Source organism: the organism of the source record quoted next, unplaced genomic scaffold (genome assembly GCF_019419815.1).
Source record: "Pyrus x bretschneideri cultivar Hongxiangsu unplaced genomic scaffold, Pyrus_bretschneideri_v1 Contig18, whole genome shotgun sequence".
Classification (NCBI taxonomy): Eukaryota; Viridiplantae; Streptophyta; class Magnoliopsida; order Rosales; family Rosaceae; genus Pyrus; species Pyrus x bretschneideri.
In genome coordinates this window covers 3,659,211-3,731,299 of record NW_025999479.1, presented here as the reverse complement: position 1 = coordinate 3,731,299, position 72,089 = coordinate 3,659,211, and the positions used below count along the sequence as shown (strand labels likewise).

Here is a 72,089-nt window from a genome sequence, read left to right as displayed (position 1 = left end):
TTTTCTCATGCCAAAAAAGCAGGAAATTTCCCTCCTAATATTTCAAATTATCCGACCAATGCAGTTAGCTAAAAGTGACAGCGGACTAGTTTAAAAAAAAAATGTTTAACCCAAAGAAAAAAAATAACCAGCTATTTCTGTTTTTGTGCTATCTCATATAACATTTTAAGATTTTAATAAATAAAATTTAACTTGAGTAAAATACGTAATAAAAAACATAAATATAATTTTATTATAAAATATCATCATAAACTAAATTGAAACATAGTCTAATTAATACTTAAAATACATAAAATAATTAATATATTTATTCCGAGTCATTATCTATTAGGTCGTCGTCAGTATTGGCATAATTAACGAACTCAGTAGGCAACGGTAATGATTCATGAAAATGAGTCTCTCTCACAACAACCCTTGTAAGGAAATTTTCATTGTCAAGTATCTGATCATCCAAATTAAGTATGGCATAATCATCAATTGCATCACTATCCTCTAATACGTCAAACAAATCCCTCAGTTGCGTTCGAACAACTAAGTGCCAATCTTTTTCAATTGTGTCCTCGACGTAAAATACTTGTAATGCTTGTGATGCTAATATGAAAGGATCTTCTTTAAATCCCAATCGATTGACGTTCACCATAGTAAATCCATATTGATCGGTCTTCATTCCTCGTTGACTTTCACTATTAACCCATTCACACTTAAATAACATCACAGCTCGACCCCTACCTCTTGCCTCAGTATGACCACAATATTTAACCTCGAACATATCTACAACTCTGCCATAACAATTCACTTGCCCAATTGCACCAGGAACATTTGCAGGTACAAAGACACCATAATTTTGATTCTTATGCTTATCATCCATAGATTTTATGCGAAATCTGAACCCATGAACAATGTGAACCCTACTAGGATAATTAGCTAGCCAATGCAGGTCTTGAGATATCAAAGTGTCATTAGGATGACATCTTGAATTCATCTGTAACAAGAATGAAGATAAAAGTTGACATGATAACTATAAACATGTTATAATTAAAATGTTAAAATATAAATAAATAATGTGATTGTTATATCAACTCACAAGTTGCTTGAACCATTATGTAAATTCTTTCTTGCTTCGCTCCTTGATTTGTCACATAGTTAACCTTTCTCAACGATGTTTAGTTTTCAAGAATTCCTCATGTTGCCTAGGCAATTATGTCCAAATTTAGATAATTAATTTTTCGAAGTTAAGAAAACCAATAAAGCATTAAGACGTATGATTAAACATTCTTACCTTCTAAATGGGTTAACTTCATCACAATTATTTAGAATGTATCTATGACACTGATCAAGAACATTTAGATTGAGCGCCACATTGTCTCCTGACCCTGTATAACACCCTTTGGAGTAAAAAATTGATAACCCATCAGATACTCCACGTCCAATACCATCTTCATTTTGGCCTCTACGGGTGCGACGAGACTCAACATCTCTAAGATACATCGAACAGAAGGACAAGCACTGATCCACCAAATATGCTTTGGCAATAGAACCTTCAGGATGACCCTTATTACGAACAAAGCGCTTTAGTGTTTGCTAATGCCTACAATTATAAAATGAAACACAAATTATTATAATTATTAATTAAAGTTATGACTACAATTGTAAAAAAAAAATATAAAAAAATGTGTTAATCACCGTTCAATTGGATACATCCATCTATATTGAACAGGTCCTGCAAGAGTTGCTTCATCTGCCAAGTGAACTGGGAGCTGCACCATTATATCAAAAAATGCAGGAGGGAATATTTTTTCAAGTTGACATATTGTCAATGCAATCTTGAATTCAATTGCTTGAATCCTTCCTCAGACTCCTTCTTACTACACAACTGTCTGAAAATTGAACTCAACTCTAATAATACCATAGTAACAGCTTTAGCAAAACCAGACGTATTGCAAGCGGGAGTAACTGCTGCATTAAAACATGGCAATCGTGACTTTTCAACCCATATATTTTTCGTTCATTCACGTGCACTCATCGCGACAAATTTGATGAATATCCATCGGGGACCTGAATAGTAGACAACACTTTGCAAAAGGCAGTTTTTTCTTCTCTTTTCAACATGAACAATGTTGGAGGTCGAAATGTTCTATTTCCTTCTCTGCGTGGGTGTTGACTACATCTTATGTTCAAGACTTCAAGATCTAGACTTGCAGCCAATTCATCTTTAGACTTTTCTATATCTAGCAATGTTCCCACCACATTGTCACATGAATTTTTCTCGATATGCATAACCTTAAGATTGCGTCTAACCAACAGATGCCTCCAATAAGGAAGAGAAAACACAGGAAGGGTATATAAAGGCTACCAATCGTCACTTATAACTGACATTGTTTTCAAAATCTTTTAAAAAATTAAAACCTGTATCGACTACAACCGACACCAACTTTGAAAATATTTCTCTTAACCTACACTAAAATTATGTCGGTTACAACTGACACCGAGTTTCAAAATTTTTAATAAAAATTAAAACCTATGTCGGCTACAACTGACACTGTCTTTGAAAATATTTTAAAACTATCATTAGTGTCGGCCAAAAGCGACACCAATTGTCTTTTAACCAACGTTAACGTTATATTGATTAAAAGCGACATAATTTTCTTTTTAATGCGACACCAGTATTAAATTAAAATCAATGTCGGTTATAAGCGACGTTAACAATTTTTGTCGGTTATAACCTACAATAACTCCGACACCATATTAAGTGGGTGTCAGAATGTCTTATCCGCCACTATGTTGTATAAAAACGACACCACCCACCAACACATTAAGGCCCCTTTGTAGTAGTGACAATCGTAGTAGTGTGTGTTGCAGCCGTGTCTTTAAGGTCGAGTTCAATTTTTCCTTGTTATGCTAGCTTCATGATGTGCTCCTTGAGGACGAAGCACTTGCCAACAGGATGACTCATGATACGATGATGCTTGCAGTACCTAGGATCGTTAATGTGATTCACCTCTTCGGGATGCTTACATTTAAGTTACTCAATTACCTTCTTTTCCAGCAAGTCGTCTAACATTGCAGCCACGTCAGAGTCAGGAAAATGGTACGTCTTTTGCTTCAGTTCCCTCAAGGTGTTTTTGTACCTATCTTGGGTGTAAGAAGGCTCACCCTTCATTTCCTTTGTTTTGCTTTGGGATGAGATCTTGTTGGGGGTAGTATGGACGGCAAAAGCTTCATTGGCGAGCTTTTTCCTAGTCTTGTCTACCTTTGGGGTGAACACCTTATCCTCTTTTAAGTCGGTGATCGGCTCCTTCTTCCCATGAATGACAATACTCAACTCCATATCATGGGATCAAGTTTCCAATTCTTCAAATGTTCTTGGTTTTATGCCTTGAAGGATGTAATGTAACCCCTAATGCATGCCTTGAACACACGTGTCAACAGCGAAGGTTTCATAAAGTTGATCTTTGCAATCCAGACTTAATGAACGCCACATATTGATGTAGTCGACAACAGGTTCATCATTCCACTGTTTCGTACTCGTCAGCTCCAACATGCTTACGGTGCGACGAGTGCTGTAAAAGTGGTTAAAGAATTCCCTTTCAAGCTGGTCCCAGTTGTTAATAGACTCAAGCTCGAGGTTAGTGTACTAGTCAAAGGCATTACCTTTTAGCGAGCGCACGAACTACTTGATGAGGTAGCCTCCCTCCGTCCCAGCATTATTGCAAGTTTCAATGAAATGGGCAATATGTTGTTTAAGATTACCCTTTCCATCGAATTGCATTAATTTGGGTGGCTGATAACCCCTTGGCATCTTCAAGGCATCAATCCTTTTAGAGTATGGCTTTGAGTACAACATGGAATCATACGAGCTTCCTTCATATTGCACTTGATTGTGCTTATGATCATTTCTTGTAATTGTTGGATAAAGAGATATCCTGTGAGTGTCTTAGCTTACTCCACCTCTAGCTTCTCCTCAGCTTTGTCTATCAAAGGCTCATCTTTTTCATCATTTTCCTCATTTGGTGGATCAACCTTCGGACCAGCTTTCTCGTCGTGCTACCCTTCCAGACGGTTGACAAGTGTAGCAATCTGCAAATCCTTTTCTTCCACGGTCCTTATTAGCCTTATGATTACTTCACTCATTTGTGCCAGTTGCTCTTCGATTGAAGTCGCACCAGTAGTCATGACTTACATGGCTACGGGATACGAGCTGCTGCTTGAGTCGGCATCAGAAGTCAACGACTCAGGGTACGTTCTCGGGCTTTCTTCCCTTGGCGCCTTTAGCGAGGCCATGGTGATCACTAGCTCATGCCTCGGGTGTTCTTGCTCTTTTGGCAAAGAGATTTCTTGATGCCATATGTGTTTCTTGTGAATTTGAAGACAGAGATGAAAGGCAGAGAAGTCCCACTAGGTGTGCCAAATTTGTAAACACGAAAATTCTATAACGAATGCAATGAGAACACGTGTACAAAGTATATTTGTATTGATGAATTTGTAGGGTTACAATCTCTGTTTACAATTTTCCTCTAATTCAGTCTTCAAATTTGATGTAAATGCGTAGGTTGTTGATCCAAGGGTCGCCAGAATTGATCTCGGACGAATGATTGAACGATTGCTTCAAGTTTTGAGCTTAAAACAATGCGTGGATAGTCTTCACCTCTAGGTTTATTTATGACCTACGGCAAAGGTGATGTTAATGTGGGATTTTGTTGATTTAAGCGTCTTTGAGACTTGATCTTGAATCGAACGTCGTTACAAATTTTAAGCTTGCAACAAAGTCTTAAAGGAATCTACACAAGTGTTTGTTGATTTTTCAAGGGAATGCTTCGGCTGTGGTCGAAAGAAAGCTTCAGCTTTGGCTGTACGTTCTTCAAAGAGAGCTTTGGCAACGTATTAGTCTTTAAAGATTTGGCAGAGGTTCTCCTTTTGTGAGAATTTCGGCCCTTCAATGTAGAAATTGTCGACCTTTAGGCTTGTTTGAGGACCTTGTATTTATAGACTTCTCAAAGCTTGCCTTTGGATGGATTTGGCTTTGATTTGTGTCTTGATTCGTCCATGGGAGAATTTAGGCATGTTTTGTGTCTTAATTTCAGCCACTTTCCCTTGCTTGACCGAAATCTATAGGGCTTTCTTGCCTATTTTGCGAGCAATCTTCAATTCTTGCTTGTTTTGTGCAGATGCTTTAGCTTTCTTTCCGATTTTGGGAGCAATTTGGGTCCCTTGCCGATTTTAAGGAGATTTCTTCCTTTTGGCCGAATTTTGGGGAGGTTTTGAGTTTCCTTTGCTTGATTTGTGCCATATGTGATTGATGACTTGTCCATTTGTGATAAGTCAAATGCCACATGGACGTGATGCATCATTTACATGCAACGAAATTTACATGTCTACAGAGAACAAAATCCTTTAGTTACATGAGTCTGGTTTTAACGTATTGGTTAACAATCACATTTGAATGCATAACGATTATTTGATTTTAATTTGTTTTCTTTGCCATGATTGTACACGGGTTTTTGGGGCTCAGCCTCTACTAGCAGTCGTGAGTCTTTTTTGGAGAGATAGAAATAAGATCATCATCTCTATTCCGTAATCAAATCCCTCATTAGAAATAAGATCATCATCTCTATTCCGTAATCGAATCCCTCATTCTTCCAAGTGTGGCTATATCATTCAATTGTTTTGTACCAATGAAAAAGTCGAGATGTTCACTAAGTATTGCAAGTGTACGCTTACGAGGATCAAAGATTGTTGTATCCTGGAGAGTAGGGCGCCATAACTTGCTACACCAAGACATTGTCTTAGAGGAGCGAAATCTACTTGTAAGGACATTGAACTTACACGCCTCAACCTAAAATATTGTTCTAATCCATGATTGACGAAGAACGTTCTCTACCTACCAAAGATAAGTATTTTATCTTATTTTGTTCATTTTTATGTACATAATTGTGGCAATGAGAATTATCATATCCTAATGTTTTTCTAATGTGATTTGTTGTAGTAGAAGTAGCATCCACATCGCCAATATTTCCAACAATCTTAAGAGTAGATTTCGATTGCTACTTAAAATACTTCTACAACGATTCCTCAATCCCATATTTACATTCACCGCAGAATATTGCAGCACGAATGGAGGTCACCATTTCCATATACATATTAGAGCTAGCTGAAGTACAATACCTTCTCAAAGGGAAGCCTTAATATTATTCTTACAATTTGTTGCATTATATTTTCTTAGTGTTGTTAGTTCATTTTCATTCCATTCAATTTTGACCAATGTTTTCTAAGCTCTTGTATTACTCATGATCTAATTGGCACGACCCATACATGTCTAAGTGAGATTGATTGCATGAGACTCTACGCTGCAGTGCATTCTTCTATATATAAATGTTCAGAATTTGATGTCGTAGGAAACTATAAGGTTCAACTGATCTATGCGGTTGTTATTGAGAATATTGCAGTATGAGATCAGTTTCAGTGTTTTATGTCCTTTATTAATATTGGGTATGATTGAACTTGTGGTAGGAGAAGTATGCAGGTGTATCGCTTGATTAATTGGCATCCAAGAATTTTCATTGTCAATGAGAGCCTACAAGATAATTCTTACTCGGAGGATTCAGATGAGATGAGTTTGAAGTTCGTTTCATTATATATGAAATTTACAGATAAGTGACACACATTATCTTAGCTATTAATTAGTTATTTATTTATTTTATAATTTAAAATTATAATGATTTATTGTGAGCATGATTCCTTATAGTTATAGCCAACGGGAAAGGCATGTAAATATTGGTTTTTAAGTAGTTTTGTCACATTCAAAATCAAGGTGCTGGACGTAGTGATCGCCTTTAGATTAAAAAATTTACAAGCATTTATTGGTTACTTATATGCCCATGGATAATTATTAAGATATGGCATGCTATAAATATCTTGATTATATCTTAAATAAGGGGGTTACATGTTATTTTTTATTGATGGAGTTTTTCTCATTGATTAGGATGATGATAATTATTTAACGTTTGTCAATAGAGTTAATGGACTTACGAATTTCGGGAAAAAGCTTTAGTCCATTAATGGAGTTCTTAGTTTCTCGTTGTTGAGCCATTCAACTTTTTAAGTGATATTATTGTTAATAGTCTATTTATACAATTATTTTCCAGTCTTTAACTTTAGGGGTGTGATATTCACACACCTTATTTTACTTCTCACACACCCTTCCAATTTTCGGTCGTCGGATCAGATGAATTAAAGAAGATCAACGGACATAAATTAACAAGGGGTGTGTGAGAAGTAATTTGGGATGTGTGGATAGCACACCCCTAACTTTAATCATGGAGTTACTGTCCTTTCTTTCAAACTATAGCTACATCATGTAGTATTATATGATGCTTGAAACTAATTTTTATGTCAAATTCGTATCGATCTAATGATTTTGTGGTTGAGCTGTAGTGATACTGTAATCAGAGCTATTACAAATGAGCAGTGGTACAATTTTTGTGATGATTTTGGTGACAACTAGAGATCAAGAAGTTTCTCATCCATCTTACAAAGGAGTGTCATTGCATGTGCAGTTAATGTAACTCCGGCTAAGGGCTTAGACCCTTATTCCTATGGAAGAAATTAACTTACAGAAACATATTTTAGTATTTAATTTATGGTCGTATATTTTAAAGACTATTACATTTAACTTATTATCAGTGCGGTGAGACAATTTTGATAAAATACTTGCAGGTCTGGTTGTGTTTTACTCTAGGTAATTGCTTTGACAATATTGCTGAACTGCTAATGCATTTTTAAGCATGGTTGAAAGTAGTATAATGGATATCATACATGAATTTCGTTACTTAGTTGAAATTGTTGGGGTTCTAATCTTCATATAATGATTTGGTACAAGAACACAATTTGTTTGTAATAAAGGTTTATCTTGAATTAGTCTTGAGACTAATTAATATTCCATCCTGTCGGTAGTTGGATGCGAAGCTGGGTGAGATTGATAATATTCTAACAAGTTTCAGAATACCATTTAAATTGTGGGGGTGGGAGAGCCCTTGTACGGAAAAGTCTTTTTGCATGCGTCGACATGCATGGAAATGTGGGGGTCAAGCTAAGAAGATACCAAGACAACCACAATATGTAGTTGTGAATTCATATGTGATGAAACACTTAATTGGAGTACATTCAAAAGTCTGAGAAAGCCATATATTTCCCGTGCAAATACATGAGAGGTACTATTTACTGATAGATAATGTATGGTGAGTTTTATCTTCATGTATGATAATAATATTATTTCAACTATGATACTTTGATATGTTGAGAAGCGATGTCTGCAGCTATCCTAATTAGACTTGCAGGCCCAATATGAAATATAGTTGGTAGTCTTAAAGAAGACTTAACATTGGACGGCAAATGTTTTTAATCCTTTTATGTGGAAGAGATTAGCTTATATGTATTTATATATGGCGATAGCCTAGCTATGAGAGCTTGAGCTAAATTTAAATTTATCTAGCATATATGCATCTGATATAATATTTCGAGATACATTCTGAAATCAGTTTTGTTCTCATCAATTATGGTATGGAAATTATACACAACCATTATGATATTAACACTCAGCTGATGAGATGTAAAGGATTTGAACAGGTGTACCAAAAAGTTTCATGGACCATTGCAGAGGCATATTTTGAGATACTATATAGTATATATTAATATGAAGGAGTAGTAATTTTTATTAGACAGCTTATGGTAATGTTATACGTGTAAATGCCATATTATGTTGAGATGTCATGCTTGGCAGAAATATCCTAAATAGATATGCAGGTTCACTTTGGATTGGAACATGAGTTGACACTCGTTGGAAAAGATATTTATTTGAGGCTTAACAATCTATTTGCTATATCCCATTTTATATGGAAGAGACCAACTTTGTTTGAGTCTATTATTGTGATATCCCACTATTTGTAGAAGAGACTAGTTGGTTCATTGTGTGTGATATCATAGCTATGAGGGCATTAAGCTAAATGACATATGTATTTGATATAATTGTTTTGAGGTCAGAAATGGACCTAGCTAATCCTTTGACAAATCCACTAAGCTAGATGCTTGTGATGATTATTACATTGAGAGGGATGAGACTTATGCCTATAACATCGATCAAGAGTGATGGTAACACAACCTATGTAAATGGAGGTCCCAAGAAGTAGGTTCATATGGGTAAGAACAAGTCACTTGTTGATTAGGAGTGCACTATGGTTTATATCGAATGTTATTATTATCGAGAGTGTATCCCTATGGTGTAGATAGTGCTCTTACTGCAGCGCGTGAGGTTGAACTTATGTTTTGAATGAATACCATAGCCTATATATGGGTGGTGTGCTTGACTGTAATGCACACTTGATGGATTCACCTATATGAGTGTGGGAGTGGTGCCGCTTCCTATGAGAGCTTAAGCTGGTTCTCTAGAGCACTCGTGAATATCCAAGTGGGCACATGGCCTATTCGTGCCAACCCGCTAGAACAAGGTCAATTCAGAGGATTCAATGTGGATGGTTAGTCCTATGATTCACTAAAAGAAATTTTGATTCATAGAAAATTTAATTTTCACCAAATTTATGTGAGTTACGGCTAGCTCGTCCTAAGGTTGGTTCATAATCCAACAGACACCGGTTCTGATGCATTGGATTCTCACTTTCCTTTGGTACATCCTCGTCCTCGTTATCCTTCTATTTCTCATATTCCTTTCTGCTGATTCGATTTGTATTTTGAAATATGTGGGGGATTGTTGGAATTTTAAGTGGTATTTCAAAACCCAAATTCTCATCTTAAAGTACATTTGTTGTTTATATTTGTTTTAATTAAAAATTAGATTTGATTCTTTTATTTAATTTAATTTTTTTTGGTATAAATTCATTTATAATCTTTGTTGACCGCACCTTTAGAAATAACTTTCCATTGAATATTTATACTACATATTCAATGCATTAGACATCAAATCTTTTATATCATTGTTTTGATTCCCATCTTATTTCATTGGACCGTTTGGATATGGCATTAGAATTGGTTCCTACTTATTGTTATTTTCAAGTTAGATGAGAACAAAATCCTTCAGTTACATGAGTCTGGTTTTAACATATTGGTTAACAATCACATTTGAATGCATAATGTTGCGATTATTTGATTTTAATTTGTTTTCGTTGCCATGATTGATCACGGGTTTTTGGGGCTCAGCCTCGACTATATATATTGGCAATTGTGAGCCTTTTTTGGAGAGATAGAAATAAGATCATCATCTCTATTCCGTAATTGAATCCCACATTCTTCCAAGTGTTGCTATATCATTCAATTGTTTTGTACCAATGGAAAAATTGAGTTGTTCACCCAATCTAAGTATTACAAGTGTACGCTTACAAGGATCAAAGGTTGTTGTATCCTAGAGAGTAGGGCGTTATAACCTGCTACACCAAGACATTGTTTTAGAGGAGCGAAATTTGCTCTTAAGGATAGTGAACTTACATGCCTTAACCTAAAATATTGTACTAATCAAAGATCGACGAAGAACGTTCTCTACCTACTAAAGATAAGTATTTTATCTTATTTTGTTCATTTTTATGTAAATAATTGTGGCAATGAGAATGATCATATACTAATATTTATCTAATGTAATTTGTTGTAGGAGAAGTAGCATTCACATCGCCAATATTTCCAACAACCGTTCAAATAGGAGAAAACTGGAGAAGAGGGAAATTGGAAGGGAGGGAATCCTACATCATACATGAAAGCGCCTTATAATCTCTACACTAATCAAAGAACCTTGAAGGGTAGCCACATAGTAATATGGTTTGTGGCAAAAAAAATATGTTGTCTTCAGTCTTGTTGAATTTGTACCTACAAAACAATCAATACCTTTGATCAAAGACCAAAGCCTCACGTGCTCACGAGGTAAGGGGAGAGGAGGTGGCCGACCGTAGTGTTAGGAAGTAACCCTATGCATGGTGGCATCTTATTGACCAAGGTGTGTTATCCTTTGGATGAATGACTGTTCGTTGTCTCTTGATTGTTGCTGCTGTTCGGAATTGGTATTTGTCCATATGGATGTGCAAAATGCATTTTTCCATGGTACATTGCATGAAGTAGTATATATGTTACCGCCTCTCGCAACTAGTTCTAGCGATTCTCATATGCCATTCAAGAAATTAGTTTTCGATAATCACGTTCTGATTACTCGTTGTTTACTTAGGTTTGTGAAAATTCTATTACTTGGTTTTACTTTACGTTGATGACATGATCATTACAACGAATGATGAAGAAGCAAGTAGTAATCTCAAAAAGTTTCTCAAAGGTTGTTTCCGAATTAAAGATCTCAAACCATTGAAAATACTTTCTTGGCGTAGAAGTTGCCCATTCTAAAGTGGGAATTTTTATTTGTCAATGCAAATATACACTCGATATATTGGAGGAAGCCAATGTACTTGAAGCAAAACCCGCCAAAGTACCTATGGAACCTGATTTGGTATTGACAACAACGAGAAGTGATGCTCTCAAGGACGCAAGGGAAATTGATCTATCTTACAATCACTAGCTAGAAATTTTGTACACATTGAACACTCTCAGCTAGTTCATGCAAGAACCCAAGCAATATCATCTTAAGACTAATTAGTAACCATGGTAATTGCTTAAAACTAAAAATTAAAAACGAAATGATTATTGAAGGATGACAATGTTTCAATTTTGGGTTTCCATAGAAAATTCCAAAAAAAATGCAAAATAGATTTGGCAAAACGACCCCGTATAACTAGTGTAGCCTCCAAGTATAATCCAATGGCAAATACAAGAGACGGACGAGTATACCTTCGTAGAAAAGAATTCAGAGGTCAAAGAGCAATGGAGGAAGAGGAGCATGAGGTGTACGGAGCAGAGATCCCAGACGAAGGAGATTTGGACGGCGACATGGACGCTCATCACGCCGACGTTGACATGTCCACCGCGGACGCCGCCGCCGTAAAGGTACTCATTAAAACCCTAGAAATTCAATTTATTTCAGCAACCAAATCGTAAAACACAATTGTCAAATTAATTCGGTGGATTTGATTTTGTATTGTAGGAGCTGGACGAGATGAAGAAGCGGTTGAAGGAGATGGAGGAGGAAGCTGCTGCTCTTCGCGAGATGCAGGCCAAGGTTGAGAAGGAAATGGGCGCTGTTCAAGGTTCCCCTCTCTCTCTCTCTCCTGAAAAAAGTAATTAATTTTTTGGTTCTTGAATCCTGTGGTTACTGAAACTGAAAGAGGGAGGTTTTTGGAATATATGGTTTGTAAAATGCTGTATTTGACCATGTTCTATTGAATGTTTGTAGAAAGTCTGTAGTGCATATCATGAAATTTGAAAAATAGAGCACAAGGGTTTAGTTATGCGCCGCGCTAAGTGTTTTTAGTGTGTTATGTTATCAGCTTTTTGATAATTACACTCTTATTGTCCTGTGGAGTTTAACATTTTTATGTTTGTTTTTTCGTGTGACTTGCAAGGAATTTTGGTTTAACTTCTTTTGAGTAACATGCTCATTTACCTATGTGTCGTTATTGTTTCCACATAGATCCTGCAATTGCCGCTGCTTCTCAAGCAAACAGGGAAGAGGTGGACGCACGATCGGTTTTTGTCGGCAATGTAAGTACCAGAATGTTGAAATCTCTTACTCTTTCTGAAGCATTTGCATTCTGTGCATTAAGCTTAGACCTGTCTACTTGTCTAGTCCTAATGGCCATGTTGCCCTGCGTTCGGCATTTTTTGATCTATGTCGACAGCCCACTCATACTTCTGACACTCGGCTGTTTATAGAGAAATCCTCCAGTTTGTCATGTTATCTTGGTGTGAAGTTGCTTAGTGCGAGTAAACATGTGGTTTTGGCAAGTCCACTACTAGATTTTATATATCAATTTAGTTTTTCAGTATCAAAATGAAGAGGATATTCTTTATGATTTGACCAGATTTTTGGTATCTCTATCTAGTGTTAGTAATGTTGATAAGCCATTGATATCTGCATTTTTGTTTAACCTTTGTATGGTAGTAGTGTTGATATTTATTAAAATGCACTCATGGAATTAAATTAGGGAGCTGCTAATTGAACTCCAAAAAGTCATCATGCACTGCTCTGTCAAGTTAAATATAAAGAATGGGGGAGTGCAGGATGGCTATTTTGGAGTGCTAATGGGGATTCCCTTAATTTTATAATCACCTCTGGATATAAAGGATTTAAAGGAAATAGTTACTTAAATAATGCTTGTTTTTTAGTATAAAATAACTTTTATATCAATCAGGATATGAGAATGTTTTGTGTTGGGACTCATGCATCACTATACAATCTAAAGGTACCCTCACATTACAGTCTATCTAGAATTTGGAATTTCTTTAGCTGTAATGTCATATGAATATATTAGGTCAGAAGATTTTTCAAAACTCTCTAGATCTGTAATTCAAGAATCTACATATCAATGTGTGCTTACGCGCTGCCCAATCTATATTTGATTCTAGTTTTGTTAAAACCCAAGAAATAACAAAACCCACAACCTAACAGTCTATGAACTTGTGGTTTATGCATTAGTTGATCAACATGCCATGGCTTAACATTATTTATGTGCTTCTTTATATTTACATTTACCTAGTCTTCAATGAAAGCATGCATAATTTTTCACAAGATATATGGTTTTAAAAAGGAAAAAGCTTTGCACCAATGTATGAAGGATGGGAAGAGATATTTTAAGGATGATGGAATTGTAAAGAGAGTAAGACAGAAGGAGAAAGAGGGGCAAGTAGGGTGAACTCAATTCAATTCAATTCTTCATTATCAAACTAATGGACCAATAACGTACTACAAGACGACCCATATATAGGCAATCGGTAGTTGGAAAACCTGAAATAACAAGGATAACCAACTACTGTAATAGCTCAATAATTTATGGTCATACCTGATATTGCTTCACTTCCACAATGTTTCATTTCTTAAGTAGGTTCTTTTCCAATTTGTTAGTTTTGTAGACTTTACCACTTCTGCGATCTATAAGACTTCACTTCAAAACATCAGATATTGCTATGTCTTTGTTATTTTATATTTCAACCCGTAATCATATATCATGACAGTACTCTGAATTTTGTTAGTCCTTTCATTTTTTTTTTTTTTTTTTTTTTTTTTTTGTTATTGTCTATTGTGTTTTTCTTCTCCCTTTGTCGTCTTCTTTAATTTTTACTTTGGACTTGGAGGAACATAAAAGAGAAAGCAAGGGGTTACCTCCTCAATTGTACTACTCACTGAAGTTATCTTTCTATTTTACTCTTATGTGGATGTGGATGATGCCCAACTTCAGAGTCATGGATTGACTTTATGTCGTAATATGATCGCAGGGTCATTGTTTTTCATCAAGTTCTGTGTATGAGCTGGACATGTTACACTGTAGTTTGAGGGTGGCTCAGAGTATTCTGATGTATAAATAGACTGTCATTTCAGGGACACGAATTAAAAAAAAAAAAAAAAAAAAAAAAAAAAAAAAAAAGAAGAAAAAAGAATTACAAAAGTTGAAAATGGGAGGAAGAAAATATCAAATAAAAAAAGAAATAAGAAAAATTTGGAAAAGGTGAAGAAAAAAGCATGAAAAGAAAAAGAAGAAAGAATTAGAAAAAAGAAAAGTGCATTTGGAAAATTACAACAGTTAGTTGTAGGGGGATATGATGTGTTGAGGAGGAAAGAAGGGGTGAAATTTGCTGAAGATATTCCAAGTGAAGGCTGGGGCACGCGGTAGGATGTGAAATTAGATGCTGGATCTTCAGTACACAAGAGGCCAGCAACTCTGTTTTGAAGAACCAAGGAAAGTCGTGTATTCAATTCTAGTTGTAGAGCTTCTCTGCTGCTGGAATGGTGTTGGTTGGTGGCTCAGGAATATGTGCCCATGTACTTATGTGGTGAGGGGTACATGATTCTGCTTCTCTATATTGATTGAGATAGATTTTCTTATCTGTCGACTACGTTCACCCAAATTTTAAAAAAGAAGACTATATCCATTGAGTGTGACTTTCTTCTTCTCGTAATATTTTTATAAATTATGTTCACCTTAGAAATTTTTTTCCCTTGCTTGTGTGCCTCACCCATGGTCCTATGTTATAATTTTAGTGGAGAGTGTTACAGGATAGCAGCTTTCTGTGTTACATTGATAAGACTTATCCAGGACTTTTCTTCATCTCGTGCAAAATTTTGTTGGAAGTAGTAATTGGAATAATACCGAGACTGTAGGATGCAGAAGCTCCGTCTTCTCAAGTTAGCAGGCTTACAGGGACTAAACATTCATTGGCATGTTGGATGGGGATTATGTTTTTATGTGCCATGTATAACAAAATTTGACATGGAATTCTTCGTTGCCTAAAAAAGTACTTTGTTTATTCAGCTAAGCACGGCAGAAAGTGCTTTTGGTATTTAGAATGCCCTGACGCTTTTTAAAAAACTTTCAGACACACTCAGTTGTTCTCAAGGCCAAAGTATCAGCTGAGCTTTATTGTTTCTTTTTTGGTCTTGAAGGCACTTCCATGTGTTGTCGTGCGTGTTGTGTCTTTGGCTGACTCAGCATTGTCTTCAAAAACTGGATAAATCATGTTTTGTAGGTTGATTATGCATGCACACCTGAAGAAGTGCAGCAGCATTTCCAATCATGTGGTACGGTCAATAGAGTGACTATACTGACAGATAAGTTTGGCCAACCAAAGGGTTTCGCTTATGTGGAATTTGTGGAAACTGAAGCTGTTCAAGAGGCTCTGGGCCTAAACGAGTCTGAGTTGCACGGCCGGCAATTGAAGGTAACTCATCGGAAAGCTGGGCATGGATGTTCTTATCCATTATTTTTGTTATCGCATTTATTCATTTTCTTCTTAATATATATGTCTATAGGTTTTGCCTAAAAGAACGAATGTTCCTGGTATGAAGCAATACCGGCCTAGACGCTTCAATCCTTACATGGGTTACCGCTTCAGGAGGCCATATGTACCTCCTTACTTCTCGCCCTATGGATATGGGTATGTTCCTTCCAGTGCTCTTACTCTATTTATTATCAAAATGAGGTGCCTGATGTATCTTGCTTTCTTTTCCCTTTCTTCCATCTGCAGGAAGGTTCCGAGGTTCAGAAGGCCTGCTCGATACATGCCGTATTACTAGAAGATTGGTTGCATCGTGGACTAGCGTATGCATCTGGCTGAAAGGATTCGTCATCTAATACAAGGCCTGTCGTTTTATATTATTGCTGAGTTTTAGTTTTGCCCTGGTAGCTCTATCGATGTGCCCTTATTGCTAATGTGCACTTTGAACCATATGACTAGAACGCCTATGTTGCGGTTGAGGGTTATGCACGTGTGCCATATGAAGTAGCTAATAAAAGTTTCTTATTGGCCAATAATGCAATGCATAGTCTATAATTTCTTCCATCCATGTTGGCAACATCTTTGGTATGCCTCAAAAATGGTGTTTTCAAGGGTGGCATTACTAGAGATAGACTGGGCTTGGCTCAGTCGTTCACAGTGCGCATGGGTCGGTAGCTGAGCTGTTGATGCAGGCATGGCCCAGCTATACATTTGTAGGTCTCATTCGTTCACACGCATGTGTGCGACTAAACCTAGCACTCATTGGGATTCCAGTGAGAGCATTTAGTTGTGATCTTAGTAGTGCGTTTGTGTCGAGTGGTGTGTGTTTGGTGTATGTGTGTTATTCGTGGCTTTGTACATCCAAATCATATATACCCATCGTATCCTTCACTCCAACTTTCCTTTTCCTTTGTTAGATGCAGGACCCTGCCTAAACTTTAAGATTGATGGAGTTTTGTCAACAAAAAAAGGAAGGTGTGATGGATGATGAGCCAACGTTATAAGCATTTCTCTGTAGGCAAATATTGTCTATTCTCCCCAAGTAGGCAATAATAAATATTATTTGGTTTGCTTAGTTCATTGGAGTAGGCTACAATCAGCCTGTATAAATTAATACAATTTTGCTTAGATTGTATACCAATGAAGATGGATTTGTTCTTTCCTAATATGTTGTTTTTACGTTGTCATATTTCACACGGCTAGTCTTAGGTTTGATTTTTGAAATTGGTGAATTACACGATGGTGGTCATAAAAGGCTAAAATGCCCCCTTAAGTCTTTCTGATCCTTGAAAAAATAAACTATCGTGGCTTCATCACTAGTTGATCTCTTTTTAAGGAAAAAAAATAAATAAACATCGACTAAAACAAAACATGGAATAAACATGACCAAAAGTGAAGTTTGGCATTTGTTATTTAGGGTTTAGCTTATTTAATAATTTAACTATGGATGAATGCTAGATAGCCAAAATAAAACAAAACAAAGAAAGAAATCCTTAAATAACGAAACAAAAGTTGAGCTACCGGTGCTCTCCCTGCATCTATCTACAATAAGACGAACAAACCAACCAGAATATAAAGTTAGATGGCACGTGAGTTATAGTTATAGTTAGATGTGCACGTGAGTTATAGTTATACGCATATGGGGGTTCCAAGTTGAACCAGCTAGTTAGGGTTTCATCTACCTCTTCCCCTGGTGGCCACAACTAAGTTACTAGTGCTAGATCTCTCGACTCCTAACAGTTTAAGGTTACATCTCCCACCGACCAAGAAATTTAACATGTACCCAATTATAAAGAGCGACTTTCATCGATGAATATTTTTGTACAATCAACTCAGCATTGTATTTTAATAATTTGAACTGTTCCATTTTTTAATTAGTTTTCTTGAATGATTTCTTGCAACGATAAGTTTTGAATAAGGAAAATAATTTGGATCATTAAAACGAGATTTGAAAAAATCTGACAATTATGGGTTACATCTGTTATTGACCAAGAAATCTAACATACATCCGCTGCTAATGTACGTAGGTTCATCTTTATTAAAAGATGACATAAATAATAATATAATTAAGTGATAAAAGTAACATAAAAGTGGAACGTTGCCCCAACAGAAAGAGAACACGTGTGTGCATATGTTATGCGTGGCACCACACGCACTTCACAAGGGTACGTGTGCAGTGCAGCTGTCTAATTTATAATTTAGTTGCTTGTTGACCACTTGACCTTGTGGACTATATTCTGAACTTGTATTTTTTTATATTAAAATTTTAAAATGGTCCAATGATGATTTTCAATATTTATTATACACATGCGAGGCCTTCGTTTAGGCCGTACATTAACGATTTGGATCTCATCAGGATTTAAATTATGTAGATTTTACGGATTTTTATATTTTAATTATTTATCGTGTATCGGATGATCATAAATTATTTAATTTTTTTATTTAAAATTAAATACAAATAATACCTGACGAAAATTAATCACACGATATACGATAAACTGTTAGAGATGGGAATCTCTCGGATTTCAAAAAGTGAATCCGAAGAGAATCTTCTTCCCTATTAATATCTAGATCTAGAAAGATTGCTACTTGCCTACCGACTCAATAAAATCATTCACCATACACCAAAAGATGAAAAATAAAATATGAAGAACAATAAGACGAGTAGGTCGCGTGAATAACGTGGGGAGTTGTATGCATTGTACATCGATTGTATGAGGAACAAACTTCTGGACACAACATTCCTATCACAAAATTACAAGAATGACATGCAGAGCGTTGAATGTGAGACTAAGAGGCGTTTGTATACACCAGTTGTATAGATACGGCCATGTGCGTTAATCATCCTAGTCACGGGCACCGCTAAAATGAGAACTTTCTCATAAATCACTAGTCATCTGATGGGAAAGATGAATGCAAAATTATATGTACTATAAGCACTATTTTAGAAATTTCCATCCAACGTCTAGGTGTTAAGCGGCTGGCCATCGTTCCGATTAATCTCGAGACGTTTGAAAATTAAGAACAGTGTGTCTACACCTGCTTAGGTGCCCGTCTAGACCATCTAGGCGCCTGCCTAGACCGCCTAGGCGCTTGCCTAACCCGCCCAGACCCACCTGGACACCTGTCTAGGTCGCAACTCTCACTTAGACATAAAATATATAACTTTCATTTTACATTTTATTTTTTCAATAAATTATAAAAAACTTGTTGAATACTTAGATGAACACAAATTATATACTTGTTCCTATGTTCTAATATTTTATAATCGATATATCATTCTATCTTACAATTTATGTATCCCAATGCAATTTTGTATTTATTAAGTATGAGCATGCAATTATATATACGATATGTAATAAATTTACTTAAATTCGTCTAGTTCACCCAGGCGCCTAAGTTCTAGGTCCCAACTCCCCACCTGATTAGTGTCTAACATCTTTTAGAACATTAGCCATAAGTTATGACTTTTGCTATTATTCTTCCAAAAATTTCGTACAAGTCACACCACCTTATCAAACTACCTCCATAAATTTTGACATAAAAAATAAAAAAGAAAAAAGGGAAAATAGGGAAAAAAGACCTACATCTATAAATTTTGACCAAAAAAAAAAGGAAAAAGAACTGCATCCATAAATAAGACAAATTCAAATCCGAAATACAACAAATTAAATTATGGCATTGTACAAGCTTTGATCGCCAGCACCCTGCAATCCAATCTGCACAACCAAAAGTAACTTGGGAATATATATATAGTACTCGACATTTTTCGATCCAGAGCTCAACTTTCTCATCGTTGATCCTGCTTCTCTGAACTGTTTCGACTCTCTTATCGCTAATCTGCAGGTGGAGCAATATGCAGTTTGCTGGATAATCCATACCACTTTTATTTTCTACCGAATACACCACGGTTTCCAATCATTTGATATAATGCACGACTTTGATGTTTTGTTTAGAGGTTTAACGAGGGCAAACGCTGAGTTCCCATTCTTCTCTTCCTAAGTCGTTCTGCAATGATGAAGGATAGCTCAAGAGCCTGAGAAGCATTGAGCCTCGGGTCGCAGTGGGTGTGGTAACGTGAGCTCAGATCATCAAAAGTCACTGTTCGCGAGCCTCCAATGCACTCTGTCACATTCTGCCCAGTCATCTCCAAATGAATTCCTCCTGGGTGGCTCCCTTCTTGTTCGTGCACATCAAAGAATGCTCGTACCTCAGCCTGCAAACAAATACAATATACCAACCATTGTTACACGAAGACGATGATTCAATGATGATGATAATAAGTAAATAGATTAATAGGTAACAAATTGTGAATGCACAAGGGCATCACAATCTTGCATATAATAACTTGTACGTCTAGTAGAAAACCGACATATTGCTCGAGTCTCTTTACGAACTAGATGCTAGCGCCGATAAACTGCCACCAAAGGATTATGAGCACTTTTCAGTCTACAGGACATTTTCTTCAATACTAACCTACATGGCATGGATTTTGAACAAATAATGCTGACTTAAACGATATGCAGTTGCAGTATTGCTATGTTGATTTATATGTATAGGTGGTGCAACATGATCAAGCAGTATTGCTATTTTGATTTTTCCGTTTCATGTTGATTAGAAAAGAAATTATACCAAGATTGAATCAAATGGACGTGTTTTGAGTCCACAGGGTGCCTGGATAGTGTTTCCATGCATTGGATCGGAGACCCAGGTCACAATCTGCCCTGCTTGGCGGACAGCCCTAATCAAATGAGGAAGCTTGACTCTCATGTTCTCAGCACCCATTCTAACAATGATTGTGATCCTTCCTGGCTTGTTACTAGGGTTCAGGATTTCGATGATGTTAACAAGATCTTTTGGGTCCATTTTATTGCTCACCTGCATCACAAGTATCATTTTAAGCCATTTAACACAACTTTACCAGAAAAAATGAACGGCGCAGCTTAAATTACTGACACTTTTAGTCGCTCAACAACGACGAGTTTGATCTATCAGTGTACACACATGTAAAGCCACTAATAACAATGAGATTAATCGAGAGTTTAAAAAATCCTACCTTGATGCCGATGGGATTGGCAAGTCCTCTTAGGAACTCTACATGGGCACCATCCAGTTGCCGGGTACGCTCACCAACCCAAAGCATGTGGGCGGAGCAATCATAGTACAGACCGGAAGTAGAATCCAATCTGGTGAGTGATTGCTCATAGGCCAGATGCAGACATTCATGGGATGTCCAGAAATCAGTTGTTGTCATGATAGGATGATCAACTGTAAGTCCAGCAGCATTCATGAACCCTAAAGCCTCGTCGACCCTGCTAGCCAGTTCCTGGTACCTGTTGAATCATTGTAACAGCGCAAATGAGCAAATTGAAACTCTTCAGTCAGATATTCAAATTTGATTATCTTCGAAACTCCTACGCGTCCAAATTCCAATTTTGTACTAGAACATTCAAGTATATGTTTTAGCATTCCTCACAGTCATGTAAACTAATATGGATAATATGGATAGGGATCTAAATTTTAAAATGTGGGTTGAGTGCATACCTATCTCCCTGCTCGCTGTGCTGAGCGAAATCAAGATTCCATTGAGTAACCCTCTGCATAGCAGCATACCCTCCGGTGGCAAAGGCCCGAAGAAGGTTCAAAGTTGCCGCAGATTGGCAATAAGCTCTTATCAACCTCTGGGGGTCTGGATTTCTAGATTTCTCATCAAAAGCGTCACCATTGATGTTATCCCCTTTGTAAACCGGCAACTTCACCCCATTCTTCTCTTCAAACTCCGCTGATCTTGGCTTCGCGAACTGACCCGCCATTCTTCCCACCTAAATGAACAAACCCCGCAACTCTCAATCCTCGTCCAACACAGTTTTTCTTTTCACATTTTGTTTTTTAAACTAAAAACTCGTTATGTAACTAGTTGCATTCAAAAATTGAAAACTGAAATGGTTATAAAAATTTCTCAGTCCTCATTCAACACACCAATCAAAACAATAAACCCGAAAACTAAGGTGACGTTTGATAATCATTTCGTAACTGAAAGTAGTTGCCAAACAAGTTTGCGAAAATTAAAACTAAAACTAAAAACCGAAAATCGAAATGGTTATCAAACGGTATCCTAAAACACTAAAACAAAAATCAAAGATATGTCAAAAAACCAGACGAGATCGTCAAAAGCTCTACCTTGATAACAGGCACTTGTCCTCCAAACATCAGAACAACACCCATCTGAAGCATGATTCTGAAGGTGTCCCTAATGTTGTTGGCGCTGAACTCCTTGAAGCTCTCAGCGCAGTCGCCGCCCTGTAACAGAAAAGCATTTCCCAGGGCCGCCTCGGCGAGCTTCTCCTCCAAGTGCCTGGCCTCTCCGGCGAACACAATCGGAGGAAATGACTCGATGGTCTTTAGCACCGTCTCCAGCTCGTTCACATCCGGGTACTCCGGAAGCTGCAGGGCCTTCTTGGATTTCCAGCTGTCCAAGGCTCCATTTTCCGGAAACCGACTTCGCGGGCGCCGCAGCGGCCTTTGGAGGCTTCTCCGCGACGACGGGGGACTTGCCGGAGTCGGCGGAGGCGGAGATGGGGTGGAGGTTCTTTTTCTTGGAAGGAAATGGGGAGAAAATGGGTTGGTGAGACTGAGGGGTGGGAGGGGAGAGAGAGTGAATTTTGCAGATTGATTTGGAGGACAGGGTTGCTGGGTTTGTGAGAGCCATTGCTGTTGTCTCTCTCTCCTCCTCTTCCTTCTTCTCTCTCTTACTGTCTGAAGAGAAACTGGTATTTCTAGAGAGAGAGAGAAGGTGTTTGGTGAGGAGGCTGTGAGGAGGAGGGGTTTGGTTTGAAGGGGTTTATATAACGATTTTGGAGGGGAGGACTTTGAACAAACAGGTGGGTAGTTGGGGAATGAGGGAAGAAGGGGTATTTTGGGAAATAAGTGAATTATAGGGTCAGTGGGTCACATATATCACATGGGTAATTATGAAACGAAATTAAGTGGGGCATAGGGGCATTAGAGTCTTTTTGGTAGGGTAAGTTAAGGTGCAATCTCACCGACCGTGGTCGGATGCTTGCCCTTATAATGTTTATTATTTTATTTATGATAAGTGTTACAGAACTCTTTTAAAAATGAGATTATGTCACCTTAATTTTTTTAACCAATATTTTATAATATTAGAATATGAATTGACGTTAAAGTGTGAGGTGATAATAAGTTCTTAAAAAGTCCCATTTAAAAAAAAAAACAAAAAAAAGATAATGCTAAAAAAACTAAATTTGTAGACAAAATTTTGTAAACTAAAAACATGAAAATTAATGATTAAGTTACTACTTAAGCGTTAATAAACGTGTTTATTCTTATTGGTAACAAATCATTTATTTTATAAATTTATCTACAAATTTAGTCTCTTAGCATTATCTTTTAAGAAAATCTCCTTAGTATTTCTCTTTAATTATTTCATTCATTCAATTTAGATATCAATTATATTATTATATGGTCTTATTAGCTAATGAGTGTCAATCTCATAATTGCCCCAATTATTTCACTTTTTTTTCATCCAGTTACTACCCTTCAATCAATGGCATAGCCAAGATTTTTAAATAATGAGATCATAAGATCAAGCATAAAGCTTCTTTGGGTCATTTCATCGAACATCTAGTAGGTACTTGTCAATTCCTGTCAACATACGCCGAAAGTTTATGCCAACATATGTCGACAAGTACTATTATTTATAGAGGCTTGTTGAGGGTGGATGCAAGATATTGTGGAGTAAAGTTGAAGACTACCAAGAGTTTTCAACTAAAGTACTTCATTCAAGAAAAGAGGAAATAAAGACAAATATGATAAAAGAAAATAGAAGCAGAAAAAGGAGGTTATAATTTAGTTTGCCTTACTTGTTTATGGATGTCAAATACAATATACAAACAATTATACATGGGATTTTTGGAGTTATTGGGATCAAGAACAACCAATGATCTCATGCCGTCAATCAAGTACATCTACCACCAGACAATGTATTATAAATTTTTTTAAATCACAAGACAACCTCATAAGATGTTTTAAGTTCGAATTTTTTATTATTTCGTTTGGTTGTAATTTCTAATGATATTTCTCTTTACCCGTAACTTATAAGTACAAAGTTTTAGGTTGGAACCAAATCTCATAAATTATAAGTTCAAATATTTGATACTAATTTATTCCATCACCCCTTACTGTAAATATAACTTTGTATTTAAAACAAAGTCGAATTTTTTATTCTAAGGAAACATATAGCAAACAAGTCTCTTACTGTCAAAAATGGTATTTTCACTGTACTTGATGATTAGATCATTGAAAATTTAAAAGGAAAACTAATAAAAAAAGTTTCAAGACTTTTAGTTTTAACGATAAGGAGAAAATAAAGGGTAAAGTGAATACTACCATGTCTGACTTTTTAATGTAAAAATATGATTTTTCGTTAAAATGAACAGTATTGTAGGTTTTTTTTTTTGTTGTTTTTTTATTAAAACTCCCAAATTTAAAAGGAAAAAGAAAAGATATGAAATAAGATTTGAAAACTCAACCATTATGTTGGGTCGCTAGACTTGTTATAGATTGATGTGACCCAAGTCACATGTCAGTTTGTTTTTTGGAAGACCAGTCACATGTTATTTTGGCCAACATCTCTCTTCGAATTCATATAATAATTCAATCGGATGGCACTAAAATTTCATCTCTCACTTTTCTCCTCCTCTCTCACTTTTCTCTTTATCTTTCTCTCTCTACAAAATAAATGCAAACATTGGTCAAGATAATAGAGTAGGATTCTTTCTCCTCAAAATCCATTTGTCTTCCCTCCCACTTTTCTTTTTATCTTTCTCTCTATAATGAAGTCAACATAAAATGTTGACGTGAATTGGAGAGGCAAGAAAATGGAAAGGAGAGAACCTGGATCCCAAGTTAATTTGAGAGAGAAAGTCCTATGCTAGGTGCAAGTCAAGGTCGGACAATATAATAATAATATTATTATTTTTGTTAAGCAAACGATATTAGTTACACTAAAGGGGTAGGAGAGTGGACGTTAAGCTTCACAATGAGCTAGTTATAATAATGTGGTTCAAATTCGCCTTTAGCGATAGCTAAACGAATCTAAAACCTCTCGCTTACAAACGAATAAGAATACTACTAAATCATATTACTAATTTGTAATAGCATATTATTATTATTATTTATTAGAGCATATTTAAAAAATGGAATCGATTAAACGGATGTTAAATAAAAGACGAACTCAAAAAAAAAAATAATAATAATAAATAAATAAAGGGTTTTTGAATGATTGAGGAATATTCTCGATCTTAACACAATTTATCTGACCCGTCGCACGCTTTTCTTCGGTTTTTCTTTCTGGGAAATGAACTTAAGCAATACATGCCACATGACACATGCCTTTCTAAAGTGAGTTGCCTCAAATCTTAACTGACCCAAGTTTTCTTCTCAGTCTTGTTGTGCCAACTTTGCGATGATACTCCTCTCACTTTTTGGCATATTTAATTATTTCTAAGGCGATTAGCAAGAAAGATTACTATTTGACAGAAATGATCATGTGTCGTTGTATCATAGTTCTGTTATTGTTGTATGTTTACTATGTTGTCACTATTAAAAAATGAACATTTCTACAACTAAATGTCAAAAAGTGACCATCCAACCTAATTGCCCATATTTGTAAGGGATGAGAAAATATGTATGTGAAAATAAACGAGGATAAGAAGGAAGTATGAAATAAATTAGGGTATAATTTTCATGAGTTATTTCATATCTAAAAATTCATTTTTCAGGTTTGTCATATAAAAAATAGATGGAAATTCACCTTCTTTTTTTCATTTGACCAAACAAATAATAATTGATTCATTGCAAATTCATTTATTATAAGTAAATATATGCTTAAAATAACCTTCTGTTAATTCCTATTCAGAGGTATTATTTTCGTGAAGTATAGCTCGTTTGAATGTGCTTTTAAAATTACTGAAAACGCTTTTAGTGAAAATGTTTTTGGAATCAATCCTTAGTAAAAATACAAATAAATCATGAAAAATCAATTAAAGTGCTTCCTAGAAGAATCACATAACTAGTATTTCCTGCAGTAAGCACTAAAATGCTTTTAGAATCCAAAAATATTTTTTCTAAAAGCGCTTTTAACCATTTTAAAAGCACATCCAAACAATCCCATAATCATCCTAGGTTATTTGAATTTAACTTTTTGTATATTTGACTAGTAGCGAAGCTAGAATTTTTCTTCACGAAGGGCAAAAATTCCAGCTTTATTGTCACTCAAAATAGGTAGTTTGGTTTGATCGATATTAAATTTAGAAAGAGTGACCCAAACGTTCTGAAGGTTCAAAATTTTATAGCGCAACATTCACATTGTTTGACACAAAATTTGGTGCGCAATATTACACTTAGTAGAAACTAAATAGTATAAAACCTATCTATCCACCATGAAGCACACCAGAAGATACAAAACCCCAGAAAACTCTGATACCAAAGAAAATCTAATGACATTAAATATTTTCAATCTAATGTTCAAGAGTTTTAATCATTTTAAAAGCAGTCTCAAAATATAACTAGAATTATACAATAAATTAGTTACAATAATTGACACACCTCGACCGAGATCAGGGCATGCTGACCGTCACGTGGAAGTGACGTAATCATATGCACAGTGTGGAAGCTAATAAATAATAATAAAATTACGAATAATTAAAAACCAGCTATACACAAAGTAAGAACATACATGTGCAAGCGTAAGTGTGAAAAACAAAGTTCAGAGCACGGAAGACCTAGTGCAGTCCAGGAGAAAACAACCCTAAATAAACACACCCAAATGTGGTCCTACACTGGTGATAATCTGTCAGATATGCCGAGAAAATCCTCTGGGGAGCCACCAAAAGCGCTAGCCTAACTAGAACCTGGAGGGGCGCAAAACAGAAAGCGTGAGTGGGCAAAAACAAAGCTTTTCAAAAACCATTTCATAAACAAAGTTCTAACCCTCGCCGTAAAACCTGTATACTTCCTAGAAAATAGAATATATACATATATATATAAGTCATGCTCAGAAATAAGCCATGCCAAATGTCTCGAAATAAAATGCAAGTACTCAGGTAACGCCAAAACAATGCCATGTAATCTGTCAGCCAGAGTCACCTAACGTGACCTGTACGGCTGAATCTAGAGCTCAAATCTTCATCTTACTAACTATACTTGCACACGAGTCGGAACCAACTAAAGTGGTCTGTACGACAGGACTAGGTGTATAATAAGTACGCTCAAGTGCTACGATCACGTGAAGACTGCGCGAATAATCGCGGGTCACCTACGAGTCGGAATCACCTGAAATGGTTTGTACGACAGGACTGTGCACCTAACTTGGATCCAAGATGAGCGTGTGGTGCGGGAGGTGAACATCACGTGAAGGACTGTGCCCAGCTCTGGGCGGGAGCACTAACACCGGGGGTGCAGGTTATGAGCTCTCTATGCATCTCATATCACTACTGAACAATAAATATAAACCATAACTTACTTGGCACTTACCTGTGCGTCCGCAGCACCAAACACACATATAGATATGCAACTAATAATGTATACTCAACGGCAAACATAATGCATGACATATAAACGTATAAACATTTCATTTCATTTTCTGGGAAAAACATAAGTATATAGGTATATACAGAAAACCAAAAGCCCACTCACTGTTATGTAGAAGGGTCGTAACCCCTTGCCTCGAGTGACCGCGCTCGTCCTTGGAATAGGTCTCACCTATATGCGAAACAACTATAAATACATTAATTTTAAAGCACATAGCCAACATTACAATTCTCATACAATGCTCAAATGGGGTGTATGAATGCACCAACGTGATCTACTCAACCTCACGAACATCCCCATATTTTTAGAAAAATTTTCCGACGCCACATGTGCCCCCACACGCCGGGCAAGGCACGGCCACACGTGCCTGGCACACTGACGGCGTCAGTTAACGCTGTCAGGAATATTCCGTTAAATCTAACTGATGCCGTTAACGCCGTTAGGAATATTCCGTCCAAACTGACGAAATATTTTGTCGTCTTCTCCGGCCAAACTTCGGCGCCGTCGCCGTCGCCGGCGCAGAAAAACCGGGGAATTTTCAAAACCTTGTATCTTCTTTGTTTTTCAACCAAATTTCACAAAATTGGTACCAAAATGAAGCTTACAACAAGAGGAACAAATCGATACCACTTTCAAGCACTAAAACCCACGGAATCTCGCCGGGAAAACACCACCAACTTCGGCCAAACCTGCAACTCACGATCCCGACGTCCAAAACCTTCAAACGAACCACCCCGAGCCTCCTAAGGACCTCACCAAGCTTCCTACAAGCTTGAAATTCCCAAAAAACACAAGAATTAATGTGTGCATGAACAGTGACCAAAATCGGAGATCCCGAGTTCGACGTGAAAACGAAGGTATCCTTACCTGAAATGGGTATGGTTGAACTCCTAAGGACCTCACGAGCACGAATATGTACTTTGTTTCCTCGATCTACCACAATTTTGACTTGTTTCGGTGTTGTCCGTACATATGGAGATAGGAAAGGCGGAGAGAGAGAGAAAAGGACAGTGATACGGGACAGGGAAGGGGTGAAGGAGTGTGGGAGTGTGTGTGTGTGTGGTCCAAAATCAGCCAAACAAATCCAAAAACAACCACACAACGAAACAAACATACTAGGAGCAAAACCGTCATTTCACTTGTGAGAGTGTCATCTCGATGCCCAGAAAGTATTTGAGAGTGCCAAGATCCTTGATAGCAAACTTGTTGTTGAGATACTGTTTAAGAGCATTAATCTCTGACATATTATCACCTGTCACAATTAGATCATCAACATAAATGAGCACAACTAGTTTACCCACTAAGCTGGAACGAACAAATAGGGAAGAATCCGCAATACTTCGACAAAAACCAATCCTTTCCAGAACATGACTGAGCTTGGCATACCATGCACGTGGACTTTGCTTGAGACCATAAATGGATTTATGGAGTTTGCACACCATTTCTGGATTGTTTGATTGAGGATGACCTGGGTGTAGCTTCATGTAAACCTCTTCTTCAAGTTCACCATGCAGGAAAGCATTTTTAACATCCATTTGAAAGAGAGGCCATGCATTGTTAATTGCAACCGACAACAATACTCTAACAGTGTTCATTTTTGCCACCGGAGCAAATGTCTCTTTATAATCGACGCCATAGGTTTGTGTAAAATCTCGAGCAACCAAGCGAGCCTTATTCCTTTCGATTGTACCATCTGAATGAAACTTAGTTTTGTACACCCAACGACTCCCCACTGCCTTCTTTCCTTTTGGAAGTTTCGCTATAGTCCATGTGTTATTTTCATGGAGGGCTTGAAGCTCCTCTGCCATAGCATTTCTCCACTCATTGTGAAGATTGGCTTCTTGAAAACTTTAAGGTTCTCGAGCTTCATTAATGGCACTTAGGAAAGTAGCAAAAGAAGATGAGACTTTGCTATAATCAATAACATCAGTCACGGGATACCTGGCAGTGTAGGTCACATAATCATGCAACTTGGATGGAAGTTTCCTCTCTCGTGCAGGATTGCGATGAACTGTAGGAGATTGAACTACAGGTATTTGAACAACATCATGGTTGGAAGGATCACTGGAGAGTGCAGTGTGAATCTCCGATGAGGAAGGGTTTTCATCTTCAAGATGTTCCACCGAGTGAAGGTTAACATCATCCAGCACATGATCACTAGGAATGCATGTTGCATCTTCTCCGTTTGGATATGGAAAAGGAAATAAGTCCATCAAATGCTCCCCCTGTCTAGAGTAATCCAGTGATTGTGAGAAGTAAGGAACATGTTCTTCAAATTTAAAATCCCTTGAAACAACCATTTTTCTAGTTGTTGAATTATAGCACTTGTAACCTTTTTGGGTAGATGAATAACCTAGAAAGACACATTTGGCAGCCCTTGGGTCTAGCTTGTCACGATTTTGAGTTTGAATGTGAACAAAGCATGTACACCCAAAGACTCTCAAATGGGAAAAGTTGATCTTTCTATTTTTCAAGACCTCATAAGGTGATTTAAAATTCAACACTTTACTAGGCAATCTATTGATGAGATATACCGCAGTAAGGACTCCTTGAGACCAAAACTTCTTAGGCACATTCATGTGAAACATAAGAGCTCTAGTCTTCTCAAGTAGATCTCTATTCTTCCTCTCGGCCACCCCATTTTGTTGAGGTGTTCCAACACAGCTTGTTTGGAGTAATATACCATGCGTGCTCAAGTAGTGTGACATGTGATGAGACATATATTCTGTGCCGTTATCTGATCGTAAAATATGAATTTTTGAAGCAAATTGGGTGGCCACAAGTCTATGAAAATCTTGAAAAACTTCCATCACTTCACTTTTAAATTTCAAAAGATACAACCAAGTAATCCTTGTGAAATCATCCACAAAAGTTACAAAATATTTGTATCCATCAAAAGACTCTATAGTTGGTCCCCAAACATCGGAATGCACGATTTCAAAAGGGTTACTAGCCCTAGACAAAGAGGAAGTAAATGGTAATCTAGTAAACTTAGAAAAATGACAAACATCACAAGGACTTGTAACTTTGCACATATTTGGGAACAAGGTGGATAAAACTTTTTCAGAAGGATGTGCTAGACGTTGGTGCCAAAGTTGTTGTTCTTGAGCTAAGCTTGAAGTGACTTGAAAAACCTTGGGAACTTGAATATGCTTGGAAAGATAGTAGAGACCATTTAAGAAAAATCCTTCACCAATCGTCTTCTTGGTGACTACATCCTGAAAGATCACATTTTTGGGAGAGAAAATGGCAAGACAATTTAATGAGTTTGTGATCTTGCTAACAGATAAAAGTTGAAAAGGGAATGAGGGAACATAAAGAGCCTCAGACTCGACATCACTTGAGATCAAATGTATTTTTCCTTTTCCCACAACCATAGCATTTTTTCCATTGGCAACTGACACTTGAGATGGAATAGAAAATTTTTCAAATTTATGCAAGTTTGTAGACTTGTTAGTCATATGATCAGTGGCTCCAGAATCTATAATCCAATAATCAAGCACATTACCAATGTTGAGAGCAGTTGAGAAGGAGTGTAAGATACTTGGGATGTCCCTTTGTACCACGCCTTCATTTCCAGCCAGGAAGCCAGCAAACTGTCTTAGTAGTGCAGTTTGATTGTTGTCACACTGATTTAGTGGTCCTTCACTATCTCCAAGACCTTGTTTCTTGTGAAGAAACATAGCAAACTCGTTGATCAGTGCAGCTGGATTAGTGGTGAACTTCAGTGCTCCATCAGAAGAAGTTGTGGCAACATGATTTGCCTTGTAAGAAGGGTTGTACGAGCCTTTCGAGACACCTTTGTTATCCTTAGGAAACTTTGGTTTTAACTATGGATGAAGAATCCAGCATCGGTCTCTTGAGTGCCCACCAGCATCACAATGGCTACATTTTAAGCCAGTTTTCTTTCCTTTGTAGCCTCTCTCCTCACCAAGTTTTTGGTTAGAGAAGTAAGCCCTAGCTTCTGGTATATTTGCCTTCATGTCCAAAGTCATGACTTTCCTTCGAACCTCTTCTCTTTGAATTGTGGCACACACACTTGAAAAAGAAGGCAGGTCGGGATTCATGAAGATATGGCTTCGAAGATCTTCGAATTCAGGGCTCAGGCTTGCTAGGAGTTGGAATATTTTGTCTTCCTCGGCTCTTTTAGTTAGCACAGCAGCGTCGATGGTGTGTGGTCGATACACATTCAGCTCGTTCCACATAGTGGTCAGCTTTCCAAGATGTTGCACAAATGGCTTCCCTTCCTGTTGCAAACCAGCAATGTCCTTCTTTAACTGAAACACTCTAGCCGCATTGTTCTGATTTCCATACATTTCCTTGAGATTTTTCCAAAGAGTCATAGAGGATTCAGCATAGCTAAAAATTTCTGCAATCTTACGATCCATGGAATTGAGTAGCCACGACATGACCAACTGGTCTTTGCATAGCCAAGCATCATACTTCGGTGAGGTGGTCTCAGGCATTGGAATAACACCATTAACATAACCAAGCTTTGATCGTCCTCCCAGAGCAAGAGAAACTGCTCTCTCCCATGGAAGATAGTTAAACTCATTTAGCAAGACAGAACTAAGACGTTGATTTGGGTTGATATCAATATCTGAGTGTGGTGATGGTGGAGTAGCATGAAAGCCGTCTCCTTCCAAATTTACTAAGCTTTCTTCAGCCATGATTGAAGGACAAGAAGCTCACAAATCTCTCAAGAGAACATCACAGAGACAGGCCGGTTAGGGTCACTGCTCTGATACCATATTGTATTTTGTGAATGGTATATTCATCATAAAACAATCAGGTACAAGAGATAGCAATATATATGTGCTAGAGGGAAGAAAACAAGACTACCTATCCCTCCTTGATTTACGTCTAAAGCTAACAAAAAAGAACAAATAAGACACATCCCTTGAATTAAGGGAATTGACAAGACAAATAAGACAAATTGAGGAAATTGACAACAAGAGACACATCCCTTGAATTAAGGGAATTGACAACACTATCTATCACCCTAAAATCCTTTGTACGGTGAACATGCAACCTAACCTAACCCTAGTTGCCATTCTTTCTTCCAATAGTTGTTCATGGGTGATTCTGATCAACTAATGCCGTCGTCCGCGGACGTGCGCAATTCATTCCAACACTCCCATTCTAGTGGAGGAACATGGAAGTGGAGAGAGAGGAAGAGAGTGAGAGAGATTATGGGACAGGGAGTGTGGAGAGAGGGAGAAAGATTTATTTTGTATTTATTTTTTAACTTTTTAAAATTAAAGATATTAAAATCATTTGTAAGTAAAGCTTAAACAAAGAGTAACGAAATTTTATTTTATGAAATTACATTAGTATACTTAATTTTTTTGTTGTGATAGAAGACTAAATAATATTTTCACCACAAAAAAAATTATATTAATATGTACTTTAGATGATATAGTAAGTTATGAACTTTGTTTATCTAGGTCATTTTTCTATTAAAAAGAAAGAAAAAAGAAAGAAAAAAGAACGATGAGTTCAAAACGAGATGGAGGCCGATTTCATGTTTTGCCTTGGTTTTTGTTAATCACACTCTCCACTCGCCAATTATCGAACCCATCGCCCACTATTTGTCCCTCTCTCTCTCTCTCTCTCTCTCTCTCTCTCTCTGCAACATCAAATGGACCAAAATCCAAAACCCTAACTGAACCCAACCGCACAATCACAGAGATCCACAGCCCCAAAACAATGTCATTCACTTGCCTCCAGCTATTAGTAAATTCACCTCCGCGACCTCGACTCGCCCTCTACATCGCCGCCGCATCTTTCCCCAAAACCCCAGCCATTCTCTCTCTCCCAATCATCAGTCGCCGGCATTTCCCAATCTCAAACAACAGTCCTGTAAATCCCCAAAATTTCAGCTCCCATCAATCTCGTCTTGGAGTGTACAACTCCGATGCAGCTCTGGAACCAAATGACGCCGTCAGTGGTGCCTTCAATTTGGACTATTTCTTGTCGATTGCGGAGTTTTTGTGCATTGCGTCGTCGGCGGTTGTTTCGATTGGTTTCGCGGTGAATTGCGCGGTTTTGAGCTTAAAGAAGACGTCTTTAGTGCCAATGGGGAACTGGGTTTTGGCGTCTGGGGCTGTGGCGTTGGTAATGGCCGTAGGGATTGGGGCGTGGATTCGGCGGCGGCAGTGGAGGCGAATGTGCAGGGAGTCGGTGAAGGGTAGGATGGAGTTGAATTTGTTTGAGAGAATTGAGAAATTGGAGGAGGATTTGCGGAGCTCGACTAGAATCATTCAGGTTTTGTCAAGGCAGCTCGAGAAATTGGGGATACGATTTCGGGTTACCCGTAAGGCTTTGAAAGAGCCCATTGCTGAGGTAATGGAAACTTTTGGATAACTGATAAGTTTGGTAAAGTCTTCTGTTTATAGTAATGTAGATGATTTTTCGGAGAATTACTGTTTGACAGAGAAAAGGAAACACTTGAACTATTTTTGCAAGCATTGGCCTTTCTAGTTGGATTATAAATTGAGATAAGGTCATGGAAATGTAGTATCAGAGTAAAACTAAATAGCTTTAGAAATTAATGAAGTGTTTGGTTATAGTTTAGTGGTTTAAGTTCGATTATAGTTTAGTACAAAGACAAAAATGATATGAGGTTATAGTTTTGTTTGGGTTTCTGTTCATAAGTAACATGTATCAACTCTACATGACACGAATAGTATACAGATTGGTTAGTGTCCAGTGATCTTACATTATTAATTAAACATGTTGAGTTAGTCTTGACTAGTACTTGATATGAACCTAAAATGGCATAACTCAAATAGGATGCAGTATAACTTGATTACATGGTTTGCACCCGGAATAGTTGTAAGTATCAGTTGAGTATATCTGTTACTTTTTAAGCTCCATCCTATAGAGTGACCTCTGAGGGAATATGAAACCATGTATTACACACTATATGGTTAAGTTAGTGACGATTTGATTGGTAGCTTTGTGCTGGTGGTTTCTGAAGAGCTCATTTTGTTGTTTGTCAAATTGTGGAAATTGCAGTATATCTTGACATTTGGATATGTCATCTATCTGTGCCCAATTGATTTGAGTTTTTCCCCATCCAAAAATGTTCAAATACACTGTCCACAAATGTGGAGTCTTAAGAATTTTGAGATTGGTTAATTTTTATTATTCAAAGGCCACACAGTTAGAATCTGTTTGCTATAGCTCAGTAGGATTGATTGTTCTTCAAATGGTTTCTAGATTATTACAATAACCACACCCTTGGAGATTTGATTTAGTCCCATAATCACCACCACTTTCATTGATTACTGGTTAAGACTTACGTCAAAATTTGAAGTTGCTTGTGGAAACCCATTCATCCACCTGTTAGTGTAACACCTTGGTTTCTGTCATCATTAACCTCAAAAAATAAATGTGAAAGTCTATGATTCTATCTTGCATCAGGCTAGTATTGGCACATTGCAATAAGTGTCTATGGAGTGATAATATTGGGATATACATGCCTATGATTTCAGTTGCATGCTGTATAATCTATTTCTTGTACAGTTTATAGCTTTTAAGTACTTGTACATCCCTTTGAATATGGAAACAGATACTGAGTGAAAGCTAATGCTGTAAGATTTGAATGGTGAAATTAGTATATCATGTAGAGCGCTGAAAAAGGTGAGGACTTTATGTGCTTACTCATAAACATGTGAAACTATCTCATGAAGCACCTCTTAGAGTCTCTACACAATGGAGCATCTATATATGTTAATAACTCAATTTTGGTACGTGAGAATTTTTAAGGATGATAACTGTAGAAGTAAGATCTGTATGGCTACTGGATTCTAGTGGATGCTTACCATGTTCTCAATCAAGTACGAGTAACGATTATATACAATAGAAGAGTGTCGTCTAGGCCATATGGTCATGTGCTTGGCTCGAATGCTGAATACGCTAGGATTCTTTTCAAGAACAATGGTAAAAGAGATCTAAAATCAAAGCAGCTATTCAGAATCCTCTACTTCTGTGGTGAGCTGTACATGCAAAAAAGGTAACCTATTTAATAGTCTTCATTACCTTTGCCTGGTGACCGAATCATATTTTCAGGCTTTTCAACTATTCTCTCCCTACAGCCAAAAAAAGAAAGGACGCATCGTTCTCCTTTCCCTGCATGATCATTAATCATTGTGAAATGTCAAAGGTCATGGCCATGAGAACAAAGACACTCAACGTCAGAACCCATTGATCTTGGAAAATGGTTCTGTCGAATCTCTGGTAGCTCCTGAAATAATTTTGTCGAACTGGAGACCATTTTGCAGAAGATTGGGACAGGTTTAAACAAGTTTAGACACTTAGCAGTAGATGCAAGATAGTGTGGGTAATGGTATGAGTGGTAATCAACATGGGTAAAGTTGGTACAACAAAAACTCAAGGTTCTTTGGCTACAAGCCTATGCCATGCTGAAATGTTTAGGACCTTAGGATATTTACTGCTAACCTTGAAAAATGGATTAATTCAATATGTTGAAATGCAGAAATAATGTAATCTTGTTTGCTTAAAGTATCAAGAAACTTGTATCAGATAATATTGCAATCTATCTGGCACTTCATCTAACTAGTTTGTTGTTCCTGAAGACTGCAGCTTTGGCTCAAAAGAATTCTGAGGCCACTCGAGCATTAGCAGCACAAGAAGACATTTTGGAAAAGGAGCTTGGAGAAATTCAAAAAGTTTTGCTGGCAATGCAGGTCAGTGTTCTCCACTCCCAGCTGGTGGCTAAACAGGATTTAGAGTTGTCAGATTTCCTTAGCATGTAGACTCGAGGATCAAATATTTTCAATGATTTTGGGAATAATATTAACTTCTATGGAGTTCTTCCATTAGTGATTCAGCTGGTAGAAAATATCGTTGATTAGTGTGGTTATATTCCCTTCTACAAGCTAGAATGCCAAGGTTAATGGACTTTCAGTGTTTCTATCCGTTTGTTATTGCACTCTTATCTGCTTTTCGAATCTCTGTCATGGATTCTCTAGGTTAACAAAAAATTATTAATTGTGAGATCCAACTTTTGGCGTCATTATTTTGAATATAATATGTTTCGCTGATTGTCATATGCAGGAGCAGCAGGAAAAACAACTTGAGCTAATTCTTGCAATTGCGACTTCTGGGAAGCTACGGGAAAGTAGACAGGTACACGACCAGGAACAAAGTACCACTATAGTACCTATTTCAAGTGAGGAGGATTTAAAACAGAAGGAAGCCCACCAAATATAGTCTGTTGATGCAAGCAACGCAGACTACCAAGGATTTTGGAGCTACAAATTCTCATGTAACTGTTATTCCAACGTTGTTGGTCACAAGCCAAATACGTGGATCTGTATTCCTCTCAGGCGATTATCAATGCGGCTTTGTCCCCGGGGGTATGAGGTTTTCAGCCAAGAGAAAAGATTCTTAGGCTTGTTGGACGTACGCAGTGCTGGGTGGTAACGGATAAACAACAAAGAAAGAATAATTGTACTACAGAATTGCAACCATTTGAGCGTACAATTGTCGCAATAAGGTAGGAATGTAATTTCTCCTCGCTCGTGTTCTGTAATTGTCAATTGCGAAATCAATCCGATTTCGTGTCACAAGGTACATGTTTCTGGTTTCCCGGATCAACTTGGTCTCATGTAATGCCATCGGTTTCTAACTGACGCTTCAAAACCTGATCATTTCATGAACTTTGGCCCCTACGTCCTAGTTCCTCCATGACTAGCCGTGGGTTCAAACTTTGATAACTATTTTGTTTTTAGTTTCTTGGTTAGACAGGTTCCACTTGCATTGATGCACAAACATCTCACACATGGAAGTTTAATGCCGATTATTAATGGCAGATAATTAGTAGGAAAAAGAACACTTCTTACACCAGGTTACAGGTGGTTGAATCTCTAACCTCCTCCGGAACTCCATCAAGAAAATTCAAAGAGATCGGAGCCAATCGAACCCACCATTATCGAGATAAAAACCATCATGGAGCGTCATTTCTACGTCCTTCGTACTGTTATCGTCTTCCCATTCTTCACCAAACATCTCTTCGTCAAATCATCCATTACATCCCAAGGTAACTAGCCAGAAGAAACCCAGTAATTTGAACAATCATCCCAGCCCTGAGAATTTCTTGACAGATTTTCATCAAAATCCTCAGAATACTTAGTTGCAATAACTAAAACTGAGTATTCCACGAAACAGGTAAAGCATGATTAAGAAAACAACCAAGAAAGTTAACAATGATCAGTTTATTATGATTTTAACTTGCTGATTTAGTGGATTAGAGAGGTCGGTCAAAAATTAACTACAAGGTTGGCTACTAAATAACCTCATATATTGTTTCATGCATGAGCTAGTAGCATGTAATCTACAGTTAAATATCTCTAAATTAATAGCCTTCAGACCAAAGAAAATCTATTAATTTAGCAAATATAAAATAATCAATGAATTAATAATTTATTAAATTATCAATTAATTAGCTGGACCGGCCCTGAGGGCAGTTCATGTAGGCACCCGCTTAGGAGCCCCACTTCAGAGGGGTCATAAAATTTTTTATATAATCTGTAAATTACATATAAATACATAAAAAGTAAAAAAAAAAAATATATATATATATATATATATTAAATTTCATTTTTTGGTGCAATGGAAATGTTCAACTTCCTTTTTTTTTTTTGGTGTTGAGTTCGAAACATGGAGTTGCCTTTTTAGTCACTAGTTTTTTCTTGTTTTTAAAAAATTACTCTCAATCGATTTGTCCAAATGCATATAAAGTTATAAAACTCAAGTCCCTTTGCAATCTTTATTTTTCTTTCAACTTTTCAATCTCTTCATTTCTATCGAATTTTAAATCAACTATTACATGGTCTTGAAGATTGTACTTTAGGTAATCAAAACTTTGAATTTATATTTTGCTTTTCAATAATTTATTATTCAATGGATAATTTTAATATTCAATTCGTTAGTGTGACGTTTGTGACATCCCCACATCGCCCAGGGGAGTGATCCTTAAATGTATATTCTCATCCCTACCTAGCACGAGGCCTTTTGGGAGCTCACTGGCTTCGGGTTCCATTGGAACTCCGAAGTTAAGCGAGTAAGGGGCTAGAGCACTCCCAGGATGGGTGACCCACTGGGAAGTTGCTCGTGAGTTCCCAAAAACAAAACCGTGAGGGAATGGTAAGCCCAAAGCGGACAATATCGTGCTACGGTGGTGGAGTCGGGCCCAGGAAGTGGTTCCGCCCCGGGCCGGGATGTGACAACGTTGATTTTAGAAAAAACACAAGAGAAATCAATTGGTCATTGTTGAATTTATTATACTCGTCAATCAAGTTTTATTGTTCTTTACTCTCTTGATTATCAAGTTTTATTGTTCTTCACTATCGATTTTAGACTCTTGACTGCAAACATTTAGTACATTTGCCTCTAAAAATGTAAGACGTGTAATATTAAGTAATGTTTGGATATCTATCTTCTTTTAATATTAATTTTTAATGATATTTGATATAAAAATAAAATTTTTTGTGTATTTAGCGAATTCTTTTACATATATACATATATATATATATATATATGTACAAAAAACAGGGAATCAGAGAACTTTAGAGCCCACTTCAAAGGCTCACCTAGGGCCCCAAATTCTCTGGGCCGGCCCTGTTAATTAGTAATATTAAATATCGAAGTATTCCTTATTTTCTTAAATACAATACATTGCATTTAGTTTTTTCTTTTACGAACTAATAATTTTATATATTTGTTTAATCAAGTAAAATTTCATGAATATACTTATTTTTCCTAAAAATAGATTGTACAGTGTTCAATGTACTACATTATTCTATTTTATGAACATTTAAGCAAACAAAAACCCAATTTAAATAAACAAAAGCCATAGTGATAAGAAATTATTAATTTACATATTACGTGGGATCTATATGAATTTTTTATAATGCATTATTGATAAATTTAGCGAATTATTAATTTTGCACATTATACACAAATCGGAACCGGCCAAAAATATTATTTAACAAAGGTTATTAATTTACCGAGTACTAAATTATGGATGTTCTACTGTATATTTGAGGTGCAGTGCAGTGCAGTGTGTGAGAGGATTTTATTGAGGCAAGGTGTGGTTATGAGGTGTTCCAATTTAAGCATACCATCCTACCTAGAAATCAAACTTTAATCATAAACTTGTCCATTTCGATAAAAATTTCAGAGATTGGTAGTTATGCTTGAGGAGTGGCCGCTCTAGCCCATTTTTACTGAATTCATCTCATGGGTAAGTTATATTATTAGTTGGTTTAAGTTGTTAATTTGTTTAATTTATATATCTGTCTGTTGATTGTTTTATTTATTTGTTCTTTTAGGTGTTTGCTTATGAGCGGGCTTACAACTGAAGTTTTTGGTGGAAATTTGAAAAAGGCTCTTAGACCCAAGGAATTCCCATTGATGGGGTGATCGAGATTCTACACAAAAACTTCAGTTGAAAGCGTAAGAAGGTGGTCATAAGCAATCACCTAAAAGAATATACAGACCAATAAACAAAATATATATAAACTGAACAAATTAACAACTTAAACTAATCAATCCTATAACTTATCATGAATATACAAATCCGCAACCCAAGCATAATACCAAACTCTTAAGTTTCAATCAAAAGGTACAAGCAATGGGAACCAACTAGGGAATTGCTACGATTAGATATTATGACCCATCCGATAAAATAGAGCATTGCTCGAATGTTTCTTTCCACCGCCACCCATTTATGATTAAACTGACCTCCAATCTTCTGACCACTAAAGGCAGTCTCCGAAACCTCTATCTCAAGAGCCTCGTTAGCTTATGATTACTAGTTTTATCGATAACTGACTGCAATTCACGGGAAGGTGTGTAGAGCTTCGGATTTTCTCGTGTGCTTTCACCACCTCTGTTCCTCAGTTGCCCCGCATTGGCACTGTTGCTTGTAGTTTTTTTCCCTACAAGCTTCCTTCGGTTTGTGGTGCAGATCTGCAGGGTGCTCCTTAGAAGATGTTGAAATTTTATTTTTCTCCGCTTCTGAAGCTTTGGATGGCTTAATTTCTGGTGACTGGTTTACGTTGGTTGGATGGGATCTTTCCAAAGAAGGCGGCGGTGGATGCAAGTTGTCCATGTTTCTTCGCTTTTTTCTTTTTCTTTGGGCTCACAACTTTCTGTTGGGTTGTATATTGTGGTCCATATCTATATTTTATGTTTGTTGTTTTTGGACCTCTTTCGTGTAAATTTATTTGGTTGGTTTAATGAAGTTGCGAACCTTGCTACCAAAAATAAAAAGAAAATACCCGAAAATAAGACATTTCGTAATCTTGGAATAGAAATAGAATTTTTTGAATATGCACACGGCATGCACACCAAGATTTTTCCTACACCTTGAAATGATCATATTGCCCTCGTATATAAACGAGTTATTTCCTCCCATTTTCTTATTTCTCTCTCTCTACTCTCTCTTTCCCTCCCACCCTCTCTCTAAAATTGATATTTATTGGATGTTCTTAGATTAGTGAAAGATAATGAAAAATCGAGTTGGAAGATTTGATTTATTTGGAGATTGTTTGTGTTTGCTGATTGGCCCTTTTAGGAAATGAACACATTTCTATGTTTGCAGTTGCGGATTGGAGATTTTTTCCTCAAATCATCATCTTTTTCCCCAAATTCGAAAACCCAGTTGGAAGATTTGATTTATTTGGAGATTGTTTGTGTTTGCTGATTTACCCTTTTGGGAAATGAACACATTTCTGTGCTTGCAATTGCAGGTTGGGGATTTCTTCCTCAAATCATCATCTTCTTCCCCAAATTTTAAATCCCATTCAAAACCCAGCTGAGTCAAAACAATCTGCAGTCCAAAAAATTTTTAGATGTCGAAGAAAATCCATTATGAAAAACTAAAGACACCATTTTTTTGCTGCAATCTCTCTCTCTCTCATCCACCGATGAACGCTTTCTCCCTCTAAGTTCAAAGAAAATTTCAAATTTGTTATCTGTAACAATACGTGCAATGACATCGATTTTGTTGTGGACGTGCATCATGCAATTGACAACGTTAGGGGATATGCGGGGCCTAGATTTTGGAAATTCCTTAAAGGTCTGTAGTTTACAAATCTTTGACCTAAACTTAGATTCTGGAAATCCCATTAAAAATCATCTATTTCCAGTGACATGCACACGACATGCACATGACGACATTCACATGATATGCTCACAAATATGAGCCAACCCAAAAACTCAGAGCTCATAGCTCTCTCTTTGAAAACAGAAAAATGACGTCACCACCATATACACTATATGCACACCACATGCACATCATATGTACAGTACATACACATGATATGTACAGAACTGGAGATCGAGCAACGAGCTGCTTTTTCGCATTAATAAGAAACTTTAAAGGCAATCTATTGGTACATTGGATACAATTAAAACATAATTGGTACGTATATAAGGTTACAACAACAATTTGAAAAGTCTTGTTATGTTTATCAACCACTGCTTAAACATGCACGTGGAAAATATGATACTCATTGTTGTTATTTCATGGACACATATGACCCTTAACGTCCTCTAAGCTTTTTCTTAATTTTGTGTTTCGCCAAGGCCAACTAGGTTGTGGTCATACTCCCTAAATTCCAAGGCCCAATATACGTGCATTACACATAGTGGACATTCACGCTTCTCATATTAAGTTGTAGCATGAATAGTTGCACACCATGCACACCCCATGCACATTACGGGAAAAATTTCACAAATTTATGTAATTGTACACTTGAACGAAAAATTGTTCCATCCTAGTTTTGTGGCACGTCAAAAAGTAAAGTTTATTCCACAACTCATAGGCCCCAACGTGAAATACAAACCCTAATTTAACTTCTAAGTATTAATTCATCTTACAAACAACCCATTTATTCCATAAATCATGGATGTAGAAATTTGGAACTAAACACCCTACCTTACTATACCTACCAAAGCTTCAATCGTCGAAAAAAATGGAATTTTTCAGCCAAAACAAAAAATATGGCACAAAACCCAGTTCACTCATCTCATCTCTCTCTCTCTCTCTCTCTCTCTCTCTCTCTCGCATCCCTTCGTTCGAAATCAGAGGTATGAGGTCAACCCAAAACCCAACCACTATTCTCACCTCTCTTTGGACTTCCATCTCTTCGAAATCTGAGCTCAACCTAAAAACCCAGAGCTCATAGAGCTCTCTCCACATCCATCTCTTCCAAATGAGTGATAGGAGCATATTTAGGCGACTTACTTAGCTTGTTTTCATGCATTTATGTTGTTAATTCATAGTTGTTTTAGTAGTTTAAGCTATTTTCGTTTGTTTTTAGGTCCTAATGGCAAAGGGAGCAATAAAGTGCATTTTGAGGCTATTTGGAGCATTTTTGGGCATGGATTGGATAGCTTAATCATGGAGCAAAGAGGATGGACGAAATTGAAGACTAGAAGAGCTAGGAAAGGCTACAAATCTGGTGGAAGAAGTCCTAATACAATGAAGATAAGGAAGAAGCAAGAAACAAGGAACCTTATCCAACCGTATCTTATCCTATCCTAGAAACCTTATCCTATCCTATCTCTAACATTATCCTATTCTATCGTATCCAAATCAGGTGGGGACTTAAACTTAGCTATTTAGGTGGGATTAGATATATATCTAAACACTTAGAACAGATTCTAGACCCTCATTCCTTTGTATGCCGCATGTACACCACTCCAAGTAGGTTTAGGAATTGAAAACCTTCTCCTACTCTTATATCACATGTTCATGTCCCTTTAGGATTAGGAATCTGTTCTAAACCCTTCTTTCTAGAAGCCTTATCTTATCCCTACAACCCTTGCCGCACCTATCCTTCTAGAAGGGCCTAAATCCATGCCGTGCACTACCTATCCCAATCCCCTTTGGTTTCTGCCTTGAATTAACCCTTTTGCATTGGGATTGTGCAATCCTTTTCCTCCACTAAGTGTGCCAAACTAGCCTATATAAACAACCCTTGCCGCACCATTTAGACCACCACCCCTTCACACAACATTAAAACATTCATTCAGAAATCCACTCTTTGCCGTGACCTTACAACCACCCATCCATCATTCCCCTACTTCCACACCTCCATCCCAACCTCCATACACCACCATCAACCCTTGCCGCACCACCATACATACCTAAATCCATCCAAAACCCAGAAAATCATCCACAAACCCACCATAGACCTTGTGCCGTGACTTAGCAAGGAAGAGGAGAAGGAAGACCAAGCCTTGGGCGTTTGTGCACTCGAGTTGGAGTGTTGGACGTTTCTAGGTGTAATCTATCTTTTATTTTCAATGTTTAAATCTATGTTGCTTTGTTTTGTCATGAACATGAGAGGCTAAACTCGTTTTAGCCTAGGGATGCTTTGAAACCATGATTGCGTTTATAATATGAGTTGATTAAGTCCAGTTGTGATTTCATAAATTGTGAACGCAATTTACTTAACCGTTTGACGGATAACTTATTCTTGTATGTTTATTAGGGAGGCCTACTTAATTTGCATGCTTGAATTTGGGGCTAGAATATTAGGGTGTTTCACATAATCGTCACAAACTAATATTCACAAGTAGTTAAGGTTGTTTTCACAATCATGTTAAGTAAATTCCTAGCATGAGTATCATGATGTCATAGTTACAAGTGCTTTGTCAATACTTATGATTTCCATTGAACGTAATGATCTTTGACCGTATCTCTATTATGATGTCATGTAGGGGACTTTTTGAAGAATGCTTTGGGTTGTCGTATGATGTCATCCAATCCACTAACTTAAGGGAAATCTGAGGGTTAATTAGCGATGTCACGGTTAATCTGGGGTGTTGAGGTTCATGGTTTATCGAATTAGCAACTGGAAATCAATTTATGTTAGAAAGTATCATGTGTGGAGAAGTATCCCTTGGCTATCCCATCATCCATAAGTTTTTCTCAAATTCGTCCAAAATCTGTTTTAAAGTTTTAAGTTACTTGTTTTCTTTTATATTCGTCCAAAATCAAAACCCCTTTTCTTACTTGTTCCAAATCTGTCCAAAAGAGTCTTTTTGAGTCTTTAGAGTCAAAACTAAGTGTATTTTCGTCCAAATTGAGTCCTAAAGTCTAAATTGAGTCTTTTTGGTTGTTTTGAGTTGTTTTGAGTCTTTAAAGTTTGTTTTGAGTCATACAAGTTAGTAAGAGTCTTGTGAGTTTATTTAAAGTGTTTTAAAGCCTATTTTCACTTCTTTGAGTCAATTTTCATTAGATTAGCAATCCCTACTAATCCCCGGCCTAGAACGATCCCTACTTATATCTATACTACAATTGTCATAAAGAGGGTTTAATTTGTGTGCTATCTTTTATCACATCAATGAGAAAAGTGATGCAATGGGCTGATGATTTTTAGTATTTATATATGAATATTTTAGTAATTTTAGTTTCGTGCATAGTGTGCATGACTTGTGCATGACCGATTTGTCCTATTTATGTCCCAAGATTAACAAAATGTCATATTTTTGGGTATTTCCCAAAATAAAATGTTAATGCATAGTAAACTGAATGTTACAAGACCTAGAAGAGGTTTAGAAGAGGCCATGGCAAGAACTCGAGAACGAAATCGAGCGGTGGATCAAATTCAAATGGCGCGCTTCAGATTCTGTTCTTGAGCGAGCATTGACTCTGTGATCGCGTCTTCTACAACCTCTACGACTTTGTGATCCACAACTTGACGAATTGGAAGGGAGACTTCAAATTGGTCATAAGGGATGGCCTAAATTTGTAGACTAAATGTGCAAACTGAATGATATATCTCTAATAAGAAATAAGCACGTTAATCAACACCCAAGTAATAATCCAACTATCAACTTCTATGTCATTTTGTTTACAAAATTTAGTCTATACATTTAGTTTACTCTTATTTTTATTCTTCTTATGAATCTTGAAACTAATGGTATAAGAGAGTAGAGAATGGGTGGTGGAACGTTGGTGTACAATTAGAGAGAGGAGAGAAAAAGTCGAAGAAAAACAAAGGTAAATTGAAAAAAGAGTGGGGTTGGATATTTTTATCCTTGCATCTAATGGATATTTGACAAAAATCTCATTTTTGGATTAGATTTGTTAACAATCTTTGTCACGAGGGTTTAAATCCCAAGTTTTTTATTTTATTTTAATTATTATTATTATTATTATTATTATTATTATTATTATTATTATTATTTTAACATTGGGATATCTTTTGAATAAGCTATCACCATGAAGGCCATTAATCTATTTTAGTCAAAGTTTTGTCATATATTATTTTGGTGTAAATAGAAATGAAATCACTCCATACAATTTATATTAAATTTTTGTGAGAATGCATGTATCTCAGTCTTTTCTAATAACGTATCTTTACTACAAATTTCATAATCAGTACAATTTAATTTTTTTAATTTTCATTCAAAAATCATTCTAACAACAACAACAACAAAAAAAAAAAAAAAAAAAAAATCAAATCCGATATCATTTAATCATTTAATCATTTAATCATTTAAATGTATTAAATAATAGATAATTTATCATAACATGTTATTTGATACTCACACTATGGATTAATTTTAAAATGTATAAAAAAAAAAAAAACAAAGAAGAACACACATTTAGTCTTTTGGATGGATCGCTTTAACTTAAAGGTTAACCTCAAAAACGAAAACTAGATGACAGACATCTTTCTTCTCTTTTTCTTTCCCACAACATGAAAAGGGCCTCACGTTACGTTCTCTCTCTCTCTCTCTCTCTTTTTCTCTGTCTCTCTCCGTCTGTGTGTCTGCAACCTCCCCAGTGGCAGTAGACTGCGAATGCCCTGCAGCTGGCAGCTTGACTAATTGTGATCCGTAAAAATCACAGCAACGAATCAGGAAAACTAGAAGGGGCTGCCATTTCCTTTGGATCCTTTAATATTATATCTTCTTTTAAATTATTTTTGCTCCTCTTTCTTTCGTCCAGATAATCAGCAGTTTTGGAACCAATACATTTAGAAATTTCAAGAATTTCTGTTCGAAATTAAAACATATTTTCTAATTGGCATAGTTTGAAAACTTTTGAGGTGTTTTCACAATTTCATTTTAGTTTTGTAGCTTCGGTTTTGGCAATTTTGGTCCCAATTCCTAACTCTATTAAAATTGAATTAGACATTGCTTACTTCTTATATGGTTTATTTTTAACAAATGATAATTATTTACTATAAGAAGAGGGTGAACTTAGCATTACAATTGACTAGTAATGATGTGATTCAAATTCGTCTTTGGAGAGAATCAAACTTAAGACCTCTGATTTATATGTTAAAAGTTATTAATTCTTATTTGCAACTTATAGTCTAACATGTACAAAAGACTAAATAAAAATCACAAAAAATATAATTTTATGCACAACACCACTTATTTGACCTGCAAATGACAAAGATTAGCGTAAAACCTAATATTAATAAAACTATTTACAATAAGTTAGAGAGTAAGATATTTTGAACTCCAAATAACAGTGTGTTAAATTGTCATATGCCACTATATACATGCACACATGTTAAATTCTAATATGTATGCAAGAAGAACGATTTTCTGTTGTAAATATGGATGACATTATTTGGTTTGAATGGACCTTCAATTGTGGGACAAAGTCAAAGAAAGTGGCTTGGTGGAGAGGCACACAAGTTAAAAAATTTCTATCTAATCCTCCTAATCAGCACATTTTACAATTCCTATATAACGGTCAATGATAGCTCACAAATGATATACATGATGTTGAAAAGAAATATATCAGTAAACTACAAAGCTAGAGAGGAGAAAAAATAATGAGAATTATTTTTGTTGAACCTCATAAATATTATCTTTTTTATTTTGTATTCCACTACACATCGTCGATTTCACTGCATTCCCACATATTATAAGGAGACAAGTAACTTTCGATTTCACAACATTCTTACATATCAATTTAACATTGCAAAGTGAATGTCTCATATGTGGCTAGTTTGACATTGGTCATGCATTGACTTTCTGTTTTTCCAACCCTTGATTGTAGTTTTCTGTAATTTCTAGCTAGAATTTGTCAACAATCGAGCATTATCCTTATGTTAATAGTTTAAGTTGACTAGTTAACAAGGGCTGGGAAGCAATTTGGACTAAGGAGAACTATCTTAAAATCTCAAAAAGACAAGAAATATTATTTTGGAAAATGAGAAGAACTGTACATTTCATATTCTAAAAGTTAAGGGTTTTGATTCGGATTTACATTTAGGGATCATTTTGTGTACATAATCGTTATTTTAGCCAGATATAAATTGGCCCGGTAGATAATACTGTTCTCTTTAATTTAACTAAACCAGTTCCTTCCGATTAATATAATTTAAAATAGTATTATTGTTCATAATAAAAAAATAAAAATAAACTTCTTAAAAAATAAAAACAACAACGTGATATTACTAATTCATTCTTTTAAGCTAAACATACATAACTTTATCGTTTGACCATACTAGACGTATAAACTCCATCGTTTGAGAGCATTACTAGACTTATAAACTCCATCGTTTGAGAGCATTGATGGGACGATACGACCGTGACACATGAGAGTTTCACCCAGCTGAGTTTTAACAGCAGTTAAACCTCATTAAATGTTCATTGTAACTAGTAATATCTATAACTTGTATTTACTGCAAGTCACTCCTACTCACTTCCCAGCTGCAGATAAAACCAGTTAGACTTCAAACAACAGTTTCCTTTTTCGTATTGTTCCTTTCACTATTCTGCCTCCCCTCTGCACCTCTCTCTCTCTCTCTCTCTCATTGTGGTCAGTCAGAACCCCCATAACCGACCACCACCACCATACCCCCCATTTATTCACTTCCTGTTCCTTCCTTTTATCCACTCCACAAATTTAACCAAAACCTCTCTCTCTCTCTCTCGCTTATTGCCTTTGAAGTTACTTTCAGAGAAATTGGCAAGTGGGATTTCAAGATCTTTTTTGTAAACTTATTATCCTTGAAGGGTTGTGTTTAATTTAATCTGGGGGATGACTGCATGGTGACATGATATGCACATCATATATATATATATTTATATTTTCACTACCATGAAAAACTCATTTTATCTTCATTTGAAAGCCACCAGAGCCATTGTCTTTCTGCATTTTCTTCTCTCTTCAATTCCAGCCTTTTGTTTTACTGCTCATCTGCCTCAGCCTCTCTCTCCTCCTCTTCGGGTAAGCACAAACATTTACCCTTCAATTAATTTAGGCCCGTTGATAACCATTTCATTTTGTTTTTTGCCTTTTTGAAAACTGAAAATCGAAAAATGAAAAATGAAACTCAAATTTTGAAAAATCACATAAATAGTTTTCATGTTTGAAAAACTGAAAACGAAATGGTTATTAAACAGTGTCTTAATTTTCATTTTTATTTCTGATCAAATTGAAACAAAATTAAGGTTATAATTAGTTAATTAATGTTGTGCTAAAAATCGTGCAGGGCATGTTATTTGAGGAGAAAACCAGGCTGGGTTCAGATCCACCAAGCTGCCACAACAAGTGCAATTATTGCCACCCATGCGTGGCGGTTCAAGTGCCCACCATTTCCAGCCACGAGCGGCGGGTCGAACCAGGCATGACCCGAACCATCCCCATGATGTTCTTTGACCCATCTCATCCAGGTACCAACAAGTACTCGAATTACAAGCCTCTGGGTTGGAAATGTCACTGTGGCGATCACTTTTTCAACCCCTAGATTTAATTCAAACTTCCGTTGAATTAATTGGAAATGTTATGTCGAAATTAGAGGAGATGGATTTTGATTTGATTTGTAAACTATGAATTTTCTTCATTTAGTTTGTGATTTGTGATTTTGTGATTTTGTAATTTTGCTTTAGGGAGTTCACGGGATAAATTTACACTCGAGAAAATATTATATTATACAATGTACATAAAATTGTAACAAACTTCTGACTCCAGCTTCGTTGTTACTCTATCTCTTTTCGTCGTTTTCATGTTTGTGAATTGTGATGTCTTTTATTTCTTTTATTTCCTTTATGCCTTGTTCAATTAAAATATAATGAGCAAAAATGAGTTTTATACTCTTTTTCTCTACTTCTAACACCTTGTTTGTTACCGCTTAGTATTACGCATTTAGCATTACAGTATTGATATCACTCTTTATATGTAAGTGAGAAGTTTTAGGTTCGATTCTCGCAAAAGACAAATTTGAACCAAATCATTGTTAGCACATTGTTAGATTTAGCCCACTTCCTTCTCTTCTCTCAATGTAGATAATATTGTTTGTTTAAAAAAAAAAAAACACCTTGTTAGTTTTTGTCTGTTGATATTCTTTACTTCAGTTTATCTAAACGCTCATAAATATGTGATGTGCTCTTGGATAAAAATAGTGTGTTGAATCAGTTTCCTTACCAATTAGGCTATTTTGGTACGCGAAAATGAAATTTTTTTTTTTTCTGTATATGGTAATCATGGAAGGAAGTATCAACTTTTAGGTTATAATGAGCATTTTGTTTTCAATGAGAATTGTTATTAGCACTTCAAAAATCTTATTCTACACTCCAAAACTTTCTATATTTGGAAAGAAAAATACACTTGTGAGGAGTGTAGAATGAGATTTTTGAAGTGTCAATAACACTTTTCTTTTCAATTATGTCATAAAAAAGCAATTAATGTTTTATGTTAGTTTGGCGCGAGGAAGGAAATGATTGCCTGATGTGGATGGAGGACGTCACTTTCCGCCCTACTTTCCTACAAACCAAACACACCCTTAGTCCTTAGTGTGTTGTGTTGGTCCCTGATCTGCAAATTAGGTAGCGGTTTTTACACCTTCGAATTTTACATTTGCAGTCATCTTCTTAATTTTGTGTCAAATGTGAAAATGTTCTTACGAAGCTTCTATTCCAGTTAGTTTGTACGTCTACCGGCAGCGATTTTAATTTTTTTTAGTCACCTTTGAAGTGCAGAAAACTTTAAAAAAGGAGTGTCACAATTGAAAAGAAATTGAGAAAAATGATTGTTTGGTAGCACAAATGTTTAACTAACGGCCATGTAAGCAAAGCTAGAAGTTGGAATAGGGCAAAGTAAATAGAAATTGACTAATTGAGAGACAAAGTGTAACAAATGAAATTTCAGGAACGAGTCCGGCTACAATAGTAAATATCACTTAGTGTTACGAATTTTTTATTTATTTTTATAATATAGCAATCGTAAAGATTTATTAGATCTTTATATGAAAGATCAAACCGTCGATTTTTTGAACCACTCAATGATACATATCATAGAAGAAAAGTTGCTTGAGAAAGTGAGACTAGGTGGAGTTTTAATAAGTATTTCAATAAAAGAGCTACGGAATGCTACTGAGCTAAAACTATGGAAAAATTTCTTCTAAATATTATGTAGCGTTATATGATACGAAAATAAATGACTAAGATAAAAAATAAAAAATCTAAATAATTGTGAAAATTAATCTAACAATTAAAAACTCTAATAGTATTAAATGATTCAATGATATGTAGCATTGAAAATTGTATTCAAAACAATTAAAAGACCAGTTTTCAAACTACAAACTACTGATTTGGCTTGGCTACTGTTATCCACGCAACACTTTTTACCTCTATACATTTTTAGTTGATTTTTGGACATCAGAGCAAAACTATTAAAGATGATTAAATAATAAAAATTAATAAAAAATATGGGTAATGTAAAACAGAATAATCTTTACCCTTATCCGATGAGATGCATGGCCCGTCATCGTGTATATTATACATCACTCTCTGATCACCGGTCCTCTCCCATATCTTTTGGTTACTGTAACAATCTTCATCACACTGACCAAAATGTCTCGACACTCAATGCGTGATGTCGTACAGTTCCAGGGTTATTTTGGTAATAACGATTTTTTTTCTTTTTTCTTTTTGCCCTAACCTCCTACGCTTGCATGATCCGTACTACCCTATAGGTTCTAGGTCGGTATTCTACATAGCATGCCTTGAGTTTGGTTTCTGATGGGAATTGCACGATCAAAAGAGGCTAAAATGCCTATATAAGTCTTTTCGACTTCCAAAATAATAAATTGTAAGGGAACTGTTATTAGCACTTCAAAAATCTCATTCTACACTTCTTATAAGTGTAATTTTCTTTCTAATTATAAAAAATTTAGAATGCTAAATGAGATTTTTAGAATGCTAATAACAATTCACAAGTGTAAACTCTTTACATATAAATCATTCTTGTTTTCTGTTTCCTAGATTCTAGAGACCAATAATATAGGCTGAAAAGGGCATTGTCTCGGTCAGGTTTCAACAAACGAAACGGGACCAATATTTGCCACGGAGATTATTATAATGTAGGTCAATCAACAAGGGTCAACTGCTCAGTAGAGGGAGAGGGGTCTTTATATAGAGTATCCGATGCTCTTAAAATCCGACGCACGAATAAATTACAAAATACAAATATTATTTTATTAACAAAAAAAAAAAAAAAAAAACAATTTGTAAAGATGGCCAGAACAGACTTACATGTCCCAAATGAATTTCAAACATCTTATTTATAGAGAATTAACTCTAACTTTTTTTTTAAAGTACAATAATATATTTAACACTAAGAGAAGAAGGAGTTCGGTTAAACTATACAATTGAAAATTTAATTTGGTAACGAATTCGCGAACCTAGTTAACTCTAATCCTCATATGGAAAGAATCGAAATCCTTAACTTACAGCAAAACCCTAAGACACAAGATACCAAATACCCTTACATACCAAAAAACCAAATAGCTAACTTAGAAAGTAACGCAATGCCTTCTGCGGAGGCGTCGTCTTTTTTTTTTCTTTTTCAAATATTTCTTTTTGGTTCTTCATCATTCAAATGCCTTCAAACTTCATCTATTGAATCCATGAAAAGTTATTATACTTCTACCACGGGCACTTGATTTACCTTGATGATTGGCATTGTTCTTTGCAACTTCTATAAATTCATAAAGTCCAGCTAGATATTTAGGATGTCGACGATCCCTATTGTATGTCCATGATAATATCTATGCACTCTTGTTCCCTAATATGAATCTATGTTATCAAGAAGCTCCAATCCAACCTCCTGAACTACCAGTTTTCCGAAGGGTTACAAAACTCCAAACCGCCAGAAAACCCTCGCCTCTTTCCCTCTCCAGAAAATCGTAACCTGCAATCGTCTTAGCCGCCAGCCTCTTGCCATGCTTTGGGGCCGATGGCAGTCCATCCCTATCTCCTCCTAGCTTCCCTTTCCTTTCTTTCTTCCCTCAGCCTTCCTTCTCCTTCCTTCTACTCCACCTCCCTTTCCCCTTCTCTCTGCGTTTCAAAACATTTCCTTCTTCCATCCCCTCTTTTTCTCTCCCACCATTTTGTGCACTGCTGTCCCATGGCTTTGGGTCTCCTTCCTAGATCCGGGTTTTTCCCTTCTCAAGGTCTCCTCCTTGATTTGGGTTCGATTTGGGGTTTGGGTTTAGATTGGGGCTTTTGGTGGATCAGAGCCACTTCTGTCATACTTTCCCGGTGCTGTGATACTCCCATCGACTTATTATGTGGATGCGTCGCCTTCTGGGCCCAGATCTATTGCTGCGCCATCTAGGTCGTGCATGTAAGAGTATGACTATGATTCTTACAAATTTTGGGATAATTGATATTATAAAGAAATCTAAATAATGTTTACAAGAGCTAATCCAATCATATTGGTATATTGAGGACTCTTGTGTTTGCTCGTTTATAGGACTTATACTACTATAAGGAATGCAGTCTTCTATTCCTTGTAGGATTGTAATCGGGCAATCTATGTTTAATATAAAAACATAAGCCACTGCTATGACTAAACTAAGATTATGCAATTGATGAGGAATCGGGAACCAATTGGTTCATATCTCTGGTTTCTTTATTGGTTGTGCAAGTACATTGTGCTTATGCTTAAGTGGGAGAATCATATGTTTGAATGTAAGCATAAGGCTAAGAGTATTTAGGCTGGCCATTTTGTGTTACTTAATTTGTTTAAGTAATGAGAAGGATCCTATTATGTCGGTTAGCATTCAAAAGGAAACGAATTTGGTTTCCATATGGATTTTGATTAGTCATTCATTGTATTGGAATGATTTTTAGTTAATATAGTTGCTATTAACTCATACTTAACTTGGTTGTGTTAAGTATGGCCTAGATAAGTGGGAGCAAATTGGTTTGGTTTTGCTATATTGGTTCACATAATTACAAAGTGCAAATTAAGTATGTTGTGAGTTTCGAGTTAATTTTGTGATGTAAAAGAAAAGATTCTTACGTTCAATACTTTAAAATGCATAGGTAAGCTGTATGTGCGGTTAAGCTTTTGGTATCCAAAAAATTTGGTGATCACTTCTATGAATATGATAAAGTCGTTGATTGGATCATAACTACGCTATTCATACAATTATGAATAATTTAAGTTGGTAGCTTACTATTGAGAATGTTTGGTAATTTTGATATCAATTTTGGGCTATATGAGTGGGAGTAGACGTCTTGGTTTACTCTTGAACTTAGATACTGTAAGACCCCATATTTTAAAAATAAATATTTGTTGTTATTATTATTAATATATACCACGTGCCTAGCTCCTATCAGTATTAGTCTTAATTATCTTGGGAGACAGAAATGGGTGATTAGTAAGCACTCTAGTGTGCTGATTTTGCAAGGCTATTTACTTGGATGTGTCATCCGTTGCACACATGCAATTGACACCTTGCATAACAAGTGACTAAGATCTTGATGCTACAGTAGGTGTCGCAAGGAAAGTATCACCTTCATACACACGTAGGAGTTTACGGATAGGACTTCATATATTTTATTGTATATTTTCCTTGGACCTCAGTTCTTGGAGCCGTTCTATTTCCCTATAATTAGGAGCAAAGGCTCCATTCTTTTGAAACCACAGAAGCATGCAATGCATGCATTACGTAGAGATGATGTATATATAGCATATATCTATGTATATATATATATATGTATGTACGTGTGCGGGTATATATATTATATATGTATAGAGAGAGATAGAGAGCTAGGTTGTCTTGCCAAAGCTCAGATTTATCGAGGTGAGTGGTTTATGTAATGTGTTTCAAAGTATTCTTAAACGAAAGTCATGAGTTATCGTGAGATTTTTCTATATTTCAAATATCTCTCTATTTCAAGTCAAGCATGTTGGATTTTGTGAAGTACTTTCAGAGTTATTATATATATCTGATCAGTGAATTGTTTGAGATGTTAATGAAGCATGAGAACTTTGGTGTTGCATTAATCCAACGGATAAATGTAAACTACACATAGGGACATTAGGGCAGATGGCCATTAGGGATCACGTGGTGAGTTACAATTTATGAAGGATATAATGAACACGTGAAGGGATGATATGATATGGCATTATGTGTATAATGATTGGATATTATTATCCTATTTTATAGTGTGATTAAAATGGCAAGCTTGACTGGCATACTATATATTCTACTCACTAAGCGACGGTGGTTGTTGCTTACCCCTCACCTATTATTTTACAGATGAGTTATTTGGCAAAACAGGTGTCAAAAGAGCTGAGGTTATGATTGAGGAGAAATTTCAGTATTTTAATTTATTACTTTTGTACACCTTGTAAGGATTTTGGAGTTATTTTTAATAAGAGGAGTTCATTTTCTAACCCGTGTCAATTTCCCTCTTATTTATTTAGCTTTTAACTCACGTTTCAGATTCGGGTTTGAGTTTTTATTACCGACTTGGGTTCGGGGCGTGACAGATACATTGCTATGAACATGAACTAGACATTGTGATTTGTAAGTTAAATCTGTGTGTTGTGTTGCAGAGGCAATTATAAATTCATTGTTTTGGTTTATGTAAGCTTGTTTTGTCTATGTACTAGTGTGTTGATGAATGACTTATGTGATCACCTTTATAATAATTTGAGATGATTATCTGTTGTGATGAATCATACTCAAGTGAGAGAATGTAAGAGTATGAGTATGATTCTTACAAGTCTTAGGATAATTGATACTATAAAGAAGTCTAAATAATGTTTACAAGAGTTAATCCAATCATATCGGTATATTGAGGACTCTTGTGTTTGCTCATTTATAGGACTCATACTAATATAAGGAATGCAGTTTTGTATTCCTTGTAGGATTGCAATAGGGCAATCTATGTTTAATATAAAAACACAAGCCACTGCTCTCACAAAAGATATGCTCAATATTGAACTAAGACGTATTGTTAGTTTGAGTACTTTTGGTTTTGCAAGAGAGGAGAAGGTGCATTGTTTAAAAGTCGGCTTTGGCTTATTCTTCTACTGTTTTTACGGGTTAGTTTGTCATTGTATTTATTGAATTGTGATTTTAATGCTTGTATATATTTATGGTTCATGAGCTTAATATCTTAACTTATATTTTTGATAAGTTTAGTATTACAGTGCAAACATTGTGGTTGCACAACCTTGGGCATGCTAATCTGGCGTTCCACCACCTGGGGCCGACCTGTTTTGGCGGTCCTATCTCTTGTGGTGTCTAGTTCTAGAAACTCTGTCGCCGTGTCTTAATGTTTGCAGCTCTGTCGCCTTGTGTTGACTTACTAATTTGGTGACCTAATTGTGCAGTGTACTTGCAGGTTACCTTTCTCAGAATTGTCCTAACTCTCCATTGGAATGTGTTGACTTGTTGCTCCCTTCTAGGAGTAGTTTTGTTTAGTTTGGTTTAGCTTAGTTTAATTTAGTTTAGCTTAGTTTAGTTCTATTGTCTAGCGAGTGTTGAAGCTGCCCTCAATGATGGCTGGATATGATTTTCGCATTAAGCGATGTGTTATGGGGTCTCGTCTACCTACGATGATTTTATGTGGTTTCGCTTCTACAATGACTTTATGTGGCCTCGCTATTCGACGATGACACTTTGCAATTGCTGATACAAATCTATTATATCTATTGTTCTATGATAGTTTTGTATGGTGGCGTGTGAAGGTTTTGTACAAGTGGTAGCCGTCTAGGGGTTTACTATTTTTGTCTTGCTTAGGCTAATTCACCTCCAGATCATTTTCTTGGTCACTGGAATATTGTATCCAATTGATACCTATGTATTGTTAGAGATGATTAATGAAATACCAATCTACCGTTGCTTGTAAAAAAAGAAAAGAACTATTCAAGAACAACATGAATTCTAATATTTAAAATTAAAGAAATTTACAATAAAATTCACCATAACAATGAAACAAATTGCGCAATTGTCAATTACAACTTAGACTCTGATGCCAATGTTGGGGTTTTGGCATATTATTGGAATTAATTTTCAAATAATTATATAGCAAGAAAAAACAATAAATAAATATACAATATGTTATCCTACTTATATATCTAGTTGGTTGTAATTGATAATGTAACAAATAAAGATGGCAAAGAGAATTACTTACAAGATTCCTTAGCTATATGTATGACTTTGTAAGATCATTTATGCGCTTGTGTTCTTCCTCTTCATGATCAATTGCAAGAATGCTCCCCAATTTTTAAGCCTTTAAGAGTATCCATGCTGATACACAACCAAAGAAAAATGGAGTTAGAAATTCGATTGTGCTAGCAAGATCACTCACTTGAATTAAATCTCTTGGGTACACTAGGAAAGAATGGCTGCAAGGCTTTTCTCTGATGAAAAAAATCTAATCATTAAGGACATAAGAGAGAACAATGGGTATTATAATACCCTAATCGTACCTTTAGTGGGCTTGATGCCAATGAGACTTTCTCCTATCAAGTTCATTCCTACTAGCCCGCTTGGGCTTGTGACTTGTATCTTTTTTAATCAACTAAAGTCTCAAACTTATTTTAATTAAAAACAAATCCAAATAATTACTTATACTAATATAATTAATAATTAATTATATTTTAATCATCATTCATATAATGTCGTTAGTACTATTATAGGTGTATGGCCTTTTATATTTTAACTAAAGTCGGAAATGAAATTAATTAATAAACCAATTTAATTACACAAGCTATCAATGACATTAGTAGCATGTCATGGCTACCCATATTAGATAGAAGTAGTCATGAATTGATCATGATACTCTTTTGAACCTTAATTGTAGTTAGAGTTCAATTTGGTTTTTCTATCATCCATATCCCGATCAATGTGATGTGGACTTAATTCAAATCACATGTAGTCATCTATGATAGCCATAATGTGTCTCATGTTGAAGCAGTTCTTATAAACATAGCTTGATTAACAAGTACTTCAGCCGAAGATTTCTAAAAAGGATATTCAAGTGGCTTCTAGGAATATCTTCTTCTGTTGAACAATAAAAGGCAATACATTCCTTATTGTGCCTTCATGTATCTTCCTATACATATAACACGAGTTCACACTACCGGGCCTTACGAAGCTGCGAAGCAGTGGGGACTTTGAGGTGAAACCAAAGTTCATATCCATAAGCATAAGATACCGATGATGGCTTAGGTCTGAGAACTATTTGCATACTATAATCCTAAGCTTTGTAATGTTTGACATGCAGTGAGCATCCATATGGTTAATCTTCTTGAGCGGTCAGTGTTTAGTGAACTTGTTCAACAAACATGCACTTGTATATCCACCATGTCTCCAACACGCACAACGCAGGACCATACTAACATTAATGCGATATAAATTGGCCTTACCAGATAATCAATGTCTAGTTGGCTTTTCAAATGGTAAAAACTTTGTTTAAGGACTAAGCGACTATGAAATACAAGTCTCCATGCGCTAACTTCGTTTAGGCTTAAATCCTATGGACTCATTCATAGCATGTTATCTCTATAATGTAAAGCCAAAACTCATGAAGGAATAAAACTTGCCCTTTTATTAATTAATTTAAAAAGAAGTTATTGCATAATATCCAACATTACAAATAGGCTTTTAGGGAACAACTTTAACTCATGTACAACTCTTATCCAATATTACTAATAGCCATTAGGATATAACATGTGGATAACGTTGGTTGGATATGGTGGCTCAGGAAGATATTTCAAATCCTCCGAACTCTTGTGTAGCTCATTTTCGAGCATGGCTATGATGTCTTCCTGAGTTGGGGAAATTGACGACGATGAGAGAGCTGTCGAAGGCTTGGCCTATGAGGAAAGCAACAATGCAAGTGCCAAGTCTGACCCTGGGAGTGGAAAACATCCTCAAGCTTCATTGTGGAAGGACATGGAGGGTGAAGACAGTGGCAAAGAACTAAGTGACAAGGATGATAGCAAAGCAGTAGAGGCCGATAGATTTTTGAATGATGACGTTCAGGTGGAAGTGGAAGATACAAAGGTATGTTTCCATGTTTTTCGTTAATGTTTGCCCTTGCGTGAATTTGCTACTGTCAACCTTCTCTTTAAGTCTTTGAATTTATCTCAAGTTTGCATGTGCATGTATGAAACAGCTAAATTTTTCCTAGCATGCTTTATTTGTGTTTTTGCATGTGCATGTATAAGCATGTTAGTTTGTTGGAATTCCATATTGGATAGCTTCTGTGGGCTATGTTGCTTTGTGTCTTCGCTTATCGATTTGTCCCCTCACTTGTGCATACTTTCATACTTTCCTTGTAGGCGAATGATGGTGCTGCAGATGCTACATGAGGTGTTCAATCCCCTAGTGACGTTCTTCCCAAGCTTATAACTTTTCCCAAGGAGGTTCTTTCCCCTGAGAAGCAGGCATCGGTTGAAGAGTGGGCATCATGGCATGAGGCTCTCGGGAAGCTCAAGTATAGTATCGCCAATGAAGCTAAGGTATTAAATTCAATGAAGGAATTGATCATTTTAGGCGAAGCTTTCTCTTCCCGGGTTGACTTCAGGGGAGTAAAGGTCTGCTCTGGGCTAGCTGAGGTGTTAGGCAGGTTCTTCAAGCATGCCAGCGATGCAGATGTGAGTTTGATAAGTCTATCTCCTTTCATGCGTGGAATGATTTTTGAGAAGCTTGGGACCCTGCTTTAAGGCATGGAGCATACTTACCTATTGGAAATCACATAGCATAGACGGCTATGTTGGCGGGATATGATTAGCGATGTGGTAGCTTTGGGCGTGCCAGTGGGTTTCCTAGTTGAGAAGCTAGGAGAGTTGCGTGATACCATGTTTAGGCTTCGGCTTGAAAAAGAGAAGGGTGTCTTGGATCAATTCATCAAAGTCAACAAATTGATGCGTGCTCTTGAACTGCAGTGTAAGGAACTAGAGGTTGAGAAGCTTAAGTTGAAGGAGTTGGTCCGTGGGAGCTCCAAGGAAATAACAACTTACCCTTAACTTGCAACAGATTTGTTACACACTGGCACCTTTAACAATTCTTTTGAAAGATGGTGCTCTGAACTTAACTCTTCACCTTTCTATGACTACGCACTTTGCATGACTTTGCATTGCCATGAACCTTGAGATGTTGTAGTAACGGGCTATGAAGACATTTGCTTTCCTCACTCTGCTTTTACTTTTTGTTGTAATTTGTTTTTGGACAACTAGCTTATATCTTTTTGAACAATGGCCATAGGGCCACCTTGCTATGCGTTTCACTTATTTGCTTTTGGCTTTGGCTGCTGACATTGAATTTAGCATGATGCTTGGATTTAATCTTGTAATTTCATTGGCTTTCTCTTACTTCAAGTGCATGAAAATTTGCTGGACGAAATTTTGTTTAGGCTTTGAGACATAGGCTCGAGCTTTTGCTTGCTTTCCTGGGGAAAATAGCTGATCCTGCCACTTGGCACTTTGTCAGTGAGTTTCCCTGAGGAAAGATGGAAAAGATTTCATAGCTTCCGTAGCGAAGTAGAGCAAGTCAAGAAAGCTTGGCTTGCTCAACATTGACTTTGCATTGATAGGCTTTGGCATGTTGTGTGAGTATAGCTTTTAAAAAGCTTTAGTTGCTTGACTCAATGGTTTTGCATGGCGTGTTGGCTTGGCATGGTTGCATAAGCATTGAACCATTGAGCAACTGGCTTAGCATTGATTTTGCATTGATAGGCTTTGGCATGTTGGCTTGGCATGTTTGCATGAGCATTGAACCATTGAGCAACTGTCTTAGCATTGATAGGTTTTGGCATTTTGCATAAGTATAGCTCTGAAAAAGCTTTAGTTGCTTGACTTAATGGTTTTGCATGGCGTGTTGGCTTGGGATGTTGCATAAGCATTGAACCATTGAGCAGCTTGCATGGCATTGATAGGCTTGGCATGTTGCATAAGTATAGCTTTGAAAAAGCTTTATTTGCTTAACTCAATGAGTTTTGCATGGCGTGTTGCCTTGGCATGTTGCATGAGCATTGAACCACTGAGCACCTTGCATGTCATTGATAGACTTGGGAGGTTGCATAAATATAGCTTTAGCATGATTTGCCTTTTAGGGCAACTTGCTTGGTGTGGGCTTTCCTTATAGCCTTGTCATGATTACTGCTATAGTTTGTTTAGAAGTAATCCTTCCAATCACTCTTGCCAATGTAAAGAAACTAATGTACCAAAGATTTTGACAAAACACTCCTTTATTTCATTAAAATTTGGGGTACATCAATCGTTGCATGGCTTTACAAGGCCTCATAGAGTAAGCAAAATGATCATTGCATAGAAGGAGCTTGTTCCTCTAAAATAAGCATGAGCCTTTTAGCAGTAATATGGCTTTAGCCAATTTGCATTGACAAGTTTTGTTAGCATACCTTCCTTAACCGAAGTCAAGTAGTAGTAACCGCTTCGATAGGCTTTCTTGACCACAAAAGGTCATTTCCAGTGTAGGGCAAACTTCGAAGGTCCAGATACTTTGCCTCTTTATGTGGTCGGTAGTACTGAGAACAAGATCTCATTCCTTGATGTTGCGTGGCTTGACTGTGCGGTTGTAGGCTTTGGTAACTTATTGGTGGTATATGGCTGCTTTCCTAACTGTTTTTGCCCTATTTTTCCTCGAGTAACTTAAGGTCTTTCCACTTCTAGCTTGCACATGTTGCATCATCCTATTCCACATCGCTAAATGCTGAAACTTTTGCCATAAACTTCCTCATTTCCACAGGGAAAATAGCTTCGGACCCATACACCAAGGAGTAGGGAGAAAAACCCATAGTGTTCCTTGGAGATGTGTGATAGGCCCATAAGACATCTGGAAAATGTGTGCTCCAGCCCCTAGTGTAGTTATGTACCATCTTGCTTAGGATTCTTAACAGTGTCTTGTTTGTGGCTTTGGCTTGATCATTTCCCTGAAGATAGTATGACGTGGATAAGTGGTGCTTGATCCCGTAAGCATAAAGTGTGGCACTTACTTGTTTGTTCACAAAATGTGTGCCGTTGTCACTAACTATCTTATAAGGTATCCCGAAGTGGCAAACGATGCATTCCTTAATGAAATTGGATACTGCTACCTATTGCTTTCCTGAGGAAGACTGCTTCCACCCACTTTTTGAAGTACTTAATGGCTGCTAGGATTCATATGTAACCCTTGGAAGCCGGGTTCATGGTTCCTATCAAATTGAGCCCCCAAATATGGAATGGCCATAGAGTGCACATGTTTTCCAATAACGTTGGAAGCTTGTGGATTAAGTTTCCATGAACCTGGCATGCATGACATCCCTTGACCATGTTGTGCTTGTCTTCCCTCATGGTTGACCAATAGTATCCTAGGCTCAACAGCTGCTTATGTAGCTTCTTCCTTCCTTAAAGCTCACTGCACTCTTCAACATTTACTTCTTGTGTAACTTGTGATGACTCAGATGACCCCCAAGGCATCTCAATGGTTCCCTATTAAATCATTTTCTGTATAGAGTGCCCCATCCATGAAGTACCTCTTGGCTATCCCTTTTAGCTTGCGTGCATCCTTGACATTGCTTGGCAGTGTTCCATGGATAAAGAATGTTAGGTATGGGGAAATCATCAATTATGGAAAACTGCAAATGCCTCTGACAGACCCTGACCTAGAATGTTTACCTGGACTTCAAATCGAGCTGTACTGGCCAACACCAGGAGGGTGACGAAGCCATAAAGTGTAGTGATGTGGAACATATGAGTAAATTTAAAACCTAAAAGTGCCTAAATGTAATAGTGCGCTTGTGAATGGGATGAACTAAATTCATACGTGATGTCAGAGCATAAGTAAAGTACAGTAAGGTAGGATAAGATTTATACCTTCGAGAGTATTTCCATATCAATGTTTTTCCAGAAAGTCCTCGCCGTCACGAAAACTCTGCTACTAAAACCTGGAGGGGCAAAAAACAAGGGTGAGTGGGCCTGAAAATAAAGTTTTGTAAAACATTTTCGAAAACATATAACCCTTCACTGTAAAACAAGTATAGTTTCAAAATATATATATACTACGTATGGTATGAAAATACTTACCGTAGCCTGCAATATCTAAAGAATTCAATACGTCACAATGTTTCATAAATAAACAGCTAGTATTCGGTATTCATATAAACTCGCATAATGAACACAACATAACGAATGCTTATCGACATATGCTGACACGCGAGTTTATACAGAGATATTCTGACATGAACAAGACTAGGTGTAATACTGATATACGCTCTAGGACTACAATCATGTGAAGACTAGAGCTACGAGCATCACATACTAGTCCTAATTGCCTATAGCAATCTAGGACAGGACTGACGCCTACAATGGATCTAAAGTGAGCGTACGGTGCGATGTGAATATACACGTGAAATACTGGCCTTGGCTCGGGCGAGTACTAACACCGGTGCAGCAACGATGAGCAAATCTTGCAAATAAATTCATACAACAGTAAATCAATAATTTACATCAACCTAATACTATTCACTGCTGTAATATAAATAATGTATCCCGTAATAATATGCATACCTGTGCATTTCGTGAGATTCGTAATAATCTCATAATTTTAATCATCGTAACAATTCTTATAATGTCAATTTAATTATGACATCACTTAGAAAATGCATTATTAACCTATATGAAAGAAAAGACACACTCACAGATATTTGCGAAGTCGTAGCCATTTGGATGAGTAAATAAAGATTGCCGATGCTAATTGTACTGAAATGGGACTTAGCCATGGTCGGAGTTGGCTGAAAAATGGCTTGAAAGCTGCTGGATGTTTGTCGAAAAATTGGGTAAAAACTTCCCGAGGTGTTTCTCTGTGTCGAATGTCATAATGAGGACAAAAACAACATGAAACTGTGATCTAATCGTACTGGAAAAAGGTTCTTCGAGAACTCATCTAGGAAGACAATGAACAACCTTGCATGGAAAATGGTTCATCAAGAACTTATCTGGGAAGACAATGAACTGTGGCCTAGCCATTATTGGGACTCCATGGTCTTGGCCTGGGTTCAAGACGTGGAAGATCAGATGGTGGTGCAAGTTTACTTTGGTGGTCCGACTTGTTGCTTCATCTCTGGACAGTAGTGCCATTTTCTTTGTAGTCAGTGGTGGAGACTCACAACTTGGTCAACTTCGCTTGTGGTCTTATGGATCCGTGCAACTACCTTTTTGATTCTTTTGGTTTGAGGCATCGGATTAGCACTCCTCCAGGCAAATGCTTGTAGAGTGTCCCAGTAAAATTGATGTACTCCTTAAGTCATTTGATGCTGAATTCTCCATTATTCTCGGAAAGTTATCTTTTGATAGTTTCCCTTTAGTCGTTATCTTTTGACGTTTCCTCCAGAAAGACTGCATCAATGGCTGGGGCCTTCTTTCTGATCACAACAATGTTGAATTGCTATTCGACAAAGGTAAGCTTGGAGCCAAGTGTGACTAGGGTATTTGCAAATATGTTGGTTGTGCCGGGAATGTGTTCTAATACCACCTGCTTGAAGCTTACCGTGAGTTTCTCGACCATAGTGTGGTATGGTGCCAAGGTTATTTCCTTTATTGCAAAGCTTCCTTAGACCTAGGTCAGGACCAAATTTAAGTCCCTTAAGACTCGTATCTTCCTTGCGCCCATTTCCCTGAATGTGGAAAAGCCCATAATGAAAACCTTATACTATGCTATGTTGTTTGTATATGGAAAACTTAGCTTGAAGGCTAGCAGAGTAGCTTGGCCCTCTGGATTGACAAGTATCAATGCCAGCTCCTCCTTTTGTGGTTGTGGAATAACTATTGAAATGTATGACCTATGATTTATCTCCCACAACAACGATAACTGTCTCTGGAAGCGTACCAAGGACATCATTGGAAATGATGGCCTTTTCTTCTTTGGGGAATAATGCTAGCATGTCTATCAATGCTTGACCTTTGATAGCCTTAGGCATTATACATATAATAGCGAATTCAGAAAGTTAGTGCAATCATCGAGCCAAATGACCAGATAGTATAGATCTAGTGAGTAACTACCTTATAGGTAAGACTTTACTATAAAGTGTAGCTTGTAGGCTAGGAAATAGTGGCGCAATCACTGTGATGCATAGACGAGGGCTAGGCAAAGGCGTATTGTCTTCTCATAGCTGGTTTCGATGCCTCATAGCTATCTGTTGACATAGTAGATTGGTGCTTCTTCCCCAACTGGATTGTATTGGATAAGTAAGGCTCCTATAGTAGTGTTTGTTGCGGCCAGGTAGAGTTTGAGCGGAATGCCTAGGACTGGTGCCTTCATGGTAGAAAGGTTGGTGGCTAGCTGCTAGACCCGTTGATAGGTTTTATCGCATTCCTTGGTCTATACGAATTCCTTCATTTTCCTGAGTAGCGGGGCGAAGGTTCCCATTGCTGCTGCTAATCTTGGGATGAAGCGCTGAATGTAGAATAGCTTCCCCATTAATATTTTCAGCTTATTCACTTTTGTTCAGGGCATAAAGTTCTGATTGTGCGCATCTTGTTTGGATCTACATCAATGTCGCGCTCGTGTATTAGGAAACCCAAGAACTTGCTCGAGGAAACACCAAAAACACATTTCTTGGGGCTCATGTTCAACCCATTTACTCGGCATCTTTTCAGCACTTTCCTTAGCATTTCCTAGTGCCCTTCCATGGTATTGGATTTCGCGACGAGGTCGTTCACTTCCTTCCTCATTGTGTCATATAAGACTGCTGTCATTGCTCGTTGATAGATGACACTAGCATTTTTCAGTCCGAATGGCATGACCGTGTAGTAAAATTGTCCAAATAGCATACGAAAAGTTGTCTTCTCAACGTCTTTGGTAGACATTTTGATTTGATTGTACTCACTGAAGCCATACATGAACGACATCAAGCCTTGCCTTGAGGTTGAATCGATCACGATCTCCATGTTAGGCAATGGAAACTCATCTTTCGGTATGCTGTATTGAGATCCTGGTTGTTGATGCATATCCGAATTTGGGCGGTGTTCTTCTTCTTTACTAGGACGATGTTGGCTAGCCAAAAAGGGTGCTTGATAGGCTTGATAAAATTGGCCACCAGGAGCTTTTCTACCTAGACTTTGATTTTAGCCTATATTTCCAGTGGAAATTCCTCATTTGGTGCACTACAGGCTTGATCCCAAGTTGTGTATTTAGCATGTGGCACATTAAATTCGAATCAAGGTCTGGCTTCTCTTCATAGCTCCAGGCAAAGACATCCTTGGTCTCCTTCAATAGGCTGACTAGTTCTTCCTTTTCCTCAGTAGTTAAATAAACACTAATAGAAATCATTTTTTGCATAGAGGGATTATCACTTAGGTTTACCTGTTCAAGCTTTTCTGCCACTGCAATAGATCTATCTTGTATGAATTTTGGCTCATGCATGATTTTCTGTATAGATCTGTCTTTATAGCAGGTGCAAACATGTCTTCAGTTTTCTTGGGAACCTCATTTGCTTAGAGCATGCAGTGCTTCCATACTCGGGGCTTTCCTACATAATGTGGTTAAGCTTTATAACCCGTAATAAGCGGTAGATGACACGGCCATCGGGAAGCACAACTTTGGAGCATTGAAGTGAAGTGTAGGTAACTATATTAGGCTCTGCCTATATGCGCTTTCCTTTTTCCATAACGGCTAGGAATTCTTGATCACTGAATCTCGAACTTCTTCCCAATGGGGTAAAGGTATCCTTGAGACATGTGATATCCCATTTCCGGCAGTTAAGAAATCATTTTAGAACTTAACATTGGAATGGTGAACTTCATCTAGGTTGAATGACATTTGGTTTCTCATGATGCAAAAGGCCTCAGACCAATCATTCCCTTGATGCATTGGTGGTAGGTGGAGGCCACTAGTCTGTGCTTGTTTATCTATGGCCTTCCTAGTAGAGCGTGGTAAGCTACATTGATGTCCATCACATAAAACTTAGTAAAAGACCTGATAGGGCCGATCTTCAAGTCGATCTCGATGTATCCAATAGTTTCCTCGTTGCTATTCCTAAACCTATTGATAGAGATTTGAGACCTTACTACCTTTGATGTTGGGACACCTATTACAGTGAGTATGGATAAGGGCAAAATGTTAACGGAGGAACCAATGTCAACCAAAGCTTACCTGATGAAGACATCATTGATCTGTCATTTTAGGTATAGTGGCATCCGGTGGTTAGGGAAAACCACTTCTATGTCTTCGTCAGGGAAGATGATGGCGTTGTTGTTCTCAAGGAAAAACCTTTACAGTTAGGCAGCATAACTTTGAAGGTTATAGTTCTCAGAAACATGTATGAGAGCTTTAGGAGTAGCAATCCTTACTTTTAGGCTATATTCAAGCTAGTCGAAGAGGGATTTGAACTTCGAGTTTTCCTGGAGGACCTGCATTGAAGTTGGCTTTTGCCTTTGGAAGGGTAACGGTCAACTGAGTCGGCTTCCATGTCGGGAAAAGCTATATAAAGTCACAGCCATCATTTCTTGGTTGAACAGTTGCTCTTCCGATGTTCCCTCATTATATTCTTGTGACATATCGATGGTGGAGGCTTTGTCACTTAGGATTAGGGAAAAATCTATAAGATTTGCATCATCATCTCCCCATCCCTCAGCTTGAGGCCATGGAGTATCATAGCTTTGCTGCTTGGAGTATTTGCACCAGTAAGCCTTCTCTAGTTCCCGGAAGATTCCCAAATAACTTTTGATGGCTTGGGATAATTGATTCATGGGTGGTAGGCATCGTCATCTCCAAAGCATATGGTGACAGCTGTTACTTCTTTCCCTTAGCGTTTTGATAGAGGGTCAGTGTCTATGGCTTGAGTCTTACATGGTAGCTTTAGTGTCCATTCGCAGATTTTCACATAGAGAATTTTTCACAAAGCTTGCATACAATAGAAGGATGTCCCACATATTGATGGTAGCAATAGTACCTGGGATTTCTTTTATCTACCTTGGAAGGGGTTTTGTACGACCGAGCCGCCAACTTGATGGCCCCATCTGTGAGGATGGTATCAAGGATGGCTTGGAATTCCTCATTGTTGCACGCTAGTAGAAGATATGTTTCCTATTACTCTCAATTTCCTTCATTTTTCGTGGCTTAGAATTCCTCATCGCTGCACGCTAGTGGAATATGAGCTTTCTTCTTGTTAGTTTTCCAGCATTTCCTCGTGGAAGGCTTGATTGACAAGCTGGTTTTCATCATTACTTCCAAAAGCCTCGAGAATTGGCTAACTTTGATGTTCTTTAACTACACCATGTAGTCAGCTACAATGTTGCTAATACAGATCTCCACAAGTGCTTTATTGTCATTCTCGTTATAGCAGTCAATGGCGAGGTCTGAGAAATGTCTGACAAAAGTCACCAGATCTTCCTTGTGTTTTTGACATGTATTGTTAAGCTGAGTTGTCGTGACTTTTTCCTCATGCTGGAAGTACTTTTTTATAGAACTTATCGGCTAGCTCTTCCTAGGTTCATATGGAACCTGGTGCAAGGGTGGTGTACCAAGTATAAGCACGGTCAGTTAGGCTTTTTAAGAACTCCCTAGGACAGATGTTGCAGTCATCGACATGAAGACCTAAAGCGTCAATGAAAGGACTTATATATTGCTTAGGGCTACTGTTCCTCTCATAAAAGAGAATAAGGTTGGTGGTCTCGTATCCCTTAGGATATGGTATGTGGAGAACGCTGGTAGGATATAGTGGCTCAGGAACATATTTCCAATCCTTCGAACTCCTGTGCAGCTTATTTTCGAGCGTGGCTATGACGTCTACCTGAGTGACAAATGATGGTGCTTTCTCATAACCTTTCCCAGCAATAGCAGCTAACTTTTCCTGAAAAGCATTTTCCTTGGGCGTGCAGTCTTTGTTACTGGCTTTCTCGCTTAGCTTTGGGATTGAGTTTTTCAACTCTTTCACAAATGCAGCAATTTCTTTTTGGGCTTCACCAAGGCATGAATGGTTGTGGTGATGTTTAGCATGTCATATTCATCCAGGTTTTCCTGGCTCTCTTGGCGTTGACGTTCACGTTAAGACTTGTCGAGCCGGGAAGTAGCCTCACCTACGTTTGAGGCGTTACCACTCCTAGTAGTGTTTCTTCTGGATCTTAGAGCCATTAAATGAAGATTGCAACATGTCCTTAGTGGAGTCGCCGATTTATGTTGGGGATTTTTAGGTCAAGGTGGACTTGGGCTTTAAGAACGTTCTCTTGTCTCCCTATGGATTCGTAACAAGTTCCAGGATATCTCAAAAGAGTTAGCTTGTCTTAGGAAATACCTTGGTAACATTAATGGCTCGAAGATAGCATGAATGATCAAGATAATGACTTGCTCAAGTGAAGCGTGGTATGGAAGCTAGAAGATTATCAGTTTACATGGGGGAGAAAAATTGCATTGTTGCATGGCATTCTTTACTGGATGATTTGGGCTTTCCTAGGGTGATAATAAGGCTTTTAATGGCTTGGATGTTTAATGGAAGGCTGCAAGAATTACTAAGGTTGTATGGATGGTGATGCTTAAGGCTTGGAGTATGCTTCTGGGCTAAGTGGAACTTTCTGGGCTTCTTCTTGTGTGGTTCTCTTTCACTACGTTCTCTCTATTTCTTTCTGTGTTACTCTACGTGTTCCTCTAATCCCCCTTTTAATGGCTTCTATGCTTTTTTTTTTTGCAGATGAAGGGTTCTTCTCTAGGCTTCAAAGGAATCTTCCTTTATGGCTTAATTTTCATTCCTTTCTCCCTAGCCCTCCTATTATTCACATTTTGGTGTTAGATAGCTACACTGTTGAGACTTGCAATTTGCTTCTTCCCGAGACGCGGCTTTCCCAGGGCGGCCTTTCGCAAGCGCTACTTTTAGTAGCGCGCCTTATGGCTTTCTTGCGTTGGTTATCTATGCAGGCTAGGAAATGAAAGTAAGCATTAAATGCCTGAATTGCTGGGCTTAACATGCATTTAATGCAAGAATCTAGTTTAGTCATAACTAAGGGAGTTAGCTTGCTAGGGAAATGGGTAAACTAGGTTAATTCTCTCTCAATAAGGCCTGTGTGAAATACAAAGGGTATGGGCTTGGATCTTTAGGCCCCCAAGGAGCCCAAAGTCTTCCATGACCCCGATTCCACGTAGGCTAGATAACCTTCCGTAACCATCCACACCACAATCCACTTAACAAGCCTCAAATATGTGACTTGGGCTTAGCATGGATAGTGACTAAGGCAGCATGGCGTGGTGAAATAGGCATGAGCATGGCGTGAATTTCCAGCATAATCATCGTGGAATGGCATGTTGGTAAATTTATTCCTCGTCGATCCTGCGCCTTGGCATGTGTTTGGGCTTGAATGTAGGCTTTGCATGACAATTGGGCCTTGAGACTTGGTTGGATTAGTGTGTGACATTTTGGGCCCCAACATCTACTTTGTTACGATAACTTGCCAATCAGATAGCTTTGATATCTCATTGTTCTTTAACCAATGAAGGCAGTGAGTTTTATGTTTATCATTGCCTATTTAACTTCCACTATCATTTTCAGATAGTTGGTAACCTAAACGTAATAGGTTTACTTAGATCCATAAGCCACTGAAAATTGAAGCTCTCCTATCGGCCTCTACTTGGTCGTTTGATATGCCTACAACATCTTTAACAATTCCTCCAGCCATTTTCTCATGCTTAGCTTAAGTCTATTCTTTAAGTAACCAAATATGGTTTGGTTGGTGTTCTTAGACCATTCATTTCCTTGGGGATACGGGATGAGAATTGTTGGATAATTCCCTTTCAAAAGCAGTAACTTCTAAAATTCCTTTTCTTGAATTGAGATTCATTGTCTGATACAGTCGCCCTAGGCATTTTGAATCTCCATATGATGTTTCGCCAAATGAAATTCACCACATCATTCTCGATCACCTTTTTATATTCTTCGGCTTCCACCTACTTGGTGAAGTAGTCGGTAGCGAGTACGAAAATCTTTTGCCTAAAAGATTTGATCCAGAATATTCATCCCCCATTGTGTGAACGGATGTTGTCCCACAATTGGGTCAAATTCTTCTCCTATCTACTTGATTTGAGGTGAGTGTTTCTAACACTTAATCACATTTTCTTGCAGATAGTTCAACCTCCTAAGCCATACAATGCCAAAAAATAGCCTTGCATTAGCACATTGTGCTTGACTTTTACCCTTAAGCCATCTTTAATGAAGAGGGCTAAATGGCCAAAATATGGCCTGATTTGGATAAAACCCAATTGTAGCCAAATGCTTGGCTAAAAATCAATGAAGCCTATGAGACCAAAACATGATCTAAGGGGCATCGAGTTGGCCCAGCCAATACCTGGCCATTTATTAGGAGCAACAGTAGCTATTGTAATTTTCCATTGGATCCAATGATCATATTTGAAAGATTCCAATAGCTAGATTTGAATCTCAATGGCTAGCTGGCGCCAGCTGGACGTATATATACATATATATGTGCATGTGTGTTTATATACATTTTAGGCGGAAATTTATAAAAATAGAAAATTTTATTATATATATATCGACCTATCCAATTTATATACCATTTCTCATATCCTCTTCACCCTACATACTATCTTACTTTATTTTATTCCAAAATTTTACATTTTGTTCACCTCAAAAACTCCTTTCATACACACATCTCTCTTACCTCTTCTAATAATCTAAATTTACAATTGTCATTCTTTTTTAAATGGCCACATCTTCAATCAAAAGAAAAGGTTGGACCCCAAAGGAAGATGAAGCTCTTTAAGGCTTATAATTGGGTCTCTGAAGATAATGTTAAAGGTATTAGCACCATGGGCATATCGAATTAGGGGCAAAGGGGTCAGTTAACCCTCATAACTTCGGTGAATCTATACGGATGACTTGGGTACTACCCTTTTGAAAGTTGGAGTTGTCCTTCATATATGCCCTTCGATTGCTTAATAAAATGGGTTAGAGAGGTGCTGCCCCTTTACAGTCTAGTCCTAATATTATTTACCTCTGGTTTGTTTGTTGATTATGATTACAATTGAAGGAAGAAAAAAAAAGAACCAAGTAAAAGACTATCCAAAAATGCAAGGTAAATGAAATGGTAATCTCAAAGAATGAACAAAGCATCATCAATCTTGGACAAACATATTAATGGGACACAATGATATCAATCAATTTATTAGTGTGCTCAAGATAAGTGTGTTCCTTTGTTAAGCATTCATATGGCAGTAGCCTTGGAACATGTTAGTTACCCACGCAAATGAGGCATTAATAGGTGTGCAGTATGCCTTTGCAAATGACTTTAGACCTACCAAGGCTCGATGAAATGGTGATAAGCATCCTATTTCTGTTAAAAA

General features: G+C 37.0%; 3 protein-coding genes and 2 long non-coding RNA genes across 6 annotated transcripts; 3 read left to right on the top strand and 2 right to left on the bottom strand.

Annotated features, from left to right (window-relative positions):
• The first annotated feature begins 11,817 nt into the window (after positions 1–11,817).
• On the top strand, positions 11,818–16,400 carry LOC125476172 (polyadenylate-binding protein 2-like). Of its 2 annotated transcripts, XM_048581954.1 has the most exons (6): positions 11,818–11,982; positions 12,080–12,182; positions 12,566–12,636; positions 15,616–15,807; positions 15,899–16,023; positions 16,114–16,400. In XM_048581954.1, the coding sequence occupies exons 1-6, from the start codon at positions 11,860–11,862 to the stop codon at positions 16,160–16,162; spliced, it is 663 nt and encodes a 220-aa protein (XP_048437911.1). In that variant the 5' UTR covers positions 11,818–11,859; the 3' UTR covers positions 16,163–16,400. The 2 variants fall into 2 exon arrangements, with proteins under 2 accessions (XP_048437911.1, XP_048437912.1); XM_048581955.1 differs by lacking the exons at positions 11,818–11,982; positions 12,080–12,182; positions 12,566–12,636 and adding an exon at positions 14,524–14,922.
• Positions 16,401–19,474: 3,074 nt separating this feature from the next.
• Positions 19,475–22,691, bottom strand: LOC103936340 (phospho-2-dehydro-3-deoxyheptonate aldolase 2, chloroplastic). Its single transcript, XM_009346180.2, is given in 6 exon segments — positions 19,475–20,080; positions 20,497–20,742; positions 20,921–21,197; positions 21,409–21,686; positions 22,045–22,341; positions 22,343–22,691. Coding segments are annotated over 6 exon segments (1,593 nt in total). The 5' UTR covers positions 22,574–22,691; the 3' UTR covers positions 19,475–19,816.
• Positions 22,692–32,973: 10,282 nt separating this feature from the next.
• On the top strand, positions 32,974–37,151 carry LOC125476170. Its single transcript, XM_048581953.1, has 3 exons — positions 32,974–33,822; positions 36,081–36,191; positions 36,562–37,151. The coding sequence occupies exons 1-3, from the start codon at positions 33,187–33,189 to the stop codon at positions 36,715–36,717; spliced, it is 903 nt and encodes a 300-aa protein (XP_048437910.1). The 5' UTR covers positions 32,974–33,186; the 3' UTR covers positions 36,718–37,151.
• On the bottom strand, positions 37,016–40,737 carry LOC125476171. The gene is made up of 2 exons (XR_007257517.1): positions 40,252–40,737; positions 37,016–37,592 (listed from the first exon to the last, which is right to left on the bottom strand). It is a non-coding gene; the product is annotated as an uncharacterized LOC125476171 (long non-coding RNA).
• A 7,707-nt stretch (positions 40,738–48,444) lies between these two features.
• Positions 48,445–50,426, top strand: LOC125476243. The gene is made up of 3 exons (XR_007257548.1): positions 48,445–48,724; positions 48,990–49,170; positions 50,196–50,426. It is a non-coding gene; the product is annotated as an uncharacterized LOC125476243 (long non-coding RNA).
• The last annotated feature ends 21,663 nt before the right edge of the window (positions 50,427–72,089 follow it).

What these genes read in the sequence shown, in the direction of transcription:
- LOC125476172 (XM_048581954.1), top strand. Translation starts at nt 11,860, where the DNA reads ATGGAGGAAGAGGAGCATGAGGTGTACGGAGCAGAGATCCCAGACGAA. An exon ending in CGGACGCCGCCGCCGTAAAG is followed by an intron (nt 11,983 to 12,079) that starts GTACTCATTAAA and finishes TTTGTATTGTAG; the next exon opens with GAGCTGGACGAGATGAAGAA. An exon ending in TGCACGGCCGGCAATTGAAG is followed by an intron (nt 15,808 to 15,898) that starts GTAACTCATCGG and finishes ATATGTCTATAG; the next exon opens with GTTTTGCCTAAAAGAACGAA.
- LOC125476170 (XM_048581953.1), top strand. Translation starts at nt 33,187, where the DNA reads ATGTCATTCACTTGCCTCCAGCTATTAGTAAATTCACCTCCGCGACCT. An exon ending in TGAAAGAGCCCATTGCTGAG is followed by an intron (nt 33,823 to 36,080) that starts GTAATGGAAACT and finishes TTGTTCCTGAAG; the next exon opens with ACTGCAGCTTTGGCTCAAAA. An exon ending in AAGTTTTGCTGGCAATGCAG is followed by an intron (nt 36,192 to 36,561) that starts GTCAGTGTTCTC and finishes TGTCATATGCAG; the next exon opens with GAGCAGCAGGAAAAACAACT.